Source organism: Ixodes scapularis, unplaced genomic scaffold (assembly GCF_016920785.2).
Source record: "Ixodes scapularis isolate PalLabHiFi unplaced genomic scaffold, ASM1692078v2 PGA_scaffold0__279_contigs__length_252992795, whole genome shotgun sequence".
NCBI classification, from domain to species: domain Eukaryota; kingdom Metazoa; phylum Arthropoda; class Arachnida; order Ixodida; family Ixodidae; genus Ixodes; species Ixodes scapularis.
Window position 1 is genome coordinate 53,563,056 of NW_024609835.1, and position 72,089 is coordinate 53,635,144.

Below are 72,089 nucleotides of genomic sequence, written 5' to 3' on the forward strand. Positions count from 1 at the left end.
AGCGCGACGGGTAATCAAGGTGCTACAAAGCCTGGCCGTGATCGACGGACCGCAACTGCTGCGCTGGGCTACGATCAAGTCATCGATTCCTGCCCGCCGGTGATTGGCCGACAACACTACGAGCCGTGCGCAACTCATCTTCAAAAGACGACGGTCTTCACTGTGTCCGTCATTTGGCAGCGGCGGCGTCAACTGCATCACGTACTAAATCTACGAACAATTTCAGGGCAAAGCGGCAGAAAGCGCGACGGGTAATCAAGGTGCTACAAAGCCTGGCCGTGATCGACGGACTGCAACTGCTGCGCTGGGCTACGATCAAGTCATCGATTCCTGCCCGCCGGTGATTGGCCGACAACACTACGAGCCGTGCGCAACTCATCTTCAAAAGACGACGGTCTTCACTGTGTCCGTCATTTGGCAGCGGCGGCGTCAACTGCATCACGTACTAAATCTACGAACAATTTCAGGGCAAAGCGGCAGAAAGCGCGACGGGTAATCAAGGTGCTACAAAGCCTGGCCGTGATCGACGGACCGCAACTGCTGCGCTGGGCTACGATCAAGTCATCGATTCCTGCCCGCCGGTGATTGGCCGACAACACTACGAGCCGTGCGCAACTCATCTTCAAAAGACGACGGTCTTCACTGTGTCCGTCATTTGGCAGCGGCGGCGTCAACTGCATCACGTACTAAATCTACGAACAATTTCAGGCCAAAGCGGCAGAAAGCGCGACGGGTAATCAAGGTGCTACAAAGCCTGGCCGTGATCGACGGACTGCAACTGCTGCGCTGGGCTACGATCAAGTCATCGATTCCTGCCCGCCGGTGATTGGCCGACAACACTACGAGCCGTGCGCAACTCATCTTCAAAAGACGACTGTCTTCACTGTGTCCGTCATTTGGCAGCGGCGGCGTCAACTGCATCACGTACTAAATCTACGAACAATTTCAGGGCAAAGCGGCAGAAAGCGCGACGGGTAATCAAGGTGCTACAAAGCCTGGCCGTGATCGACGGACCGCAACTGCTGCGCTGGGCTACGATCAAGTCATCGATTCCTGCCCGCCGGTGATTGGCCGACAACACTACGAGCCGTGCGCAACTCATCTTCAAAAGACGACGGTCTTCACTGTGTCCGTCATTTGGCAGCGGCGGCGGCAACTGCATCACGTACTAAATCTACGAACAATTTCAGGGCAAAGCGGCAGAGAGCGCGACGGGTAATCAAGGTGCTACAAAGCCTGGCCGTGATCGACGGACCGCAACTGCTGCGCTGGGCTACGATCAAGTCATCGATTCCTGCCCGCCGGTGATTGGCCGACAACACTACGAGCCGTGCGCAACTCATCTTCAAAAGACGACGGTCTTCACTGTGTCCGTCATTTGGCAGCGGCGGCGGCAACTGCATCACGTACTAAATCTACGAACAATTTCAGGGCAAAGCGGCAGAGAGCGCGACAGGTAATCAAGGTGCTACAAAGCCTGGCCGTGATCGACGGGCTGCAACTGCTGCGCTGGGCTACGATCAAGTCATCGATTCCTGCCCGCCGGTGATTGGCCGACAACACTACGAGCCGTGCGCAACTCATCTTCAAAAGACGACGGTCTTCACTGTGTCCGTCATTTGGCAGCGGCGGCGGCAACTGCATCACGTACTAAATCTACGAACAATTTCAGGCCAAAGCGGCAGAAAGCGCGGCGGGTAATCAAGGTGCTACAAAGCCTGGCCGTGATCGACGGACCGCAAATGCTGCGCTGGGCTACGATCAAGTCATCGATTCCTGCCCGCCGGTGATTGGCCGACAACACTACGAGCCGTGCGCAACTCATCTTCAAAAGACGACGGTCTTCACTGTGTCCGTCATTTGGCAGCGGCGGCGTCAACTGCATCACGTACTAAATCTACGAACAATTTCAGGGCAAAGCGGCAGAAAGCGCGACGGGTAATCAAGGTGCTACAAAGCCTGGCCGTGATCGACGGACTGCAACTGCTGCGCTGGGCTACGATCAAGTCATCGATTCCTGCCCGCCGGTGATTGGCCGACAACACTACGAGCCGTGCGCAACTCATCTTCAAAAGACGACGGTCTTCACTGTGTCCGTCATTTGGCAGCGGCGGCGTCAACTGCATCACGTACTAAATCTACGAACAATTTCAGGGCAAAGCGGCAGAAAGCGCGACGGGTAATCAAGGTGCTACAAAGCCTGGCCGTGATCGACGGACCGCAACTGCTGCGCTGGGCTACGATCAAGTCATCGATTCCTGCCCGCCGGTGATTGGCCGACAACACTACGAGCCGTGCGCAACTCATCTTCAAAAGACGACGGTCTTCACTGTGTCCGTCATTTGGCAGCGGCGGCGTCAACTGCATCACGTACTAAATCTACGAACAATTTCAGGGCAAAGCGGCAGAAAGCGCGACGGGTAATCAAGGTGCTACAAAGCCTGGCCGTGATCGACGGACTGCAACTGCTGCGCTGGGCTACGATCAAGTCATCGATTCCTGCCCGCCGGTGATTGGCCGACAACACTACGAGCCGTGCGCAACTCATCTTCAAAAGACGACGGTCTTCACTGTGTCCGTCATTTGGCAGCGGCGGCGTCAACTGCATCACGTACTAAATCTACGAACAATTTCAGGGCAAAGCGGCAGAAAGCGCGACGGGTAATCAAGGTGCTACAAAGCCTGGCCGTGATCGACGGACCGCAACTGCTGCGCTGGGCTACGATCAAGTCATCGATTCCTGCCCGCCGGTGATTGGCCGACAACACTACGAGCCGTGCGCAACTCATCTTCAAAAGACGACGGTCTTCACTGTGTCCGTCATTTGGCAGCGGCGGCGTCAACTGCATCACGTACTAAATCTACGAACAATTTCAGGCCAAAGCGGCAGAAAGCGCGACGGGTAATCAAGGTGCTACAAAGCCTGGCCGTGATCGACGGACTGCAACTGCTGCGCTGGGCTACGATCAAGTCATCGATTCCTGCCCGCCGGTGATTGGCCGACAACACTACGAGCCGTGCGCAACTCATCTTCAAAAGACGACTGTCTTCACTGTGTCCGTCATTTGGCAGCGGCGGCGTCAACTGCATCACGTACTAAATCTACGAACAATTTCAGGGCAAAGCGGCAGAAAGCGCGACGGGTAATCAAGGTGCTACAAAGCCTGGCCGTGATCGACGGACCGCAACTGCTGCGCTGGGCTACGATCAAGTCATCGATTCCTGCCCGCCGGTGATTGGCCGACAACACTACGAGCCGTGCGCAACTCATCTTCAAAAGACGACGGTCTTCACTGTGTCCGTCATTTGGCAGCGGCGGCGGCAACTGCATCACGTACTAAATCTACGAACAATTTCAGGGCAAAGCGGCAGAGAGCGCGACGGGTAATCAAGGTGCTACAAAGCCTGGCCGTGATCGACGGACCGCAACTGCTGCGCTGGGCTACGATCAAGTCATCGATTCCTGCCCGCCGGTGATTGGCCGACAACACTACGAGCCGTGCGCAACTCATCTTCAAAAGACGACGGTCTTCACTGTGTCCGTCATTTGGCAGCGGCGGCGGCAACTGCATCACGTACTAAATCTACGAACAATTTCAGGGCAAAGCGGCAGAGAGCGCGACAGGTAATCAAGGTGCTACAAAGCCTGGCCGTGATCGACGGGCTGCAACTGCTGCGCTGGGCTACGATCAAGTCATCGATTCCTGCCCGCCGGTGATTGGCCGACAACACTACGAGCCGTGCGCAACTCATCTTCAAAAGACGACGGTCTTCACTGTGTCCGTCATTTGGCAGCGGCGGCGGCAACTGCATCACGTACTAAATCTACGAACAATTTCAGGCCAAAGCGGCAGAAAGCGCGGCGGGTAATCAAGGTGCTACAAAGCCTGGCCGTGATCGACGGACCGCAAATGCTGCGCTGGGCTACGATCAAGTCATCGATTCCTGCCCGCCGGTGATTGGCCGACAACACTACGAGCCGTGCGCAACTCATCTTCAAAAGACGACGGTCTTCACTGTGTCCGTCATTTGGCAGCGGCGGCGTCAACTGCATCACGTACTAAATCTACGAACAATTTCAGGGCAAAGCGGCAGAAAGCGCGACGGGTAATCAAGGTGCTACAAAGCCTGGCCGTGATCGACGGACTGCAACTGCTGCGCTGGGCTACGATCAAGTCATCGATTCCTGCCCGCCGGTGATTGGCCGACAACACTACGAGCCGTGCGCAACTCATCTTCAAAAGACGACGGTCTTCACTGTGTCCGTCATTTGGCAGCGGCGGCGTCAACTGCATCACGTACTAAATCTACGAACAATTTCAGGGCAAAGCGGCAGAAAGCGCGACGGGTAATCAAGGTGCTACAAAGCCTGGCCGTGATCGACGGACCGCAACTGCTGCGCTGGGCTACGATCAAGTCATCGATTCCTGCCCGCCGGTGATTGGCCGACAACACTACGAGCCGTGCGCAACTCATCTTCAAAAGACGACGGTCTTCACTGTGTCCGTCATTTGGCAGCGGCGGCGTCAACTGCATCACGTACTAAATCTACGAACAATTTCAGGGCAAAGCGGCAGAAAGCGCGACGGGTAATCAAGGTGCTACAAAGCCTGGCCGTGATCGACGGACTGCAACTGCTGCGCTGGGCTACGATCAAGTCATCGATTCCTGCCCGCCGGTGATTGGCCGACAACACTACGAGCCGTGCGCAACTCATCTTCAAAAGACGACGGTCTTCACTGTGTCCGTCATTTGGCAGCGGCGGCGTCAACTGCATCACGTACTAAATCTACGAACAATTTCAGGGCAAAGCGGCAGAAAGCGCGACGGGTAATCAAGGTGCTACAAAGCCTGGCCGTGATCGACGGACCGCAACTGCTGCGCTGGGCTACGATCAAGTCATCGATTCCTGCCCGCCGGTGATTGGCCGACAACACTACGAGCCGTGCGCAACTCATCTTCAAAAGACGACGGTCTTCACTGTGTCCGTCATTTGGCAGCGGCGGCGTCAACTGCATCACGTACTAAATCTACGAACAATTTCAGGCCAAAGCGGCAGAAAGCGCGACGGGTAATCAAGGTGCTACAAAGCCTGGCCGTGATCGACGGACCGCAACTGCTGCGCTGGGCTACGATCAAGTCATCGATTCCTGCCCGCCGGTGATTGGCCGACAACACTACGAGCCGTGCGCAACTCATCTTCAAAAGACGACTGTCTTCACTGTGTCCGTCATTTGGCAGCGGCGGCGGCAACTGCATCACGTACTAAATCTACGAACAATTTCAGGCCAAAGCGGCAGAAAGCGCGACGGGTAATCAAGGTGCTACAAAGCCTGGCCGTGATCGACGGACTGCAACTGCTGCGCTGGGCTACGATCAAGTCATCGATTCCTGCCCGCCGGTGATTGGCCGACAACACTACGAGCCGTGCGCAACTCATCTTCAAAAGACGACTGTCTTCACTGTGTCCGTCATTTGGCAGCGGCGGCGGCAACTGCATCACGTACTAAATCTACGAACAATTTCAGGCCAAAGCGGCAGAAAGCGCGACGGGTAATCAAGGTGCTACAAAGCCTGGCCGTGATCGACGGACCGCAACTGCTGCGCTGGGCTACGATCAAGTCATCGATTCCTGCCCGCCGGTGATTGGCCGACAACACTACGAGCCGTGCGCAACTCATCTTCAAAAGACGACGGTCTTCACTGTGTCCGTCATTTGGCAGCGGCGGCGGCAACTGCATCACGTACTAAATCTACGAACAATTTCAGGGCAAAGCGGCAGAGAGCGCGACGGGTAATCAAGGTGCTACAAAGCCTGGCCGTGATCGACGGACCGCAACTGCTGCGCTGGGCTACGATCAAGTCATCGATTCCTGCCCGCCGGTGATTGGCCGACAACACTACGAGCCGTGCGCAACTCATCTTCAAAAGACGACGGTCTTCACTGTGTCCGTCATTTGGCAGCGGCGGCGGCAACTGCATCACGTACTAAATCTACGAACAATTTCAGGGCAAAGCGGCAGAGAGCGCGACGGGTAATCAAGGTGCTACAAAGCCTGGCCGTGATCGACGGGCTGCAACTGCTGCGCTGGGCTACGATCAAGTCATCGATTCCTGCCCGCCGGTGATTGGCCGACAACACTACGAGCCGTGCGCAACTCATCTTCAAAAGACGACGGTCTTCACTGTGTCCGTCATTTGGCAGCGGCGGCGGCAACTGCATCACGTACTAAATCTACGAACAATTTCAGGCCAAAGCGGCAGAAAGCGCGGCGGGTAATCAAGGTGCTACAAAGCCTGGCCGTGATCGACGGACTGCAACTGCTGCGCTGGGCTACGATCAAGTCATCGATTCGTGCCCGCCGGTGATTGGCCGACAACACTACGAGCCGTGCGCAACTCATCTTCAAAAGACGACTGTCTTCACTGTGTCCGTCATTTGGCAGCGGCGGCGGCAACTGCATCACGTACTAAATCTACGAACAATTTCAGGCCAAAGCGGCAGAAAGCGCGACGGGTAATCAAGGTGCTACAAAGCCTGGCCGTGATCGACGGACTGCAACTGCTGCGCTGGGCTACGATCAAGTCATCGATTCCTGCCCGCCGGTGATTGGCCGACAACACTACGAGCCGTGCGCAACTCATCTTCAAAAGACGACTGTCTTCACTGTGTCCGTCATTTGGCAGCGGCGGCGGCAACTGCATCACGTACTAAATCTACGAACAATTTCAGGCCAAAGCGGCAGAAAGCGCGACGGGTAATCAAGGTGCTACAAAGCCTGGCCGTGATCGACGGGCTGCAACTGCTGCGCTGGGCTACGATCAAGTCATCGATTCCTGCCCGCCGGTGATTGGCCGACAACACTACGAGCCGTGCGCAACTCATCTTCAAAAGACGAATGTCTTCACTGTGTCCGTAATTTGGCAGCGGCGGCGGCAACTGCATCACGTACTAAATCTACGAACAATTTCAGGCCAAAGCGGCAGAAAGCGCGGCGGGTAATCAAGGTGCTACAAAGCCTGGCCGTGATCGACGGACTGCAACTGCTGCGCTGGGCTACGATCAAGTCATCGATTCCTGCTCGCCGGTGATTGGCCGACAACACTACGAGCCGTGCGCAACTCATCTTCAAAAGACGAATGTCTTCACTGTGTCCGTCATTTGGCAGCGGCGGCGGCAACTGCATCACGTACTAAATCTACGAACAATTTCAGGCCAAAGCGGCAGAAAGCGCGGCGGGTAATCAAGGTGCTACAAAGCCTGGCCGCGATCGACGGACTGCAACTGCTGCGCTGGGCTACGATCAAGTCATCGATTCCTGCTCGCCGGTGAATGGCCGACAACACTACGAGCCGTGCGCAACTCATCTTCAAAAGACGACGGTCTTCACTGTGTCCGTCATTTGGCAGCGGCGGCGGCAACTGCATCACGTACTAAATCTACGAACAATTTCAGGCCAAAGCGGCAGAAAGCGCGGCGGGTAATCAAGGTGCTACAAAGCCTGGCCGTGATCGACGGACTGCAACTGCTGCGCTGGGCTACGATCAAGTCATCGATTCCTGCTCGCCGGTGATTGGCCGACAACACTACGAGCCGTGCGCAACTCATCTTCAAAAGACGACGGTCTTCACTGTGTCCGTCATTTGGCAGCGGCGGCGGCAACTGCATCACGTACTAAATCTACGAACAATTTCAGGCCAAAGAGGCAGAAAGCGCGGCGGGTAATCAAGGTGCTACAAAGCCTGCCGTGATCGACGGACTGCAACTGCTGCGCTGGGCTACGATCAAGTCATCGATTCCTGCTCGCCGGTGATTGGCCGACAACACTACGAGCCGTGCGCAACTCATCTTCAAAAGACGACGGTCTTCACTGTGTCCGTCATTTGGCAGCGGCGGCGGCAACTGCATCACGTACTAAATCTACGAACAATTTCAGGCCAAGGCGGCAGAAAGCGCGGCGGGTAATCAAGGTGCTACAAAGCCTGGCCGTGATCGACGGACTGCAACTGCTGCGCTGGGCTACGATCAAGTCATCGATTCCTGCTCGCCGGTGATTGGCCGACAACACTACGAGCCGTGCGCAACTCATCTTCAAAAGACGACGGTCTTCACTGTGTCCGTCATTTGGCAGCGGCGGCGGCAACTGCATCACGTACTAAATCTACGAACAATTTCAGGCCAAAGCGGCAGAAAGCGCGGCGGGTAATCAAGGTGCTACAAAGCCTGGCCGTGATCGACGGACTGCAACTGCTGCGCTGGGCTACGATCAAGTCATCGATTCCTGCTCGCCGGTGAATGGCCGACAACACTACGAGCCGTGCGCAGCTCATCTTCAAAAGACGACGGTCTTCACTGTGTCCGTCATTTGGCAGCGGCGGCGGCAACTGCATCACGTACTAAATCTACGAACAATTTCAGGCCAAAGCGGCAGAAAGCGCGGCGGGTAATGAAGGTGCTACAAAGCCTGGCCGTGATCGACGGACTGCAACTGCTGCGCTGGGCTACGATCAAGTCATCGATTCCTGCCCGCCGATGATTGGCCGACAACACTACGAGCCGTGCGCAACTCATCTTCAAAAGACGACGGTCTTCACTGTGTCCGTCATTTGGCAGCGGCGGCGGCAACTGCATCACGTACTAAATCTACGAACAATTTCAGGCCAAAGCGGCAGAAAGCGCGGCGGGTAATCAAGGTGCTACAAAGCCTGGCCGTGATCGACGGACTGCAACTGCTGCGCATGGGCTACGATCAAGTCATCGATTCCTGCTCGCCGGTGATTGGCCGACAACACTACGAGCCGTGCGCAACTCATCTTCAAAAGACGACGGTCTTCACTGTGTCCGTCATTTGGCAGCGGCGGCGGCAACTGCATCACGTACTAAATCTACGAACAATTTCAGGCCAAAGCGGCAGAAAGCGCGGCGGGTAATGAAGGTGCTACAAAGCCTGGCCGTGATCGACGGACTGCAACTGCTCCGCATGGGCTACGATCAAGTCATCGATTCCTGCTCGCCGGTGATTGGCCGACAACACTACGAGCCGTGCGCAACTCATCTTCAAAAGACGACGGTCTTCACTGTGTCCGTCATTTGGCAGCGGCGGCGGCAACTGCATCACGTACTAAATCTACGAACAATTTCAGGCCAAAGCGGCAGAAAGCGCGGCGGGTAATCAAGGTGCTACAAAGCCTGGCCGTGATCGACGGACTGCAACTGCTGCGCATGGGCTACGATCAAGTCATCGATTCCTGCCCGCCGGTGATTGGCCGACAACACTACGAGCCGTGCGCAACTCATCTTCAAAAGACGACGGTCTTCACTGTGTCCGTCATTTGGCAGCGGCGGCGGCAACTGCATCACGTACTAAATCTACGAACAATTTCAGGCCAAAGCGGCAGAAAGCGCGGCGGGTAATCAAGGTGCTACAAAGCCTGGCCGTGATCGACGGACTGCAACTGCTGCGCATGGGCTACGATCAAGTCATCGATTCCTGCCCGCCGGTGATTGGCCGACAACACTACGAGCCGTGCGCAACTCATCTTCAAAAGACGACGGTCTTCACTGTGTCCGTCATTTGGCAGCGGCGGCGGCAACTGCATCACGTACTAAATCTACGAACAATTTCAGGCCAAAGCGGCAGAAAGCGCGGCGGGTAATCAAGGTGCTACAAAGCCTGGCCGTGATCGACGGACTGCAACTGCTGCGCATGGGCTACGATCAAGTCATCGATTCCTGCTCGCCGGTGATTGGCCGACAACACTACGAGCCGTGCGCAACTCATCTTCAAAAGACGACGGTCTTCACCGTGTCCGTCATTTGGCAGCGGCGGCGGCAACTGCATCACGTACTAAATCTACGAACAATTTCAGGCCAAAGCGGCAGAAAGCGCGGCGGGTAATCAAGGTGCTACAAAGCCTGGCCGTGGTCGACGGACTGCAACTGCTGCGCATGGGCTACGATCAAGTCATCGATTCCTGCTCGCCGGTGATTGGCCGACAACACTACGAGCTGTGCGCAACTCATCTTCAAAAGACGACGGTCTTCACTGTGTCCGTCATTTGGCAGCGGCGGCGGCAACTGCATCACGTACTAAATCTACGAACAATTTCAGGCCAAAGCGGCAGAAAGCGCGGCGGGTAATCAAGGTGCTACAAAGCCTGGCCGTGATCGACGGACTGCAACTGCTGCGCATGGGCTACGATCAAGTCATCGATTCCTGCCCGCCGGTGATTGGCCGACAACACTACGAGCCGTGCGCAACTCATCTTCAAAAGACGACGGTCTTCACTGTGTCCGTCATTTGGCAGCGGCGGCGGCAACTGCATCACGTACTAAATCTACGAACAATTTCAGGCCAAAGCGGCAGAAAGCGCGGCGGGTAATCAAGGTGCTACAAAGCCTGGCCGTGATCGACGGACTGCAACTGCTGCGCATGGGCTACGATCAAGTCATCGATTCCTGCTCGCCGGTGATTGGCCGACAACACTACGAGCCGTGCGCAACTCATCTTCAAAAGACGACGGTCTTCACTGTGTCCGTCATTTGGCAGCGGCGGCGGCAACTGCATCACGTACTAAATCTACGAACAATTTCAGGCCAAAGCGGCAGAAAGCGCGGCGGGTAATCAAGGTGCTACAAAGCCTGGCCGTGATCGACGGACTGCAACTGCTGCGCTGGGCTACGATCAAGTCATTGATTCCTGCCCGCCGGTGATTGGCCGACAACACTACGAGCCGTGCGCAACTCATCTTCAAAAGACGACGGTCTTCACTGTGTCCGTCATTTGGCAGCGGCGGCGGCAACTGCATCACGTACTAAATCTACGAACAATTTCACGCCAAAGCGGCAGAAAGCGCGGCGGGTAATCAAGGTGCTACAAAGCCTGGCCGTGATCGACGGACTGCAACTGCTGCGCTGGGCTACGATCAAGTCATCGATTCCTGCTCGCCGGTGATTGGCCGACAACACTACGAGCCGTGCGCAACTCATCTTCAAAAGACGACGGTCTTCACTGTGTCCGTCATTTGGCAGCGGCGGCGGCAACTGCATCACGTACTAAATCTACGAACAATTTCAGGCCAAAGCGGCAGAAAGCGTTGCGGGTTATCAAGGTGCTACAAAGCCTGGCCGTGATCGACGGACTGCAACTGCTGCGCTGGGCTACGATCAAGTCATCGATTCCTGCCCGCCGGTGATTGGCCGACAACACTACGAGCCGTGCGCAACTCATCTTCAAAAGACGACTGTCTTCACTGTGTCCGTCATTTGGCAGCGGCGGCGGAAACTGCATCACGTACTAAATCTACGAACAATTTCAGGCCAAAGCGGCAGAAAGCGCGGCGGGTAATCAAGGTGCTACAAAGCCTGGCCGTGATCGACGGACTGCAACTGCTGCGCATGGGCTACGATCAAGTCATCGATTCCTGCTCGCCCGTGATTGGCCGACAACACTACGAGCCGTGCGCAACTCATCTTCAAAAGACGACGGTCTTCACTGTGTCCGTCATTTGGCAGCGGCGGCGGCAACTGCATCACGTACTAAATCTACGAACAATTTCAGGCCAAAGCGGCAGAAAGCGCGGCGGGTAATGAAGGTGCTACAAAGCCTGGCCGTGATCGACGGACTGCAACTGCTGCGCATGGGCTACGATCAAGTCATCGATTCCTGCCCGCCGGTGATTGGCCGACAACACTACGAGCCGTGCGCAACTCATCTTCAAAAGACGACGGTCTTCACTGTGTCCGTCATTTGGCAGCGGCGGCGGCAACTGCATCACGTACTAAATCTACGAACAATTTCAGGCCAAAGCGGCAGAAAGCGCGGCGGGTAATCAAGGTGCTACAAAGCCTGGCCGTGATCGACGGACTGCAACTGCTGCGCATGGGCTACGATCAAGTCATCGATTCCTGCCCGCCGGTGATTGGCCGACAACACTACGAGCCGTGCGCAACTCATCTTCAAATGACGACGGTCTTCACTGTGTCCGTCATTTGGCAGCGGCGGCGGCAACTGCATCACGTACTAAATCTACAAACAATTTCAGGCCAAAGCGGCAGAAAGCGCGGCGGGTAATCAAGGTGCTACAAAGCCTGGCCGTGATCGACGGACTGCAACTGCTGCGCATGGGCTACGATCAAGTCATCGATTCCTGCTCGCCGGTGATTGGCCGACAACACTACGAGCCGTGCGCAACTCATCTTCAAAAGACGACGGTCTTCACTGTGTCCGTCATTTGGCAGCGGCGGCGGCAACTGCATCACGTACTAAATCTACGAACAATTTCAGGCCAAAGCGGCAGAAAGCGCGGCGGGTAATCAAGGTGCTACAAAGCCTGGCCGTGATCGACGGACTGCAACTGCTGCGCTGGGCTACGATCAAGTCATCGATTCCTGCCCGCCGGTGATTGGCCGACAACACTACGAGCCGTGCGCAACTCATCTTCAAAAGACGACGGTCTTCACTGTGTCCGTCATTTGGCAGCGGCGGCGGCAACTGCATCACGTACTAAATCTACGAACAATTTCAGGCCAAAGCGGCAGAAAGCGTGGCGGGTTATCAAGGTGCTACAAAGCCTGGCCGTGATCGACTGACTGCAACTGCTGCGCTGGGCTACGATCAAGTCATCGATTCCTGCCCGCCGGTGATTGGCCGACAAACTACGAGCCGTGCGCAACTCATCTTCAAAAGACGACTGTCTTCACTGTGTCCGTCATTTGGCAGCGGCGGCGGCAACTGCATCACGTATTAAATCTACGAACAATTTCAGGCCAAAGCGGCAGAAAGCGTGGCGGGTTATCAAGGTGCTACAAAGCCTGGCCGTGATCGACGGACTGCAACTGCTGCGCTGGGCTACGATCAAGTCATCGATTCCTGCCCGCCGGTGATTGGCCGACAACACTACGAGCCGTGCGCAACTCATCTTCAAAAGACGACTGTCTTCACTGTGTCCGTCATTTGGCAGCGGCGGCGGCAACTGCATCACGTACTAGATCTACGAACAATTTCAGGCCAAAGCGGCAGAAAGCGTGGCGGGTTATCAAGGTGCTACAAAGCCTGGCCGTGATCGACGGACTGCAACTGCTGCGCTGGGCTACGATCAAGTCATCGATTCCTGCCCGCCGGTGATTGGCCGAAAACACTACGAGCCCTGCGCAACTCATCTTCAAAAGACGACTGTCTTCACTGTGTCCGTCATTTGGCAGCGGCGGCGGCAACTGCATCACGTACTAAATCTACGAACAATTTCAGGCCAAGGCGGCAGAAAGCGTTGCGGGTTATCAAGGTGCTACAAAGCCTGGCCGTGATCGACGGACTGCAACTGCTGCGCTGGGCTACGATCAAGTCATCGATTCCTGCCCGCCGGTGATTGGCCGACAACACTACGAGCCGTGCGCAACTCATCTTCAAAAGACGACTGTCTTCACTGTGTCCGTCATTTGGCAGCGGCGGCGGCAACTGCATCACGTACTAAGTCTACGAACAATTTCAGGCCAAAGCGGCAGAAAGCGCGGCGGGTAATCAAGGTGCTACAAAGCCTGGCCGTGATCGACGGACTGCAACTGCTGCGCTGGGCTACGATCAAGTCATCGATTCCTGCCCGCCGGTGATTGGCCGACAACACTACGAGCCGTGCGCAACTCATCTTCAAAAGACGACTGTCTTCACTGTGTCCGTCATTTGGCAGCGGCGGCGGCAACTGCATCACGTACTAAATCTACGAACAACTTCAGGCCAAAGCGGCAGAAAGCGCGGCGGGTAATCAAGGTGCTACAAAGCCTTGCCGTGATCGACGGACTGCAACTGCTGCGCTGGGCTACGATCAAGTCATCGATTCCTGCCCGCCGGTGATTGGCCGACAACACTACGAGCAGTGCGCAACTCATCTTCAAAAGACGACTGTCTTCACTGTGTCCGTCATTTGGCAGCGGCGGCGGCAACTGCATCACGTACTAAATCTACGAACAATTTCAGGCCAAAGCGGCAGAAAGCGCGACGGGTAATCAAGGTTCTACAAAGCCTGGCCGTGATCGACGGACTGCAACTGCTGCGCTGGGCTACGATCAAGTCATCGATTCCTGCCCGCCGGTGATTGGCCGACAACACTACAAGCCGTGCGCAACTCATCTTCAAAAGACGACTGTCTTCACTGTGTCCGTCATTTGGCAGCGGCGGCGGCAACTGCATCACGTACTAAGTCTACGAACAATTTCAGGCCAAAGCGGCAGAAAGCGCGGCGGGTAATCAAGGTGCTACAAAGCCTGGCCGTGATCGACGGACTGCAACTGCTGCGCTGGGCTACGATCAAGTCATCGATTCCTGCCCGCCGGTGATTGGCCGACAACACTACGAGCCGTGCGCAACTCATCTTCAAAAGACGACTGTCTTCACTGTGTCCGTCATTTGGCAGCGGCGGCGGCAACTGCATCACGTACTAAATCTACGAACAACTTCAGGCCAAAGCGGCAGAAAGCGCGGCGGGTAATCAAGGTGCTACAAAGCCTTGCCGTGATCGACGGACTGCAACTGCTGCGCTGGGCTACGATCAAGTCATCGATTCCTGCCCGCCGGTGATTGGCCGACAACACTACGAGCAGTGCGCAACTCATCTTCAAAAGACGACTGTCTTCACTGTGTCCGTCATTTGGCAGCGGCGGCGGCAACTGCATCACGTACTAAATCTACGAACAATTTCAGGCCAAAGCTGCAGAAAGCGCGACGGGTAATCAAGGTGCTACAAAGCCTGGCCGTGATCGACGGACTGCAACTGCTGCGCTGGGCTACGATCAAGTCATCGATTCCTGCCCGCCGGTGATTGGCCGACAACACTACGAGCCGTGCGCAACTCATCTTCAAAAGACGACTGTCTTCACTGTGTCCGTCATTTGGCAGCGGCGGCGGCAACTGCATCACGTACTAAATCTACGAACAATTTCAGGCCAAAGCGGCAGAAAGCGCGGCGGGTAATCAAGGTGCTACAAAGCCTGGCCGTGATCGACGGACTGCAACTGCTGCGCTGGGCTACGATCAAGTCATCGATTCCTGCCCGCCGGTGATTGGCCGACAACACTACGAGCAGTGCGCAACTCATCTTCAAAAGACGACTGTCTTCACTGTGTCCGTCTTTTGGCAGCGGCGGCGGCAACTGCATCACGTACTAAATCTACGAACAATTTCAGGCCAAAGCGGCAGAAAGCGCGACGGGTAATCAAGGTGCTACAAAGCCTGGCCGTGATCGACGGACTGCAACTGCTGCGCTGGGCTACGATCAAGTCATCGATTCCTGCCCGCCGGTGATTGGCCGACAACACTACGAGCCGTGCGCAACTCATCTTCAAAAGACGACTGTCTTCACTGTGTCCGTCATTTGGCAGCGGCGGCGGCAACTGCATCACGTACTAAATCTACGAACAATTTCAGGCCAAAGCGGCAGAAAGCGCGGCGGGTAATCAAGGTGCTACAAAGCCTGGCCGTGATCGACGGACTGCAACTGCTGCGCTGGGCTACGATCAAGTCATCGATTCCTGCCCGCCGGTGATTGGCCGACAACACTACGAGCAGTGCGCAACTCATCTTCAAAAGACGACTGTCTTCACTGTGTCCGTCATTTGGCAGCGGCGGCGGCAACTGCATCACGTACTAAATCTACGAACAATTTCAGGCCAAAGCGGCAGAAAGCGCGACGGGTAATCAAGGTGCTACAAAGCCTGGCCGTGATCGACGGACTGCAACTGCTGCGCTGGGCTACGATCAAGTCATCGATTCCTGCCCGCCGGTGATTGGCCGACAACACTACGAGCCGTGCGCAACTCATCTTCAAAAGACGACTGTCTTCACTGTGTCCGTCATTTGGCAGCGGCGGCGGCAACTGCATCACGTACTAAATCTACGAACAATTTCAGGCCAAAGCGGCAGAAAGCGCGGCGGGTAATCAAGGTGCTACAAAGCCTGGCCGTGATCGACGGACTGCAACTGCTGCGCTGGGCTACGATCAAGTCATCGATTCCTGCCCGCCGGTGATTGGCCGACAACACTACGAGCAGTGCGCAACTCATCTTCAAAAGACGACTGTCTTCACTGTGTCCGTCATTTGGCAGCGGCGGCGGCAACTGCATCACGTACTAAATCTACGAACAATTTCAGGCCAAAGCGGCAGAAAGCGCGACGGGTAATCAAAGGTGCTACAAAGCCTGGCCGTGATCGACGGACTGCAACTGCTGCGCTGGGCTACGATCAAGTCATCGATTCCTGCCCGCCGGTGATTGGCCGACAACACTACGAGCCGTGCGCAACTCATCTTCAAAAGACGACTGTCTTCACTGTGTCCGTCATTTGGCAGCGGCAGCGGCAACTGCATCACGTACTAAATCTACGAACAATTTCAGGCCAAAGCGGCAGAAAGCGCGACGGGTAATCAAGGTGCTACAAAGCCTGGCCGTGATCGACGGACTGCAACTGCTGCGCTGGGCTACGATCAAGTCATCGATTCCTGCCCGCCGGTGATTGGCCGACAACACTACGAGCCGTGCGCAACTCATCTTCAAAAGACGACTGTCTTCACTGTGTCCGTCATTTGGCAGGGGCGGCGGCAACTGCATCACGTACTAAATCTACGAACAATTTCAGGCCAAAGCGGCAGAAAGCGCGACGGGTAATCAAGGTGCTACAAAGCCTGGCCGTGATCGACGGACTGCAACTGCTGCGCTGGGCTACGATCAAGTCATCGATTCCTGCCCGCCGGTGATTGGCCGACAACACTACGAGCCGTGCGCAACTCATCTTCAAAAGACGACTGTCTTCACTGTGTCCGTCATTTGGCAGCGGCGGCGGCAACTGCATCACGTACTAAATCTACGAACAATTTCAGGCCAAAGCGGCAGAAAGCGCGACGGGTAATCAAGGTGCTACAAAGCCTGGCCGTGATCGACGGGCTGCAACTGCTGCGCTGGGCTACGATCAAGTCATCGATTCCTGCCCGCCGGTGATTGGCCGACAACACTACGAGCCGTGCGCAACTCATCTTCAAAAGACGACGGTCTTCACTGTGTCCGTCATTTGGCAGCGGCGGCGGCAACTGCATCACGTACTAAATCTACGAACAATTTCAGGCCAAAGCGGCAGAAAGCGCGACGGGTAATCAAGGTGCTACAAAGCCTGGCCGTGATCGACGGGCTGCAACTGCTGCGCTGGGCTACGATCAAGTCATCGATTCCTGCCCGCCGGTGATTGGCCGACAACACTACGAGCCGTGCGCAACTCATCTTCAAAAGACGACGGTCTTCACTGTGCCCGTCATTTGGCAGCGGCGGCGGCAACTGCATCACGTACTAAATCTACGAACAATTTCAGGGCAAAGCGGCAGAGAGCGCGACGGGTAATCAAGGTGCTACAAAGCCTGGCCGTGATCGACGGGCTGCAACTGCTGCGCTGGGCTACGATCAAGTCATCGATTCCTGCCCGCCGGTGATTGGCCGACAACACTACGAGCCGTGCGCAACTCATCTTCAAAAGACGACGGTCTTCACTGTGTCCGTCATTTGGCAGCGGCGGCGGCAACTGCATCACGTACTAAATCTACGAACAATTTCAGGCCAAAGCGGCAGAAAGCGCGGCGGGTAATCAAGGTGCTACAAAGCCTGGCCGTGATCGACGGACTGCAACTGCTGCGCTGGGCTACGATCAAGTCATCGATTCCTGCCCGCCGGTGATTGGCCGATAACACTACGAGCCGTGCGCAACTCATCTTCAAAAGACGACTGTCTTCACTGTGTCCGTCATTTGGCAGCGGCGGCGGCAACTGCATCACGTACTAAATCTACGAACAATTTCAGGCCAAAGCGGCAGAAAGCGCGGCGGGTAATCAAGGTGCTACAAAGCCTGGCCGTGATCGACGGACTGCAACTGCTGCGCTGGGCTACGATCAAGTCATCGATTCCTGCCCGCCGGTGATTGGCCGACAACACTACGAGCCGTGCGCAACTCATCTTCAAAAGACGACGGTCTTCACTGTGTCCGTCATTTGGCAGCGGCGGCGGCAACTGCATCACGTACTAAATCTACGAACAATTTCAGGCCAAAGCGGCAGAAAGCGCGGCGGGTAATCAAGGTGCTACAAAGCCTGGCCGTGATCGACGGACTGCAACTGCTGCGCTGGGCTACGATCAAGTCATCGATTCCTGCCCGCCGGTGATTGGCCGACAACACTACGAGCCGTGCGCAACTCATCTTCAAAAGACGACGGTCTTCACTGTGTCCGTCATTTGGCAGCGGCGGCGGCAACTGCATCACGTACTAAATCTACGAACAATTTCAGGCCAAAGCGGCAGAAAGCGCGGCGGGTAATCAAGGTGCTACAAAGCCTGGCCGTGATCGACGGACTGCAACTGCTGCTCTGGGCTACGATCAAGTCATCGATTCCTGCTCGCCGGTGATTGGCCGACAACACTACGAGCCGTGCGCAACTCATCTTCAAAAGACGACGGTCTTCACTGTGTCCGTCATTTGGCAGCGGCGGCGGCAACTGCATCACGTACTAAATCTACGAACAATTTCAGGCCAAAGCGGCAGAAAGCGCGGCGGGTAATCAAGGTGCTACAAAGCCTGGCCGTGATCGACGGACTGCAACTGCTGCGCTGGGCTACGATCAAGTCATCGATTCCTGCCCGCCGGTGATTGGCCGATAACACTACGAGCCGTGCGCAACTCATCTTCAAAAGACGACGGTCTTCACTGTGTCCGTCATTTGGCAGCGGCGGCGGCAACTGCATCACGTACTAAATCTACGAACAATTTCAGGCCAAAGCGGCAGAAAGCGCGGCGGGTAATCAAGGTGCTACAAAGCCTGGCCGTGATCGACGGACTGCAACTGCTGCGCTGGGCTACGATCAAGTCATCGATTCCTGCCCGCCGGTGATTGGCCGACAACACTACGAGCCGTGCGCAACTCATCTTCAAAAGACGACGGTCTTCACTGTGTCCGTCATTTGGCAGCGGCGGCGGCAACTGCATCACGTACTAAATCTACGAACATTTTCAGGCCAAAGCGGCAGAAAGCGTGGCGGGTAATCAAGGTGCTACAAAGCCTGGCCGTGATCGACGGACTGCAACTGCTTCGCTGGGCTACGATTAAGTCATCGATTCCTGCTCGCCGGTGATTGGCCGACAACACTACGAGCCGTGCGCAACTCATCTTCAAAAGACGACGGTCTTCACTGTGTCCGTCATTTGGCAGCGGCGGCGGCAACTGCATCACGTACTAAATCTACGAACAATTTCAGGCCAAAGCGGCAGAAAGCGCGGCGGGTAATCAAGGTGCTACAAAGCCTGGCCGTGATCGACGGACTGCAACTGCTGCGCTGGGCTACGATTAAGTCATCGATTCCTGCTCGCCGGTGATTGGCCGACAACACTACGAGCCGTGCGCAACTCATCTTCAAAAGACGACGGTCTTCACTGTGTCCGTCATTTGGCAGCGGCGGCGGCAACTGCATCACGTACTAAATCTACGAACATTTTCAGGCCAAAGCGGCAGAAAGCGCGGCGGGTAATCAAGGTGCTACAAAGCCTGGCCGTGATCGACGGACTGCAACTGCTGCGCTGGGCTACGATCAAGTCATCGATTCCTGCCCGCCGGTGATTGGCCGACAACACTACGAGCCGTGCGCAACTCATCTTCAAAAGACGACGGTCTTCACTGTGTCCGTCATTTGGCAGCGGCGGCGGCAACTGCATCACGTACTAAATCTACGAACAATTTCAGGCCAAAGCGGCAGAAAGCGCGGCGGGTAATCAAGGTGCTACAAAGCCTGGCCGTGATCGACGGACTGCAACTGCTGCGCTGGGCTACGATCAAGCCATCGATTCCTGCCCGCCGGTGATTGGCCGACAACACTACGAGCCGTGCGCAACTCATCTTCAAAAGACGACGGTCTTCACTGTGTCCGTCATTTGGCAGCGGCGGCGGCAACTGCATCACGTACTAAATCTACGAACATTTTCAGGCCAAAGCGGCAGAAAGCGCGGCGGGTAATCAAGGTGCTACAAAGCCTGGCCGTGATCGACGGACTGCAACTGCTGCGCTGGGCTACGATTAAGTCATCGATTCCTGCTCGCCGGTGATTGGCCGACAACACTACGAGCCGTGCGCAACTCATCTTCAAAAGACGACGGTCTTCACTGTGTCCGTCATTTGGCAGCGGCGGCGGCAACTGCATCACGTACTAAATCTACGAACAATTTCAGGCCAAAGCGGCAGAAAGCGCGGCGGGTAATCAAGGTGCTACAAAGCCTGGCCGTGATCGACGGACTGCAACTGCTGCGCTGGGCTACGATCAAGTCATCGATTCCTGCCCGCCGGTGATTGGCCGACAACACTACGAGCCGTGCGCAACTCATCTTCAAAAGACGACGGTCTTCACTGTGTCCGTCATTTGGCAGCGGCGGCGGCAACTGCATCACGTACTAAATCTACGAACATTTTCAGGCCAAAGCGGCAGAAAGCGTGGCGGGTAATCAAGGTGCTACAAAGCCTGGCCGTGATCGACGGACTGCAACTGCTTCGCTGGGCTACGATTAAGTCATCGATTCCTGCTCGCCGGTGATTGGCCGACAACACTACGAGCCGTGCGCAACTCATCTTCAAAAGACGACGGTCTTCACTGTGTCCGTCATTTGGCAGCGGCGGCGGCAACTGCATCACGTACTAAATCTACGAACAATTTCAGGCCAAAGCGGCAGAAAGCGCGGCGGGTAATCAAGGTGCTACAAAGCCTGGCCGTGATCGACGGACTGCAACTGCTGCGCTGGGCTACGATCAAGTCATCGATTCCTGCTCGCCGGTGATTGGCCGACAACACTACGAGCCGTGCGCAACTCATCTTCAAAAGACGACGGTCTTCACTGTGTCCGTCATTTGGCAGCGGCGGCGGCAACTGCATCACGTACTAAATCTACGAACAATTTCAGGCCAAAGCGGCAGAAAGCGCGGCGGGTAATCAAGGTGCTACAAAGCCTGGCCGTGATCGACGGACTGCAACTGCTGCGCTGGGCTACGATCAAGTCATCGATTCCTGCCCGCCGGTGATTGGCCGATAACACTACGAGCCGTGCGGAACTCATCTTCAAAAGACGACGGTCTTCACTGTGTCCGTCATTTGGCAGCGGCGGCGGCAACTGCATCACGTACTAAATCTACGAACAATTTCAGGCCAAAGCGGCAGAAAGCGCGGCGGGTAATCAAGGTGCTACAAAGCCTGGCCGTGATCGACGGACTGCAACTGCTGCGCTGGGCTACGATCAAGTCATCGATTCCTGCTCGCCGGTGATTGGCCGACAACACTACGAGCCGTGCGCAACTCATCTTCAAAAGACGACGGTCTTCACTGTGTCCGTCATTTGGCAGCGGCGGCGGCAACTGCATCACGTACTAAATCTACGAACAATTCCAGGCCAAAGCGGCAGAAAGCGTGGCGGGTAATCAAGGTGCTACAAAGCCTGGCCGTGACCGACGGACTGCAACTGCTGCGCTGGGCTACGATCAAGTCATCGATTCCTGCCCGCCGGTGATTGGCCGACAACACTACGAGCCGTGCGCAACTCATCTTCAAAAGACGACGGTCTTCACTGTGTCCGTCATTTGGCAGCGGCGGCGGCAACTGCATCACGTACTAAATCTACGAACAATTTCAGGCCAAAGCGGCAGAAAGCGCGGCGGGTAATCAAGGTGCTACAAAGCCTGGCCGTGATCGACGGACTGCAACTGCTGCGCTGGGCTACGATCAAGTCATCGATTCCTGCCCGCCGGTGATTGGCCGACAACACTACGAGCCGTGCGCAACTCATCTTCAAAAGACGACTGTCTTCACTGTGTCCGTCATTTGGCAGCGGCGGCGGCAACTGCATCACGTACTAAATCTACGAACAATTTCAGGCCAAAGCGGCAGAAAGCGCGGCGGGTAATCAAGGTGCTACAAAGCCTGGCCGTGATCGACGGACTGCAACTGCTGCGCTGGGCTACGATCAAGTCATCGATTCCTGCTCGCCGGTGATTGGCCGACAACACTACGAGCCGTGCGCAACTCATCTTCAAAAGACGACGGTCTTCACTGTGTCCGTCATTTGGCAGCGGCGGCGGCAACTGCATCACGTACTAAATCTACGAACAATTTCAGGCCAAAGCGGCAGAAAGCGCGGCGGGTAATCAAGGTGCTACAAAGCCTGGCCGTGATCGACGGACTGCAACTGCTGCGCTGGGCTACGATCAAGTCATCGATTCCTGCTCGCCGGTGATTGGCCGACAACACTACGAGCCGTGCGCAACTCATCTTCAAAAGACGACGGTCTTCACTGTGTCCGTCATTTGGCAGCGGCGGCGGCAACTGCATCACGTACTAAATCTACGAACAATTTCAGGCCAAAGCGGCAGAAAGCGTGGCGGGTAATCAAGGTGCTACAAAGCCTGGCCGTGATCGACGGACTGCAACTGCTGCGCTGGGCTACGATCAAGTCATCGATTCCTGCTCGCCGGTGATTGGCCGACAACACTACGAGCCGTGCGCAACTCATCTTCAAAAGACGACGGTCTTCACTGTGTCCGTCATTTGGCAGCGGCGGCGGCAACTGCATCACGTACTAAATCTACGAACAATTTCAGGCCAAAGCGGCAGAAAGCGCGGCGGGTAATCAAGGTGCTACAAAGCCTGGCCGTGATCGACGGACTGCAACTGCTTCGCTGGGCTACGATCAAGTCATCGATTCCTGCTCGCCGGTGATTGGCCGACAACACTACGAGCCGTGCGCAACTCATCTTCAAAAGACGACGGTCTTCACTGTGTCCGTCATTTGGCAGCGGCGGCGGCAACTGCATCACGTACTAAATCTACGAACAATTTCAGGCCAAAGCGGCAGAAAGCGTGGCGGGTAATCAAGGTGCTACAAAGCCTGGCCGTGATCGACGGACTGCAACTGCTGCGCTGGGCTACGATCAAGTCATCGATTCCTGCTCGCCGGTGATTGGCCGACAACACTACGAGCCGTGCGCAACTCATCTTCAAAAGACGACGGTCTTCACTGTGTCCGTCATTTGGCAGCGGCGGCGGCAACTGCATCACGTACTAAATCTACGAACAATTTCAGGCCAAAGCGGCAGAAAGCGCGGCGGGTAATCAAGGTGCTACAAAGCCTGGCCGTGATCGACGGACTGCAACTGCTGCGCTGGGCTACGATCAAGTCATCGATTCCTGCCCGCCGGTGATTGGCCGACAACACTACGAGCCGTGCGCAACTCATCTTCAAAAGACGACGGTCTTCACTGTGTCCGTCATTTGGCAGCGGCGGCGGCAACTGCATCACGTACTAAATCTACGAACAATTTCAGGCCAAAGCGGCAGAAAGCGCGGCGGGTAATCAAGGTGCTACAAAGCCTGGCCGTGATCGACGGACTGCAACTGCTGCGCTGGGCTACGATCAAGTCATCGATTCCTGCTCGCCGGTGATTGGCCGACAACACTACGAGCCGTGCGCAACTCATCTTCAAAAGACGACGGTCTTCACTGTGTCCGTCATTTGGCAGCGGCGGCGGCAACTGCATCACGTACTAAATCTACGAACAATTTCAGGCCAAAGCGGCAGAAAGCGCGGCGGGTAATCAAGGTGCTACAAAGCCTGGCCGTGATCGACGGACTGCAACTGCTGCGCTGGGCTACGATCAAGTCATCGATTCCTGCTCGCCGGTGATTGGCCGACAACACTACGAGCCGTGCGCAACTCATCTTCAAAAGACGACGGTCTTCACTGTGTCCGTCATTTGGCAGCGGCGGCGGCAACTGCATCACGTACTAAATCTACGAACAATTTCAGGCCAAAGCGGCAGAAAGCGCGGCGGGTAATCAAGGTGCTACAAAGCCTGGCCGTGATTGACGGACTGCAACTGCTGCGCTGGGCTACGATCAAGTCATCGATTCCTGCCCGCCGGTGATTGGCCGACAACACTACGAGCCGTGCGCAACTCATCTTCAAAAGACGACGGTCTTCACTGTGTCCGTCATTTGGCAGCGGCGGCGGCAACTGCATCACGTACTAAATCTACGAACAATTTCAGGCCAAAGCGGCAGAAAGCGTGGCGGGTAATCAAGGTGCTACAAAGCCTGGCCGTGATCGACGGACTGCAACTGCTTCGCTGGGCTACGATCAAGTCATCGATTCCTGCTCGCCGGTGATTGGCCGACAACACTACGAGCCGTGCGCAACTCATCTTCAAAAGACGACGGTCTTCACTGTGTCCGTCATTTGGCAGTGGCGGCGGCAACTGCATCACGTACTAAATCTACGAACAATTTCAGGCCAAAGCGGCAGAAAGCGCGGCGGGTAATCAAGGTGCTACAAAGCCTGGCCGTGATCGACGGACTGCAACTGCTGCGCTGGGCTACGATCAAGTCATCGATTCCTGCCCGCCGGTGATTGGCCGACAACACTACGAGCCGTGCGCAACTCATCTTCAAAAGACGACGGTCTTCACTGTGTCCGTCATTTGGCCAAGGTATATGTACATGGGTAGCGAAGCTTCGGCCAAAAAGCGGTTCAAAACAAATCGCCAGCGACATCGACCTGGAGGGTCACGTGAAGGATGCGATTGAAGCGCGACTAGGAGAGGCGGGGACAAACATTATTAAAATTAATTAGTTTGTGACTAGAAGTATAATCATTGGTATTTTTAAACAAGCTAAATATAATTATTTGATAATATCAATCATATTTAACGTGCTACAAAATTCAAAACTGTTTTTGTTTTTGCTAATATTATGCATACTTCTTATTAGCGTCCTCTGTACGCCACTAGCAAAAAGGCCAACTTGCAATAGCGATATTTTGCAGTTTTTTATAGACCTCATGGCGCGCGGAAAGGCAGTCTGCTGACGTCCGTCTGCTTGCTTGTGTTTGGGCCTCCATGTGCTCTTCGCTTATAATTGTTTTAGCGGCAGTTAACACCGTTTCGGGAGTTTTGTTGTTTGCTGGGGCGTGATTAGCCCAGTTACCTGCGCGGGAACTCGGCTGTCGTGCGCTTGGATCTTGGACGCTACTGCGCCCAAGGGGCTCAACGTCTTTCGCGACGATGAGCACAGCGCGATACGCAAAGAAACGGTGCTCCGTGGAAATGTGTGAAAGCAACACCCGCACGGCTGGCATCTCGCTGCACCGGTTTCCCCTCGACTCTCGAAGGTGAGACTTCGCTACTGTCAGTGACATGCCTGCTGTGTGATGTATGCCCCTTGTTCGGTCTCCTCTTAACTCTTGTTAGTTTTACCTAAAACTATTAGGCTTGTCTGGATGTGCACAAGAAGGCGTAATATGTTATACTAGGAATGTTTTAAGTTCGAAATCACTGACTTCGCAGCGTTGTGTGCCGTCATTATAAAAGTGCCCACAATATTAAAATTTACCTGTACCGGCCTGGCTCTGAGGAGTCTAGTGTCGTGATCATCGGCGTGGTTATCAGTGGTACAACACAGATATATAATAGCGCATCTGTGCGTAAGACTCGTGTTTTTACTCTTCATGATGTACACAGAGCAGTGATGTCATGCATTTGTTAAGGTCCTTGCACTGATTTGCTTTGGTTTGTGGACATTTTGGCTACATTTTCTTTACGTAAGTATTCATGGCACCCTCATAGCACCATGCCTTATCTGCAGGCACGAAGCCTGGGTTCGGTTCTGCAACAACTGAAGTCTACAGGGGAAGACTCCATGGCAGCTACGAGACAGGGTAGTTTTCTCCTTACATTTCACAGAGTCAGCGCTCATGCGCCCTGGACACCTCCGTCACAATGCGTTGCTAAGTGTGCTTCCCACAAAAAGTAAACAGACCAATATACCTTCCGTGCACTTTGTGACTAAGCATGGTTAACCCGCTCTTTGAAAAATGGTTACCACATGGGGTTGAAATATTGCTTTTGTGGGCTCATAACATTTTTATATTATTTGCAGGGACGACACATGGCGACATTTCCAGCAAAAGCTCTCCAGGTTCAGCAGTTTTGCATGGTGAGCTTTTTCACTGAAACTAACATAAAGTGGCAGCAACTGCCAGCACCACTGCATTAACTCATGGTCTTCATGACTTGAGCATTTTGCAAAAGAACTAGGTGGGATTAGCTGGGAAAAGCTGGTTGAACATGGACAGAGGTACTGCTAGAACTTCATTTCAGCCCCGTTTATAATGACATGTTTTACTTGAGGTGACATAATCAACGTCACAGAGCATATTTTGCCTTGCCGACACCCAGTCTTCCATAATAAAGCTGCCCATGAAAGAAAGTGATTTACATTTTGTGTTAAAATAGGCGAATTCACCATAAATTTGCAGAGGTGAGTGTGACAGCCTCATTGAGCTACACATGCTTTGGCAGTTCAGACTCACGGAGCTTCTGTAGTCACCCTGAAGACCAGTCTTCCGAAGTGAAACTTTCGTGGGAACAAGGTGATTTTCTTTGTCGTGTGTTAGAATAGACACATAGGAAGGAACTCAACTACTATTCCATCGCCAATTTCACGCTAAATTTGCAAAGAGAATTTCGCCAGCCTTATCGAGCTGCACATACTCCGGCCACTCAGACTGGTGGAGTTCCTGTAGTCACCCTGTTGACCAGTCTTCTGAATTAAACCTGTCAAAAAAGAAGGTGAATATACTTTTTATGGATTCAAATAGGGGAATAAGGGAGGACTTCCTCTTCTCCTTTGCTAAGTTCACATTAAAATTGCAGAGCGGATTTCTGTGGCTTCATTGGACCACACATGCTCGTGCACCTTACTAGAGAACAGTCGACTAGGGGACAATATTAAGTGGTGGCCGAATATTGCTTGTTCTATATTTTTTATTCCCCTTTCTTTGTGAGCTTGCTTTCTCAAGTGGTAGAAACAGTGCAACTTGACGTAAAACAGGAAACAAGGAGTATACAGACAGGCGCAGTAAAAGTACACAGAGAGGCACTGTTTCTGCCAGCTTAAATGAACGACCAACTCGTCCAACTTTCCACTCTGTTGAACTTGCTTTCTTACTTGCAGTTTTTACAAAAGCTTTTCTTTCTTTCTTTCTTTCTTTTTTTTGCGGTTGATCACAGCTGCGCTCTACGTCAAGATGCTGCTCCTGCTCAAGAGTCCAGCGGGGACGTGGTTGACATGGAGATTTTGGTTTCTTCACCGTCGCCTAGAGACTCTCTCTCTGGCTGTGCTGCTGGGCCTTCTCACAAATGCGAGTGCTTTCTATGATGCAAACTTTTTTCTTTTGCAGTTTTTTTTTGTGAAGTTATAAAAGATCAGGCTGCAAAAATAAAAAGCCAAGGCTCGAAAAACACCGGGGGATACTAAACTTTATCTTGAGAGCAGATGACGCAAGGGGTCACATAACACCAGACCGACTATCTGGCAGCTACAAATCGAAGTTTGTTCAAAGTTCACCACATTTTTGTTTCACGGTATTGTCATTGTCAAGCACACAAAAAGACAAAAAAAAAATGTTCCACAGGCAGGTGTTAACACCGTCAAATCAAAACAGCTGAACCGGTTTCACTGAATCATAAGTCTTCCCGCAAAACCTCACGTAAGACAGTGTTTTTTAAAGTTATCGAAAAGCTGCCGTGGTCATATGTGTGGGATGCTGAGCCTGCCATGGTCCCTTGTCCTATCTGCCAAACTTTAGTCGCCTGTTGTTGTGCGAGCGCTTCACTGTTACAATGCCATGGGCATAAGTAAGGTATGGTCAAGCTTTAAGAAAATGCATTTCACAGTTTGGATGCCTATTCTGACTTGCATGTTTCTGTGTGCGCCCTTGTCTTTTTGGACTATCAGGTCTCTGGCCAACATGAAGCGCCTAGTCGAACATAAAGATGTACTGTTGCTTTCCTAAACTTGAATTGTATGTGTAGTTTGTCAAACTTACGGTTCTTGTTTAAAGACACTTCAGATCATTGAGGAATGTTCTTGAGCGTGAATAGATTACACATTTAATAAATTGATGGCGAATGCAAGTTTTTCTTGGGGACCTAATCTGGGTCATTTGCCAAATTGCAGCACCCAGCAAAAGCCGCAGCATCGGCAACAAGAAGGTGAACGCCTGAGAGCCAAGGTGCGACAGCTTCAAGAGCGTAACAAGAGGCTGCAAAGAAGGCTGCAAAGAAGGCTGCAACGACAACGTCAGATGAGGACTGTTGCCGAGGTCGTTGAGAGTGTCCGCGTTCATGTGTCTCCTCGTGTCGCCGCACTCGTTGAAGCCCAGCTTAGAATGAGCAATGTGAGCCGGTTTGGCCAGAGATGGTGCAGCCACAACAAAGCCTTGGCTTTAGGCCTCTACTTTCATAGCCCCAAAGGCTATAAGTGTTGCAGGCGACTGCTCAGGCTGCCATCAGTAGGGTCACTGCAGCTATGGCTTCAGCGTGTGCCACTAAAGATTGGATTTTACCCTGGCATTTTCGAGCTGATAAAGAGGCGGGCAGATTCTTTTCCTCGAGCCGATTGGGCCTGCAGCATAGTCTTTGATGAAATGCACATCAAAAAAGAGCTTTCATACAACCCCTCGTCTGACAGGTTTGAAAGACTTAAAGAACATAGTGGACAGCAAGGCAAAAAACTGGCAAATAAGGCTCTCATGCTCATGGCGAAAGGAGTCGGAACACCGAGGAAGCAGCCGCTTGGCTATTTTTTGCTCACAAAGGCACACCTTCAGATGTACTAAAAGATCTCTTTTTCCAGTGCTACAGCGCCCTTGTGGACGCTGGCCTGAAGCCGGTAGCTGTTCTATGCGATGAACGGTGCCAGAACGTGTCTCTTTTTCAAGCATCGTAACTGCCGAAAAGCCTTACGTAGAGATCAATGGCAAGCCACTTTTTTTTTTTCCTTTTCGATGCTCCGCACTTTTTGAAGTGACTAAGAAACATTTTAATTAAATACGTCTAAAAAGTTGGTGATTACATAGTGAAAAGTTCCTACATCAAGGGAGCTTACGAAAAGGACCGTAAACTTGAGATCGGTTTTATGCCAAAGCTGAAGGAGAAGCATTTTAATTTGACCTTCTCGTCAAAGATGTCGGTGAAACTAGCAGCTCAAGTGTTTAGCAATCACTGCGCAGCTGCAATGTACGCCGTTGTTACTTCTTAGCAATTGCCAGCCAGAGCTGTTCACACAGCGAGATTCGTTGAAAGAATCGACCGTCTCGTTGACAGCCTAAATAGCTCGCAGAAATCTGCAAAGACGCCATATGCCTCTGCAATCTGTAACGGCTCTATTCGTGAGGAGTTTCTGAAAGAGTGCATTCTGGTTTCTAAGAGCCTGCAAGTACTCGGATGTGGAAGGCAGCCGCACTGCATTCGTGGCTTCTGCTTAACAGTTAGGTCTCTACTGCTGCTCAGCAATCACCTCGCGGTTAATTGCGGTTTTTCCCACCTTTTAAACCGCTATCTGAACCAGGACACCCTTGAAAACACTTTTGCTGTTATACGTTCAAAATCAGGTGCAAACACAAACTCCACTTTCCGTCAATTTCAGGCTGCGTTCAGGCACCTTTTGATTAGCAACCTATTCAAGCTGTCGGAAAAATCAAACTGTGCTGATGACATGTCTCTCCTCGCTACGTTCCCAGCAGGCCTTTTGGCACCTTCTCCTCGTCTTGCCTTAGGAAGCACAGTTTTTATTACCACGGCAGACGATTCGCCTTCAAACTACCCTTTGGCAAGAAGAGAGAACAACATGGTTTATTTTGCTGGGTGGCTGGCATCGAAATTCCTCAAGGTTCATTCCTGTGCAGGAACATCCCAGAAATATGAGTTGAGGACAGAAAATGCGTGTTTTTTTGAGGGAAATCAAGTGCTCTTGTAATTGAGTGTGAAAGGAACTGCCGACTCCCACTTTGGAATCCTCTCAGTTCCTTCTGCTTCATTCATATTATTTGTTGAAGCTTGTGAGGAAGTCTTTGAGACATGTATCAACAACCTAATTTCAAAGGAGAACGTAGGGTGGACTCTTTGTGTCATTTTTAACCAGAAGATTTCAAAGTCTCTGACTGTATGTGACGAAAGTGTTTATGATAATTTGTTTTTGTTTTTTATTGCCAAAGCCATTATGCACTGGTTCACGCGGAAAAAAAATGCTGACTATTTGATACAGTAGCAAAGTGTAAAGCTAGGCAGCAGGTGCGCAGACTACGTATGTGAGACCACGCAGAGTACTTCTTAAAGCAGTGCAGGCATGTTCTATTCGAGCCTTTCATTTTCTTCGGTTTCTTGAGGAGTAATGTGGTCCTCTAACTTATTCACATATATGTGAATAAGCTAGTTTTGCTTCACCAGCTGTCAAGCAAAACTGGCTTATGAAGTGCAGCATACCACAGGGCTCCAAGAGGGTTTACTCCACTTGGCTTCCTTGACCTGCACCAAACAATCGCTGCGTTGCAGTGTAGCAGCACCAGCAGATGCAAGTTAAGATATTTTCAGCATTATGGTACCTTGCCCAAGGAATGTGTAGAAAAGTGTAGCTTTTCTGTGTATTACAGTGGTGGCCTCAGTTGTCGTCGGAACACTGTGGAACCTCCGAGTTATTAGTGGCTGCCTATCAACTGCCAATGTCCTCACAACGTCCAGCCGATTGTACAATGTCTTATGTTATAACAGTGTGCCTTATGTACCGATCTACTGATTTTATTCGACCATGTCCTTTTGAAAATAGTTGATACCGATTGTATAATTCTAATGAGTAATCTGAGTGAATGATTGTAAGTGAATAAAACAAATAAAACGCGACTGTTAAAGCGACGTTGGACTTGCATTAGAGTTACTGTTGTGTATTTCATACGCCCAACACACTCCAGCAATTTGATTCACTCTTTTTTGTGACATTACATAATTTGCTTTAAGGTTTCTCACATATTTCCCAGGGGTCCTGAAGGAACAAAAAGCAAAACACTCCGGCTGGAGTTTGACCACAGTGCAAAGACACGATGGTTGTGACGAAATGAAACTACTCTCATAGCAGGTCGGCTAACAAAGTCGGCTGCAGAAAAAATACATTTCGAACAAAATATAAGAGCAAGGGCAAATAAGGGTGTAAACGATCCAGTATTCCAGTATAGAGTAAACACAAGGTGTAAACACCCCAAGAAAAACCCGAGACTGCAGGTCAAATGAACGACATATACACTAAAAAGTATCAAACAAAGCTCAAACACGGAGCTATGTTTGCGACTTTTTAGTGTATATGTCGTTCATTTACCTGTGATCTCTGGAATTAGTTTTGTTTAATTTTCGCGCCAAACCGCACGCACGCATGACGTCACGTTTTTTTCCGGAAGTGTCGTCATTTCCTGTCGATTTTTTGTTCCGCCGGAAGTGTCCCCACGACTCATAGATGGCGCTAAAGCAGCTCCATGGGCCGCCATTTTTTCGACATGTGGGCTTCTATGGAAGCTTCGCTACCCATGTACATATACCTTGATTTGGCAGCGGCGGCGGCAACTGCATCACGTACTAAATCTACGAACAATTTCAGGCCAAAGCGGCAGAAAGCGCGGCGGGTAATGAAGGTGCTACAAAGCCTGGCCGTGATCGACGGACTGCAACTGCTGCGCATGGGCTACGATCAAGTCATCGATTCCTGCCCGCCGGTGATTGGCCGACAACACTACGAGCCGTGCGCAACTCATCTTCAAAAGACGACGGTCTTCACTGTGTCCGTCATTCGGCAGCGGCGGCGGCAACTGCATCACGTACTAAATCTACGAACAATTTCAGGCCAAAGCGGCAGAAAGCGCGGCGGGTAATCAAGGTGCTACAAAGCCTGGCCGTGATCGACGGACTGCAACTGCTGCGCATGGGCTACGATCAAGTCATCGATTCCTGCTCGCCGGTGATTGGCCGACAACACTACGAGCCGTGCGCAACTCATCTTCAAAAGACGACGGTCTTCACTGTGTCCGTCATTTGGCAGCGGCGGCGGCAACTGCATCACGTACTAAATCTACGAACAATTTCAGGCCAAAGCGGCAGAAAGCGCGGCGGGTAATGAAGGTGCTACAAAGCCTGGCCGTGATCGACGGACTGCAACTGCTGCGCATGGGCTACGATCAAGTCATCGATTCCTGCCCGCCGGTGATTGGCCGACAACACTACGAGCCGTGCGCAACTCATCTTCAAAAGACGACGGTCTTCACTGTGTCCGTCATTTGGCAGCGGCGGCGGCAACTGCATCACGTACTAAATCTACGAACAATTTCAGGCCAAAGCGGCAGAAAGCGCGGCGGGTAATCAAGGTGCTACAAAGCCTGGCCGTGATCGACGGACTGCAACTGCTGCGCATGGGCTACGATCAAGTCATCGATTCCTGCTCGCCGGTGATTGGCCGACAACACTACGAGCCGTGCGCAACTCATCTTCAAAAGACGACGGTCTTCACTGTGTCCGTCATTTGGCAGCGGCGGCGGCAACTGCATCACGTACTAAATCTACGAACAATTTCAGGCCAAAGCGGCAGAAAGCGCGGCGGGTAATCAAGGTGCTACAAAGCCTGGCCGTGATCGACGGACTGCAACTGCTGCGCTGGGCTACGATCAAGTCATTGATTCCTGCCCGCCGGTGATTGGCCGACAACACTACGAGCCGTGCGCAACTCATCTTCAAAAGACGACGGTCTTCACTGTGTCCGTCATTTGGCAGCGGCGGCGGCAACTGCATCACGTACTAAATCTACGAACAATTTCACGCCAAAGCGGCAGAAAGCGCGGCGGGTAATCAAGGTGCTACAAAGCCTGGGCGTGATCGACGGACTGCAACTGCTGCGCTGGGCTACGATCAAGTCATCGATTCCTGCTCGCCGGTGATTGGCCGACAACACTACGAGCCGTGCGCAACTCATCTTCAAAAGACGACGGTCTTCACTGTGTCCGTCATTTGGCAGCGGCGGCGGCAACTGCATCATGTACTAAATCTACGAACAATTTCAGGCCAAAGCGGCAGAAAGCGCGGCGGGTAATCAAGGTGCTACAAAGCCTGGCCGTGATCGACGGACTGCAACTGCTGCGCTGGGCTACGATCAAGTCATCGATTCCTGCTCGCCGGTGATTGGCCGACAACACTACGAGCCGTGCGCAACTCATCTTCAAAAGACGACGGTCTTCACTGTGTCCGTCATTTGGCAGCGGCGGCGGCAACTGCATCACGTACTAAATCTACGAACAATTTCAGGCCAAAGCGGCAGAAAGCGCGGCGGGTAATCAAGGTGCTACAAAGCCTGGCCGTGATCGACGGACTGCAACTGCTGCGCTGGGCTACGATCAAGTCATCGATTCCTGCTCGCCGGTGATTGGCCGACAACACTACGAGCCGTGCGCAACTCATCTTCAAAAGACGACGGTCTTCACTGTGTCCGTCATTTGGCAGCGGCGGCGGCAACTGCATCACGCACTAAATCTACGAACAATTTCAGGCCAAAGCGGCAGAAAGCGTGGCGGGTAATCAAGGTGCTACAAAGCCTGGCCGTGATCGACGGACTGCAACTGCTGCGCTGGGCTACGATCAAGTCATCGATTCCTGCCCGCCGGTGATTGGCCGACAACACTACGAGCCGTGCGCAACTCATCTTCAAAAGACGACGGTCTTCACTGTGTCCGTCATTTGGCAGCGGCGGCGGCAACTGCATCACGTACTAAATCTACGAACAATTTCAGGCCAAAGCGGCAGAAAGCGCGGCGGGTAATCAAGGTGCTACAAAGCCTGGCCGTGATCGACGGACTGCAACTGCTGCGCTGGGCTACGATCAAGTCATCGATTCCTGCCCGCCGGTGATTGGCCGACAACACTACGAGCCGTGCTAACTCATCTTCAAAAGACGACTGTCTTCACTGTGTCCGTCATTTGGCAGCGGCGGCGGCAACTGCATCACGTACTAAATCTACAAACAATTTCAGGCCAAAGTGGCAGAAAGCGCGGCGGGTAATCAAGGTGCTACAAAGCCTGGCCGTGATCGACGGACTGCAACTGCTGCGCTGGGCTACGATCAAGTCATCGATTCCTGCCCGCCGGTGATTGGCCGACAACACTACGAGCCGTGCTAACTCATCTTCAAAAGACGACTGTCTTCACTGTGTCCGTCATTTGGCAGCGGCGGCGGCAACTGCATCATGTACTAAATCTACGAACAATTTCAGGCCAAAGCGGCAGAAAGCGCGGCGGGTAATCAAGGTGCTACAAAGCCTGGCCGTGATCGACGGACTGCAACTGCTGCGCTGGGCTACGATCAAGTCATCGATTCCTGCTCGCCGGTGATTGGCCGACAACACTACGAGCCGTGCGCAACTCATCTTCAAAAGACGACGGTCTTCACTGTGTCCGTCATTTGGCAGCGGCGGCGGCAACTGCATCACGTACTAAATCTACGAACAATTTCAGGCCAAAGCGGCAGAAAGCGCGGCGGGTAATCAAGGTGCTACAAAGCCTGGCCGTGATCGACGGACTGCAACTGCTGCGCTGGGCTACGATCAAGTCATCGATTCCTGCTCGCCGGTGATTGGCCGACAACACTACGAGCCGTGCGCAACTCATCTTCAAAAGACGACTGTCTTCACTGTGTCCGTCATTTGGCAGCGGCGGCGGCAACTGCATCACGTACTAAATCTACGAACAATTTCAGGCCAAAGCGGCAGAAATCGCGGCGGGTAATCAAGGTGCTACAAAGCCTGGCCGTGATCGACGGACTGCAACTGCTGCGCTGGGCTACGATCAAGTCATCGATTCCTGCTCGCCGGTGATTGGCCGACAACACTACGAGCCGTGCGCAACTCATCTTCAAAAGACGACGGTCTTCACTGTGTCCGTCATTTGGCAGCGGCGGCGGCAACTGCATCACGTACTAAATCTACGAACAATTTCAGGCCAAAGCGGCAGAAAGCGCGGCGGGTAATCAAGGTGCTACAAAGCCTGGCCGTGATCGACGGACTGCAACTGCTGCGCTGGGCTACGATCAAGTCATCGATTCCTGCTCGCCGGTGATTGGCCGACAACACTACGAGCCGTGCGCAACTCATCTTCAAAAGACGACGGTCTTCACTGTGTCCGTCATTTGGCAGCGGCGGCGGCAACTGCATCACGTACTAAATCTACGAACAATTTCAGGCCAAAGCGGCAGAAAGCGCGGCGGGTAATCAAGGTGCTACAAAGCCTGGCCGTGATCGACGGACTGCAACTGCTTCGCTGGGCTACGATCAAGTCATCGATTCCTGCTCGCCGGTGAATGGCCGACAACACTACGAGCCGTGCGCAACTCATCTTCAAAAGACGACGGTCTTCACTGTGTCCGTCATTTGGCAGCGGCGGCGGCAACTGCATTACGTACTAAATCTACGAACAATTTCAGGCCAAAGCGGCAGAAAGCGTGGCGGGTAATCAAGGTGCTACAAAGCCTGGCCGTGATCGACGGACTGCAACTGCTGCGCTGGGCTACGATCAAGTCATCGATTCCTGCTCGCCGGTGATTGGCCGACAACACTACGAGCCGTGCGCAACTCATCTTCAAAAGACGACGGTCTTCACTGTGTCCGTCATTTGGCAGCGGCGGCGGCATCTGCATCACGTACTAAATCTACGAACAATTTCAGGCCAAAGCGGCAGAAAGCGCGGCGGGTAATCAAGGTGCTACAAAGCCTGGCCGTGATCGACGGACTGCAACTGCTGCGCTGGGCTACGATCAAGTCATCGATTCCTGCCCGCCGGTGATTGGCCGACAACACTACGAGCCGTGCGCAACTCATCTTCAAAAGACGACGGTCTTCACTGTGTCCGTCATTTGGCAGCGGCGGCGGCAACTGCATCACGTACTAAATCTACGAACAATTTCAGGCCAAAGCGGCAGAAAGCGTGGCGGGTAATCAAGGTGCTACAAAGCCTGGCCGTGATCGACGGACTGCAACTGCTGCGCTGGGCTATGATCAAGTCATCGATTCCTGCTCGCCGGTGATTGGCCGACAACACTACGAGCCGTGCGCAACTCATCTTCAAAAGACGACGGTCTTCACTGTGTCCGTCATTTGGCAGCGGCGGCGGCAACTGCATCACGTACTAAATCTAAGAACAATTTCAGGCCAAAGCGGCAGAAAGCGCGGCGGGTAATCAAGGTGCTACAAAGCCTGGCCGTGATCGACGGACTGCAACTGCTGCGCTGGGCTACGATCAAGTCATCGATTCCTGCTCGCCGGTGATTGGCCGACAACACTACGAGCCGTGCGCAACTCATCTTCAAAAGACGACGGTCTTCACTGTGTCCGTCATTTGGCAGCGGCGGCGGCAACTGCATCACGTACTAAATCTACGAACAATTTCAGGCCAAAGCGGCAGAAAGCGCGGCGGGTAATCAAGGTGCTACAAAGCCTGGCCGTGATGGACGGACTGCAACTGCTGCGCTGGGCTACGATCAAGTCATCGATTCCTGCCCGCCGGTGATTGGCCGACAACACTACGAGCCGTGCGCAACTCATCTTCAAAAGACGACGGTCTTCACTGTGTCCGTCATTTGGCAGCGGCGGCGGCAACTGCATCACGTACTAAATCTACGAACAATTTCAGGCCAAAGCGGCAGAAAGCGCGGCGGGTAATCAAGGTGCTACAAAGCCTGGCCGTGATCGACGGACTGCAACTGCTGCGCTGGGCTACGATCAAGTCATCGATTCCTGCTCGCCGGTGATTGGCCGACAACACTACGAGCCGTGCGCAACTCATCTTCAAAAGACGACGGTCTTCACTGTGTCCGTCATTTGGCAGCGGCGGCGGCAACTGCATCACGTACTAAATCTACGAACAATTTCAGGCCAAAGCGGCAGAAAGCGCGGCGGGTAATCAAGGTGCTACAAAGCCTGGCCGTGATCGACGGACTGCAACTGCTGCGCTGGGCTACGATCAAGTCATCGATTCCTGCTCGCCGGTGATTGGCCGACAACACTACGAGCCGTGCGCAACTCATCTTCAAAAGACGACGGTCTTCACTGTGTCCGTCATTTGGCAGCGGCGGCGGCAACTGCATCACGTACTAAATCTACGAACAATTTCAGGCCAAAGCGGCAGAAAGCGCGGCGGGTAATCAAGGTGCTACAAAGCCTGGCCGTGATCGACGGACTGCAACTGCTGCGCTGGGCTACGATCAAGTCATCGATTCCTGCTCGCCGGTGATTGGCCGACAACACTACGAGCCGTGCGCAACTCATCTTCAAAAGACGACGGTCTTCACTGTGTCCGTCATTTGGCAGCGGCGGTGGCAACTGCATCACGTACTAAATCTACGAACAATTTCAGGCCAAAGCGGCAGAAAGCGCGGCGGGTAATCAAGGTGCTACAAAGCCTGGCCGTGATCGACGGACTGCAACTGCTTCGCTGGGCTACGATCAAGTCATCGATTCCTGCTCGCCGGTGATTGGCCGACAACACTACGAGCCGTGCGCAACTCATCTTCAAAAGACGACGGTCTTCACTGTGTCTGTCATTTGGCAGCGGCGGCGGCAACTGCATCACGTACTAAATCTACGAACAATTTCAGGCCAAAGCGGCAGAAAGCGCGGCGGGTAATCAAGGTGCTACAAAGCCTGGCCGTGATCGACGGACTGCAACTGCTTCGCTGGGCTACGATCAAGTCATCGATTCCTGCCCGCCGGTGATTGGCCGACAACACTACGAGCCGTGCGGAACTCATCTTCAAAAGACGACGGTCTTCACTGTGTCCGTCATTTGGCAGCGGCGGCGGCAACTGCATCACGTACTAAATCTACGAACAATTTCAGGCCAAAGCGGCAGAAAGCGCGGCGGGTAATCAAGGTGCTACAAAGCCTGGCCGTGATCGACGGACTGCAACTGCTGCGCTGGGCTACGATCAAGTCATCGATTCCTGCTCGCCGGTGAGTGGCCGACAACACTACGAGCCGTGCGCAACTCATCTTCAAAAGACGACGGTCTTCACTGTGTCCGTCATTTGGCAGCGGCGGCGGCAACTGCATCACGTACTAAATCTACGAACAATTTCAGGCCAAAGCGGCAGAAAGCGTGGCGGGTTATCAAGGTGCTACAAAGCCTGGCCGTGATCGACGGACTGCAACTGCTGCGCTGGGCTACGATCAAGTCATCGATTCCTGCTCGCCGGTGATTGGCCGACAACACTACGAGCCGTGCGCAACTCATCTTCAAAAGACGACGGTCTTCACTGTGTCCGTCATTTGGCAGCGGCGGCGGCAACTGCATCACGTACTAAATCTACGAACAATTTCAGGCCAAAGCGGCAGAAAGCGCGGCGGGTAATCAAGGTGCTACAAAGCCTGGCCGTGATCGACGGACTGCAACTGCTGCGCTGGGCTACGATCAAGTCATCGATTCCTGCTCGCCGGTGATTGGCCGACAACACTACGAGCCGTGCGCAACTCATCTTCAAAAGACGACGGTCTTCACTGTGTCCGTCATTTGGCAGCGGCGGCGGCAACTGCATCACGTACTAAATCTACGAACAATTTCAGGCCAAAGCGGCAGAAAGCGTGGCGGGTTATCAAGGTGCTACAAAGCCTGGCCGTGATCGACGGACTGCAACTGCTGCGCTGGGCTACGATCAAGTCATCGATTCCTGCTCGCCGGTGATTGGCCGACAACACTACGAGCCGTGCGCAACTCATCTTCAAAAGACGACGGTCTTCACTGTGTCCGTCATTTGGCAGCGGCGGCGGCAACTGCATCACGTACTAAATCTACGAACAATTTCAGGCCAAAGCGGCAGAAAGCGCGGCGGGTAATCAAGGTGCTACAAAGCCTGGCCGTGATCGACGGACTGCAACTGCTGCGCTGGGCTACGATCAAGTCATCGATTCCTGCTCGCCGGTGAGTGGCCGACAACACTACGAGCCGTGCGCAACTCATCTTCAAAAGACGACGGTCTTCACTGTGTCCGTCATTTGGCAGCGGCGGCGGCAACTGCATCACGTACTAAATCTACGAACAATTTCAGGCCAAAGCGGCAGAAAGCGTGGCGGGTAATCAAGGTGCTACAAAGCCTGGCCGTGATCGACGGACTGCAACTGCTGCGCTGGGCTACGATCAAGTCATCGATTCCTGCTCGCCGGTGATTGGCCGACAACACTACGAGCCGTGCGCAACTCATCTTCAAAAGACGACGGTCTTCACTGTGTCCGTCATTTGGCAGCGGCGGCGGCAACTGCATCACGTACTAAATCTACGAACAATTTCAGGCCAAAGCCGCAGAAAGCGTGGCGGGTTATCAAGGTGCTACAAAGCCTGGCCGTGATCGACGGACTGCAACTGCTGCGCTGGGCTACGATCAAGTCATCGATTCCTGCTCGCCGGTGATTGGCCGACAACACTACGAGCCGTGCGCAACTCATCTTCAAAAGACGACGGTCTTCACTGTGTCCGTCATTTGGCAGCGGCGGCGGCAACTGCATCACGTACTAAATCTACGAACAATTTCAGGCCAAAGCGGCAGAAAGCGCGGCGGGTAATCAAGGTGCTACAAAGCCTGGCCGTGATCGACGGACTGCAACTGCTGCGCTGGGCTACGATCAAGTCATCGATTCCTGCTCGCCGGTGATTGGCCGACAACACTACGAGCCGTGCGCAACTCATCTTCAAAAGACGACGGTCTTCACTGTGTCTGTCATTTGGCAGCGGCGGCGGCAACTGCATCACGTACTAAATCTACGAACAATTTCAGGCCAAAGCGGCAGAAAGCGCGGCGGGTAATCAAGGTGCTACAAAGCCTGGCCGTGATCGACGGACTGCAACTGCTGCGCTGGGCTACGATCAAGTCATCGATTCCTGCTCGCCGGTGAGTGGCCGACAACACTACGAGCCGTGCGCAACTCATCTTCAAAAGACGACGGTCTTCACTGTGTCCGTCATTTGGCAGCGGGGGCGGCAACTGCATCACGTACTAAATCTACGAACAATTTCAGGCCAAAGCGGCAGAAAGCGCGGCGGGTAATCAAGGTGCTACAAAGCCTGGCCGTGATCGACGGACTGCAACTGCTGCGCTGGGCTACGATCAAGTCATCGATTCCTGCTCGCCGGTGATTGGCCGACAACACTACGAGCCGTGCGCAACTCATCTTCAAAAGACGACGGTCTTCACTGTGTCCGTCATTTGGCAGCGGCGGCGGCAACTGCATCACGTACTAAATCTACGAACAATTTCAGGTCAAAGCGGCAGAAAGCGCGGCGGGTAATCAAGGTGCTACAAAGCCTGGCCGTGATCGACGGACTGCAACTGCTGCGCTGGGCTACGATCAAGTCATCGATTCCTGCTCGCCGGTGATTGGCCGACAACACTACGAGCCGTGCGCAACTCATCTTCAAAAGACGACGGTCTTCACTGTGTCCGTCATTTGGCAGCGGCGGCGGCAACTGCATCACGTACTAAATCTACGAACAATTTCAGGCCAAAGCGGCAGAAAGCGCGGCGGGTAATCAAGGTGCTACAAAGCCTGGCCGTGATCGACGGACTGCAACTGCTGCGCTGGGCTACGATCAAGTCATCGATTCCTGCTCGCCGGTGATTGGCCGACAACACTACGAGCCGTGCGCAACTCATCTTCAAAAGACGACTGTCTTCACTGTGTCCGTCATTTGGCAGCGGCGGCGGCAACTGCATCACGTACTAAATCTACGAACAATTTCAGGCCAAAGCGGCAGAAAGCGTGGCGGGTTATCAAGGTGCTACAAAGCCTGGCCGTGATCGACGGACTGCAACTGCTGCGCTGGGCTACGATCAAGTCATCGATTCCTGCTCGCCGGTGATTGGCCGACAACACTACGAGCCGTGCGCAACTCATCTTCAAAAGACGACTGTCTTCACTGTGTCCGTCATTTGGCAGCGGCGGCGGCAACTGCATCACGTACTAAATCTACGAACAATTTCAGGCCAAAGCGGCAGAAAGCGTGGCGGGTTATCAAGGTGCTACAAAGCCTCGCCGTGATCGACGGACTGCAACTGCTGCGCTGGGCTACGATCAAGTCATCGATTCCTGCTCGCCGGTGATTGGCCGACAACACTACGAGCCGTGCGCAACTCATCTTCAAAAGACGACTGTCTTCACTGTGTCCGTCATTTGGCAGCGGCGGCGGCAACTGCATCACGTACTAAATCTACGAACAATTTCAGGCCAAAGCGGCAGAAAGCGTGGCGGGTAATCAAGGTGCTACAAAGCCTGGCCGTGATCGACGGACTGCAACTGCTGCGCTGGGCTACGATCAAGTCATCGATTCCTGCTCGCCGGTGATTGGCCGACAACACTACGAGCCGTGCGCAACTCATCTTCAAAAGACGACTGTCTTCACTGTGTCCGTCATTTGGCAGCGGCGGCGGCAACTGCATCACGTACTAAATCTACGAACAATTTCAGGCCAAAGCGGCAGAAAGCGTGGCGGGTTATCAAGGTGCTACAAAGCCTGGCCGTGATCGACGGACTGCAACTGCTGCGCTGGGCTACGATCAAGTCATCGATTCCTGCTCGCCGGTGATTGGCCGACAACACTACGAGCCGTGCGCAACTCATCTTCAAAAGACGACTGTCTTCACTGTGTCCGTCATTTGGCAGCGGCGGCGGCAACTGCATCACGTACTAAATCTACGAACAATTTCAGGCCAAAGCGGCAGAAAGCGTGGCGGGTTATCAAGGTGCTACAAAGCCTGGCCGTGATCGACGGACTGCAACTGCTGCGCTGGGCTACGATCAAGTCATCGATTCCTGCTCGCCGGTGATTGGCCAACAACACTACGAGCCGTGCGCAACTCATCTTCAAAAGACGACTGTCTTCACTGTGTCCGTCATTTGGCAGCGGCGGCGGCAACTGCATCACGTACTAAATCTACGAACAATTTCAGGCCAAAGCGGCAGAAAGCGCGGCGGGTAATCAAGGTGCTACAAAGCCTGGCCGTGATCGACGGACTGCAACTGCTGCGCTGGGCTACGATCAAGTCATCGATTCCTGCTCGCCGGTGATTGGCCGACAACACTACGAGCCGTGCGCAACTCATCTTCAAAAGACGACGGTCTTCACTGTGTCCGTCATTTGGCAGCGGCGGCGGCAACTGCATCACGTACTAAATCTACGAACAATTTCAGGCCAAAGCGGCAGAAAGCGCGGCGGGTAATCAAGGTGCTACAAAGCCTGGCCGTGATCGACGGACTGCAACTGCTGCGCTGGGCTACGATCAAGTCATCGATTCCTGCTCGCCGGTGATTGGCCGACAACAGTACGAGCCGTGCGCAACTCATCTTCAAAAGACGACGATCTTCACTGTGTCCGTCATTTGGCAGCGGCGGCGGCAACTGCATCACGTACTAAATCTACGAACAATTTCAGGCCAAAGCGGCAGAAAGCGTGGCGGGTTATCAAGGTGCTACAAAGCCTGGCCGTGATCGACGGACTGCAACTGCTGCGCTGGGCTACGATCAAGTCATCGATTCCTGCTCGCCGGTGATTGGCCGACAACACTACGAGCCGTGCGCAACTCATCTTCAAAAGACGACTGTCTTCACTGTGTCCGTCATTTGGCAGCGGCGGCGGCAACTGCATCACGAACTAAATCTACGAACAATTTCAGGCCAAAGCGGCAGAAAGCGTGGCGGGTAATCAAGGTGCTACAAAGCCTGGCCGTGATCGACGGACTGCAACTTCTGCGCTGGGCTACGATCAAGTCATCGATTCCTGCTCGCCGGTGATTGGCCGACAACACTACGAGCCGTGCGCAACTCATCTTCAAAAGACGACTGTCTTCACTGTGTCCGTCATTTGGCAGCGGCGGCGGCAACTGCATCACGTACTAAATCTACGAACAATTTCAGGCCAAAGCGGCAGAAAGCGTGGCGGGTAATCAAGGTGCTACAAAGCCTGGCCGTGATCGACGGACTGCAACTGCTGCGCTGGGCTACGATCAAGTCATCGATTCCTGCTCGCCGGTGATTGGCCGACAACACTACGAGCCGTGCGCAACTCATCTTCAAAAGACGACTGTCTTCACTGTGTCCGTCATTTGGCAGCGGCGGCGGCAACTGCATCACGTACTAAATCTACGAACAATTTCAGGCCAAAGCGGCAGAAAGCGTGGCGGGTAATCAAGGTGCTACAAAGCCTGGCCGTGATCGACGGACTGCAACTGCTGCGCTGGGCTACGATCAAGTCATCGATTCCTGCCCGCCGGTGATTGGCCGACAACACTACGAGCCGTGCGCAACTCATCTTCAAAAGACGACTGTCTTCACTGTGTCCGTCATTTGGCAGCGGCGGCGGCAACTGCATCACGTACTAAATCTACGAACAATTTCAGGTTGGTTCTAACTTCCCTTGACTACTAGTGTTGCTGTTGCTTTTGCTGTCGCTGCTGCCAAGCCTAGCGTGTTGGTTGTGTTCATTTTCATAGTTTTTCTCTATGTCGAAAGACGTAGTCAAACTGTTGAACGAATTCAAGGATGAACTTAAACAGGAGCTCAGGATGTTCAGGGAGTCACTCGAGGGGGATATCAGGACAGAGTTACGTGATATACGTGCCGATTTGAAAGAGTTAACGGAAATAAAAAAAGGAATGAGCTTTATTGACGAGGAGCACGAATCAATGAAGCAGTCACTCGCTTTAATCAAAAAAGAAAACTCTGGCTTGAAGAAAGAAAACGCTGAACTGAACGGTAAATGTGGCGAACTGGCCAGAGCGCTAAAGGAAACCGAAAACAGGTTAGTCAGCTGCGAGCAATACTCACGCAACAACAACCTCGAGGTGAAGGGAATCCCGAAAGACCAAGCTGAAAATGTCGACCAACTGATAAGTAAACTCTGTGAAGTAATCGGCGAGCCGATAACCAAGGCAGATGTTGAAGCATGCCATCGGGTGCCGACAAGAGATAGGGAAAAGAGGAATATAATTGTTCGCTTCCAGAAACGTAACAAGCGAGACTGTGTCCTGGAAAAGGCAAAGAAAAAACGAATCTCGTGTTGTGACCTTGGCCTTTCAACGGAGGCTCCAGTTTATGTAAACGAGCATTTGTGCCCGTATTTGAAGAAACTGCTTGGGATGACGATATCTAAGAAACGTGAGCATCGTTGGCTATATGTGTGGGTCCGGAACGGAAAGATATTTGCAAAAAAAGCGGGCGACACCCCTATTATCACGATTTCGAAAGAAGATGACCTGAATCAGATTTGTTGAATAATGTTGGTTCTTTTCTGCGAGTGTAATGCATCATTAAGGCAGAGAACCTTGATGTGTTGACGCCTGATCAATTGAATTTTTTTATGAATAGAAGAGGTAGAAATACTTTCAGTTTTTTTCATTTAAATGTACAATCTGCCAGGACCAAGGGAGATGACCTAATGATGCTTTTTGATTCCGTTCAGAGTTCATTTAATATTATTATGTTAACAGAAACATGGTATAAAGATGTTGATGATTTTTTTGTACTTCCTGGATATAACCACTTTTATTTAAACCGTGGGTATGGACGTGGTGGCGGTGTCTCGTTGCAAGCAAACTTTTCTGACCTCTAAATTCTTTCCGATTATTCTATCGTGACACGGAACTATGAAATACTTTGTGTTAGAAGAAAACGGGACATATTTTCTGTTTTGTATCGTCCACCTGGTGGAAACGTTGAAGTATATTTAAATTTTTTAGAAACATTATTTTGTTTTGCAAATGAGGAAGGATGTACGCTCTTTCTTGGTGGAGATGTGAATATAAATCTGCTAGAGCAAACGCGTCTTAGATGAATTTCTTACTTTACTTACGTCTAATAACTTTTGTAATGTCATTGTCCCTCCCACTCGTGTCACAACCACGTCATCAACATTGATTGATATGTTTGTGACGAATTGCGAGGAAAGTCTCATCAGTGCTGGTGTTCTAGGTTATGATCTAAGTGATCACTTGCCAATTATTATGTTTATGCACAAAACTGTGCCCCAGGCTACTGAGGTTGTTAATAAAGATAAGGTACCTACTAACGTGACCCGAAGTATAAATCCCACAACATTAGAACAATTCCGATTAATTATTTCTAATACTAATTGGGACTCTGTATTCTCTGCAACAACTGCCAACGAAGCATACAATGAATTTTTGAATATTTTCAAAAATATTTACGACAAGTGTTTTTCGTATAAACAAATAAAACAGTTTAAAAAAACCGCAAGCCCTGGGTAAATAGAAAGTGCTGGAAGATGATTCAGAAAAAAAATAAACTCTGTAATGTCTTCCTTCAAACAAAAGCACCTGAGGACCTTGCTCTTTTTAAACAATTTAGAAATACATTGAACAATGCTCTACGTCAGGCAAAACAAACCTACCTTAATAATTTATTCAACGAGTCATGCATGGATAGAACAGATGTGGTATGGAAACGGCTAATTGAAGTATTAAAACGGTGTCCCTCTAAACCAGCTATACACGTAATACAACGAGATGGGGTAACATTGCAAGGAAAAGCTCTCGCTGAAGCTTTCAATTGTTATTTAACTAACCTTGTTAGTAGCATACATATACCTTCATCAATGACGTATATGAAGCCTAGAAACGAACACAGCGCAGTTTTCTTTCCAACTGATCAAAATGAGATAACTTTAATTATGTCATCTCTTAAAAATAGCAACTCCTGTGATATAGACGATTTGCAGATAAAACCAATTAGGCATGTTTTGGACGTTCTATTACCTGTTTTAACACACGTTATGAACTTCTCATTGTCCAGTGGTATTTTTCCTAAAAAGATGCAAACAGCAAAAGTCATTGTTTTGTTTAAAGGAGGGAACAAATATGAATTTTCGAATTATAGGCCAATATCAATATTACCTGTGTTTTCGAAATGTCTTGAAAAGATTATTCACAATAGAGTGACGAGTTTCTGCACTAAATTTTCATTAATTTCTGACTCACAGTACGGCTTTCGCAGAGGTCGATCAACGGAGTTCGCTTTGCTAGAGCAGAAGGAGTTAATTTTAAAGTCGTTTGAAGAAAAAAAGTTAACTTTAGGCGTCTTCATTGATTTTTCGTATTGACCGTATTGACCATACTACCCTAATAAAAAAGCTCGAATGCTATGGAATTCGCGGTGTACCTTTAAACCTTTTACAGTCGTATTTTAAATTTCGCCAGCAATATGTCGTAATAAATGGACAGAGTTCTTCTGTCCTACCCATTAGAGCTGGAGTACCACAAGGTAGCATTTTAGGTCCTTTGTTATTTAATCTATACATAAACGATATTGTTAATATCAGCAAAGCCCCATCCTTCATCATTTATGCCGATGATACCAGTCTATTTTTTTCAGGTACAGAGATAGAAGACTTTGTTAAAGAAACGAATGCCTCACTAGAGAAGCTGTATGATTGGAGTGAAGTTAACTCACTAATAATTAACACGACCAAAAGCAAGGCTGTCCTTTTCAAACCCAAGAATAGACATGTTTCTTTTTCTTTTAATATCATCTTGGGCCCCTCTGTCATAGAAATGGTGCCGAACGTCGAAACGATCGGAGTGTATTTTAATGAACAGATGTCTTGGGATTATCACGTTAATAATGTTGTTAAAAAACTATCAAGAGTGCTTGGGAAATTATGTCAATTCAGAAATTTATTGCCTCGTCACATAAAAATGCTTATATACAGGGCCCTTTTTTTACCCCATCTGAACTACTGTAATTTAGTGTGGTGTACCACATCTCTGTCAAATGTTAACAAATTACACCTTCTTGAAAAAAAGGCTGTTCGCACAATACTCAATGTTCCTTTCGATACACATACACCCCCATTATTTAAAGAACTACGTCTAATAACTGTCCCTAACTTATATGAGTATACTCTACTAACACGATATAGATCAGCCCTCCGTTCTATAACGAGCCTTTCCTTAGACATATTTCAAACCTAACACCAAATATCCGGGTATATGACGTTCGCGAGGGTGTGCATTGGAAAATACCAACAAATCGCACAAATTACGGTTTCCAAATGCTAAGGTATAATCTTCCATTTATTCTAAATAAACTTCAGAAGCATAATTTAACAAATATCGAGAGACTGAATCTTAGTACAATTAGAAATTTTTTCTTGTATTAAAATTTCGCTTGTATTGTGAGGTCGTGTGTTCTGTATGTTTCAGTTATCCTTGAGCTAGGACGATTATTATTTTTAGTCCTGTCATGTACCTAAATATGCTATGTGCCTTATATATATGTGTGTATATGCGCGTGTGTATGATGCGTATGTATGTATGTATGTGTAAGTATGCGTGTATATATATGTATGTATATGCATATGTATATGTATATATATATATATATATATGTATAAACATGATTTTTTTGTTATCTTCAACAGCGTGTTTAGCTTATGCTGTTCTTCTGGTTCTTTTTTATTTATTTATTTATTTATTTATTTGCTTAATGTTAAATGCTGAAAACTTAATGTTATTACTTCATGTGCAGTATGTCGCCGTGTGCCAATTGTAAGGCTGCAGAGGCCTTGTCAAGTCAAACTTTTCACTTTTTGCCCCTGCAGCCTACATCAGTTTCTGATGTGAAATAAAGGATTGATTGATTGATTGATTGAAGTGCCAAAACAGAGTGCGAACGCAGTTTCGTGCTATCATTGCTTTTTGGAGGCAACACGGACGCGGGAAGCGTGCTCGTTCGCGGGATGTGTTCGACGTTACGGCTGACCAAAAGTGCAACGACGCTCTCAAGGCTCTAGCGATATGTCGCGTCGCAAAGAAATTTTTTTCCGTACGTCTTGCACCGGAGGGCTTGGTCGTCGATCTAAATCGCCCATACGTGGACCTGGGTTGGCGCCGCTTCGGGAAACGACAACGGTTTAGCGGAGCACTTGTGTTGGTATCGTAAGCTCGTGCTTTGCGTTCAACGACCCGAAGACTGCCGGGTACAACCACTATGGATACAACCTTAATTTTCTGCGATAAGTATTAATCGGTGTTTCACATTAGCTCCAGCAGAGTGTATCGCTATAGTTTGTTGTCTAAACATGTTTACATGAAGTAAAATTATTTATGCTTTCAGAAAAGCGTATTTTTGGGTTTCAAATTCGTTCGATTGATGCCGTGTAACCACTTTTGGTACCATTCTTGGTCTGCATCCTGTTGAGGAATGCTAAACAGTGCTTTCCCAAACTCTGCCCTATTGCTGCAGTACTTAAAGCAGCACCAGGTATTAGAGCCTCATTGCTCGGTTCCGTTGATTGACATGAAAGAAAAAAAATAAACGATTCAAATTTCTAAATTACCGGAACTGGATATGCCGGAAAACACGAAAGTAAGTGACGCTGGTGTAGCAGGACGCTTCATGGCGGTACTTCCGTCCACGTGACCATAATTGGCGAATGCGAAGGCGAGCGGCGAAGGGAAAAGGAATGCGGTACTCTGAAAAGATATCCAGTGACACTAATTCAGCGAGCACTTGCGCGCCGTCAAACGATCAGGACTAGTTTCAAAGAGACTGACCACTTCTAAACTATCAGGGGGGGGGGGGGGGGGGGAAGCGGAGGGAGGGGGGTTAATTGACAGCGTCGCAAACAACGAAAAGGCATCATTGTGTTAAAAATTGGAACGGTACGGAAGTTGTATAACTAACTAAACTTCCTTAATTAACTTTTTAATTACTAAAAATAATTTTATGGTTTGTATTAGAAACAAGCTGAGCATACTCGAAAACCACCATATCAGTCAATTTTAGTGGGAAACTCGAGAGCGCACCAAAATAACCACTCGTGCAGCAGGCGAAAAGCTAGCCGTGGCGGAACGCGATGATACTCTAATCGTCCGCGTTTTGCCACTAGCAGCTTTGCGTCTGCTGTACGAGTCGCAACTTTTGCTGGCCCCCGAGTTTACTTACCATGAGCTTCAGGTAGTTCTAAAATCGACTGATATATAGTCTTGTGCGATTAGTAAATTTTGAGTTTGAAGCGAATAGTTGTTTTTGCGAATATTTTCGATTATAATATTGAATAGTTTTTTCCACGCCTTTCACTACCATTGCATAATGCTTAGACGAAACCACAGATAAGCTTGTGAAGCCTGTTTCACTTGTTCAGTTATAAGCTAAGTTTAATCTATCTATATTTATGAACTGCAACCTCTGAAGGTCTGATGTCTAGGGATGGCAAGAAAACGACGGATTAGACATAAACTGACTCCTGTAGAGATGGCCAACCATACCTAGACTGTTCGTTTTCGGGTTTTATATATATATATTTTTTTTTTTTTAATTCAAGGGGTAAAAATTCAGTGCTATTTTTCAAGCTCATAATTGAGGAGAAATCGGGTTTTTTGTGGAAACATTGCAAAATTCGTTTTTTTCTTTTTTTTTCGGGTTAAATTTACAAATGTACTCAATATTACAATTGAATTTTTTTTTTTTGTTATTGGAGGGTATTACGAGCTTTTTAATGCGAACGCGTTAAAATTAGGAATCTGTTTCAAGCTGGTAATCGGGGGACACCAGGGTTTTCCAGCTCCGATTGCTTCGGTCGCTTCAAAGGAAGCACCGCCATGGGATCGTGCTCTCCCTCAGGTGTCAACAAGAACCCCGACCGTTTGAGGGACGGTCGTCTTCGATCAGATATATCGCTACGAGATAAACCTGTTAAGCTGTCCCAACTTGCCCGGACGTTGCTCGTGAGAAAGTTTCGACGCCAGCAAGATGGCCAAGCTACCCGAGAGACCCTGCTGGGCGTCGACACCTAACAGCAGTCGAAGGGGGATTGATAGAGCATTTCACAAGCTGCGTGCAGCAGGGCCAAGCCCGAAGCTACCTGGCGTACTGAGGCGGTTTCACCTGCACAGCGGGGGGACGGCAATGTCCCTCCGAGGCCCCAACGCCTATTGTCGCTTTTCCTCAGCCGGCCTCCGTAGAATGCACGGTGAGTTAGGCGCGCTCGTTGGGCGATTGGTTGAGAGCCGCGTAGCTTCCGCAGTGCTCGACGCAGCTTGCGAAATGAACTATAGGTCACTGTCGTCCCGTGGTAGGGTAGATAGCGTGTGTGCACCACAAACTCCGTGCGGCGTAAAAATAAATAGGTTGGTTATGTGGTTTGGGAATTCAGGGAGAAATCGGGTTTAACCAGATTCTCCTGAAACATGTTCGTTGTGTAAAAATCGGGTAAAATCGGGTTTGACCCGAAAACGAACAACTTTGAATATACCCAATTGAGAGAAGTTACAAATATTGCTATATAAAATATTCTTTCTTTAATATCGAGTTTAAAAAGAAAGAATCGCGTATGATGAACGCAGGTTGTAAGGGCATCTCTGCCTAACATAGTATACTCTTGCCTAACAGTCAGTTTAATTTTGAAACTTTTACTACAATGTAGATATACAAATTCACAAAGTTTCCATTTATTTTCAAACACAGCCGGCACGAGTTCACCATCCCGCTTTGAATGTATGCTTTTCTTTCAAACACGCAATTGCGATATTTATAATTTTCAAAGTGCTTATCGCGGCGGGTTACCCCGTTAAGTATGCTTCTTCCGGAGCATCGAAGTAATGCAGAGAAGCAACACCCGCAAAGCTCGCTTTCGCGGGTACTGCTTCTCCACAGTGCACCAGTGCTCGGTAAGAAACGCGCTCAACGGGGCTAAAGGTCCATACTCACATTCGTGTTTGAACGCGTTCGAGTGCGTTGCGGAGTCCTTGCGACCACGAGCGGTCGCTTGCGGTGCGACTTGCACCTTCCCGCAACGCTCGGCAACGCGACGCAAGCGAGTCGAAGCTCGCTCAACTTTCCGAAGCGTTGCGGTGCGTTCAACCAATCAGAAGCCGACAAAGGAGAGGAGGGTGACCTGTCCTCTTGCGTCATTCGGCCCACTCGGCGAGACGTATTCGGTTCTCCACTCGCAGTGATTGCTTTTTGGTTTTAGGAAGTGGTGGGGATTGGTTTTCCAAAGCTGCGATGTTTTTGTTTGACAAAATGTCGGTGAAGCCAGCGGGATTGTCCCAAGATCGAACACTTCGGCGCTGTCGCTGGGCGCCGCCATGTTGCCGTCGATTTCTCTTACTATTGGTGAGCCGCTAGCGACGATAGCGCGTTCTTATTGGCTCTTGACTGCGGTTGACTGCGTGTCAGCGCAACTGTGTATACAAGCTCGGCGCAAGTGCTCTTCGCAACCCAACGCGCCCGCTTGCCGCTACGGAACGCACCACGCTCAAACGTACACTCTCAACAAAAGGGTGGTCGTAGGGTACTACATTCGGGGTAGTCAGAACCCGTCACAGATATCGCTAACCCCCCCCCCCCCCCCCCTCCTTAGTTATACTAACGATCCCATCGGTAGTCACACGGTACGCAATGAACAGGTAGTCACAGTGACCACCCCCAAAAGCAACATGGCCGCTGGCAAGTGACAGTGGAACAATACGAGTAAGGCCTAGTGAGCTGGACTGCTTTATGCTAAAATACGATTTTCAAGTGCGTACGCCCGTTCGCTGCCTTCCGTGCACACTAAAGCACTCCAAAACGCGCCTCGAAGCACCAGGCACCGCACCTATTACGAGAAGGGGCGACGATGTGAGGGGGGGGGGGGGGGGGCGAGAGATTCGAGAGGTTTGTCGGCGACAGCTTTCGCGCGGCCGGCTGCATTTACTTCGCGGCCAGAAAACATTCAAAGAAGGAATCGTATAGCGAAAAATGGAATGATGTGTTTATTGAACAGAGTATCTGCTAGCTGTGCTTGCCGCAAGTGATCCGGCGTTTTCGGTTGACAGCGGCGTGGCGAAGCATCGCCGATTCAACCGAAAACGCCGGATCCAATCGTTCAACGCTCCTGCTGACCTGCTAGCATTCGTTATCCACTTTCAAGTCCCTGGTAATCCTCACCGCGTCTGTGCACGCACTTGGCGCTATTCACCGCACGGAACACCCATTCAACTGGCTATGGGACTGATCGCACTGGGACGAGAAGCCGAGAACCGAGACCTCCGTGGCTGCTCCGTGGAGCCATGGACCGCCTCCATGTTTTTCACTCAAATAAGTAGACATATCAACGCGCGACTCCTTGAATTGGGCGGCGACACGCGCCAGGTAACGGACAGCGCTCAATCTAAAAAAAAAAAAGAAGAAATCAACACTCGTCTTTCACTGCCTCGCCAGACATGCACGTACTTATTCCACACCACACTTCACACATAAGCGACATGCAGGCACCATAGGATTTTATACATAAATGCGCTCACAAGCACCACAAGGTACAACATCAGATATTGTCACTCTACATTCCTATACACACGACTAGTCGACACCACCAGCTTATATACTGCTGTATTTTCTGTGACCGATTAGGATGGTGACCACTGTCATAATTTGCATAAATACGAAAAGACTGTGCAAGATTTACCCGTATATATTATTTTTCTCTACTGCCATTAGGAAAGCGCTCGTATCTCTAATGTAATCCAGTGCAAAAGTGAACTGCAGGTTATAAATAAATGTGAATAGTCGCTACACGTCACGTTTCGATCAGTTTCGTTTTCTCGCTAGCCTACACTTCAAGTATAAAGAGGCCTGTTTAATTAATTGTATTAATTATCGAAATCAATTTCTCAAATTACAACTTTCTGAACACGCTGATGCTTTTTCTTTTCTCTTTTGACAGATTCGAATGGCTTTAGTGGCGGTTGAGTACAAGTTGAGTACACTGAGCACGCGCAGGTGATTCTAGCGAAGCCCGTCCGCTGGTCCTCCCCGAAGCGTTGTTTCAGTTTTCTTCTTTTCGCTACAATTGTTAATGCTCAAGCGCGTGTCTTTCAAATATGCATTCTATGCGCTCGCGCCAAGAGGACAATGGAGAATTGCCGCTTTCGGCCCCGTGCCTTCACCTGCAATGAATGCGAAAGACGTATGCTAAATTATCTACGCATCAAAGAACGCCGAGAACATAGTTCTCTGCGCTGCACCTGCTGGCGTCTGCAGCAGTACTTTTCTTGAAAAAAAAAAACAAAAAAACTAAAACAAACAGCACTTGTATTTTTGCCAACGCCTTATTTTTGGAAATTTACTTGCAATATTTTATCTAGGTACAAGGAACGCGTGCCGGAAGGCCTGAAATCCTAGTCCCCTTCAAAGTACTCCCCCTGGGATGACACACACTTGTTTGAAGCATTTTTTATCGAGTATGGTCGATGAAATGTTCCAAATGATCCAGTGAAGGCGAATCATATATCCCGAGACAGAGAAATACTGAAATACACGGACATGATCCCAGATATTTGTGTACGTTCGTCCTGTCCGGCCTCAGTCGTTGTGTTCAATGCTTCATAATTCACTGCACTTGAAAGCAAAAAAATTGGGTATGACAGGCGTGCAAGTTCGGAGGAACCGAGGACGCCATTTGCAACTGATCTGCACGCAGAACTGACCGATCACACCTTTAATGAGAGCACGCTCTTTACTGAACCGCACAATAAACAACGACAAGAGTATCTAGTCCGGCGAACATTCAAGTCAACTCACGCCTGTGCGTTGCTTCCTGTGCTTTTCTAGAGATTTGGTTAAATTCCTCGAGCACGACGCCAGCTGCCAGCTGTTTACTGCTGTACACGGTAAAACCATAGAGTAATATACACAAGGTATAAAGAGCGGACACTTACATAGGCCCCAGCAGCCCAGATAGACGAGTGGCAGTTAGCGCTCCTAGCGGGCGGCATTAAACATAATCTAGTTCCGGTTCCGGTCAAGTTAGTTTCGTTTTCGGTTTGGACGTTTCTGCTAGTGATGAACCGAATCTGCCGAACTTCAGATTCGGCAAAGTTCGGCGAATTCCGAACTTTTGCAGGAAAGTTCGGCAAAGATTCGGCAAAAATTCGGCAAATGTCTGCGCACGCGCGAGAACGCGACGGAGGCAACGGAGCCTTGGATTGCAAATGGACGCCGTGCAGTCGTGCGGTTACCATTGTGCAGTGTAGTACAACCAGCGTTTACGGCGCGGTGTGGGGTAGGGAACACGGTAAATGTGCGTTTGTGAGCAAGTGTGGTTCGCTTCAATATTTTCTGCCTCAAGAATAGAAGATCGACCAGTAATTTACGCAGTCCACTCCGCACGTGACAAATAATGCGGTGCATTCTGAAACATTGGCCGACAATTACTTTAAAGTAGGGGTGTGCGAATACTGGTTCGAATCGAATAGCGCGGCGTCATCCCTAGCTTCTGCACTGTTGAAAGAACCGGTCGGCTTGGCTTTTCCATACACTGTCAAGGCTATCAATGACGCAGCACTATTCGATTCAAACCACTATTCGCACAACCCTACTTTAAAGCACTCCTCGCAATTATAACAATTCTGTTTTCGGCTCACAAGTATTGTTTGTGCGAAAAAAAAAATATTGCTTTTTCAATTAGCGTTATTTAACGATTTTCATATATCTGCATAAAACTGAACACAGAACTACCCGACGTTGCACATGCGACATTCACTCTCCCTATCTTCCGAAACGTTCGTGTGTGTCCTAACACCAGAAACAGGCATTATAAAGGTTAAAAACAAGACGTTCCGAATATGGGACGCCCTCTTTCATGCAAAGCTGACTCTTCTGGTGAAGGCACAGCAACCGTTGCATTCGTTTTCGCGCACAAAACGGTGACTTCCAGAGAAAGCAAGAACGCAGCGTTATTGCCTTCATATTAGCAATGTACACAAACATGCAGGCTTGCGCTGATGATGCCTCAAAACCGAAACTCTCGTAGCGTGATTCGTGACTGCGCCACGCTCGCTTCTCCCCAACTTCGTTGTCACGCCACTTCTGCAAGGACTCACTAAAATTTCTAGTAGACCCAGCAGACACACAAAAACGACACCGATACAATTATCTTGCAGAATATCACCTTATTTAGTAAATATTTTGCATTTAAGTTAAGAAAAGAAGAAACATGAAACCTTTCTTTCGCCAGGAAAAAACGAAATATGAACGAGCCTCGTAACAATGTATTTTTGCCGAATCTTTAGAAAAGTTCGGCAAAAGTTCGGCTTTGCCGAATCTCAAGATTCGGCACCGAACTTTCGATTCGGCAAAAGTTTGGCCCATCACTAGTTTCTCCTCCGGTTCTCCGGTACCCTTCTCCTTCTCTTTCTCCCCATCTTTCCTTCTTGCGTCGCTCCTCGCTACGCTCTCGGGAGCTCTTCGGCTCCCGGAGCCGCTGTTTCTTTTTTTTTTTTTTTTCTTATTATTTGGACGCAGTTTTATTTTAATTTTTACGATATAATCCGTGCAAAATGTGTAAAACAAAATTTTTACTTCACAGAACAGATGCGTATATCTTGTTTGTTTCTTCTACTGTAGAACATTGAAGTTACACAACCTCCACATTGACTCCTGAATGGTGGAGCACTTTGTGGTCAACAACTGTAAGTGGTTCGAAAATATTTTATTGGACCACATTCGTATATACATGATTTACTTCAGACACTCTGTATATTTTATAAGAAACAAATACTAATACTCACAAAAATAAGTTAATGATAAGGAGTTCGGCATATCGTACACTTCGTAATAGATTTTTAGCGGAACCAAGTTAACAAACATTTTCCACAGGGAACATGCTGAATGGTCCATTCGCTTTCACGCCGACTCGGGCTCGGGAAGTCAGTCCAGAAATTAATAAGACATCGGTATATTTACCAGTCATGAGAGTATAATAAGAGTGCAAAGCACACAGCGAATAGAACGAATTCCCAATTTCCGACTATTATAAAACATACGAATTGGCATAGCCTGAAACAAACTGCGGGCGAGCCAGTACCAAACACTGAGAACTCCATTCGGAATCTGACAATATTCAACGTTCCTAAACATTCCTCGAAATACATTTGATCAGAAAGAAAGTATGGCTCAAAAAAAGCGGCTAAAAAACTATAGACAATTGACACAAAAGTGGATACATTTCCTTTCTAATATCTACAAAATGTATACACTATTTTCCATAGAAATACTGTAGAAAGTAGATAGATGCTTTTTTGAAAAGGACCGTGATAAACATTTGCTGGAAATAAGGGAAACAAATTTTTCGAGTGCAAGCTGCACCGCTCAATTAATACGCACTTTCTGTTTCTGATTTGGCAACCACATCCGTGAATACACCATTAACAGTTAAACTTGTCTAGTTGCTTTACAGCAACTAAAGAGTGTGACAAAATTTTGTCCAGGTTCCGGTTAAGGAATCAAACATGCCAACACAAGCGTATTCTGCAGAACGTTTTTAAAAATCATTTGTGGCACTCTGAGCAATGCCAAAACTACCCAGACCTGAAAGTGTGTGATACGAGACAGCACACACTCCTCAAACACGCGCCAGGCTCTCTATTACGGCAAGAAAGCGATTTTACAGTTGCTGAATGAAATTAAAGGCGGCCTGGGATGGGTATATGAAATTCCCGAAGAGCTTTCCAGGCACGTGTTATGCTTTAAGCACAAGAAAGTACTGGTGAGGCCTGGCCAAGCTGTCAGACTTCCCTCAGCGGCTGAGAACAGCCACAGCTGTGGGTTGTCAGTTCAAGAAAATGCTTGATCAAATAGCCTTTAACGTAACAAGTGGACGAGTCATCAAATATGTTAAACCTGATGTCTGATGTCAGCTCAGAAATATCCTCGAGTGGCGGTAAGTTATCAATTGGAAGACATTCCACAATGTCTGCAAGTTGCAAAGAAGAGCTACGATGATCTGAGCAAAATCTCCGGGTGCACAGATTACCCGTGGTTCCATCGCTCAGTACCAAGGAACATACTCTAGACTACCGGAAGAAGATTAACTATTTTTTATTCAGAGTAATCGAGCAATCTAACTTTCAAAAGTTGTGCAGCCAATGCCTGTAAACAGAAGAAAAAAGTATGGGCATATTGCCGCGCGCGCAGCTGGCCAAGTAGGCAGCGCGCGCGTGGCTTAACGGTTAACGCGCTTGCCTCTCACGCAGAAGGCCAGGGTTCGATTCCTGGCTGCGGCTACACATTTTTGTTGAGAGTGTAATTTGATGTTCTGGTGAATTCGAGAACCGTCTTGTTGATTCGCGGTTAGAATGTTCTACGCGCCGAACCTTCTACGCCGAACGATCCAGAAACCCACGAGGGTACATAAGGGATCCCGCCAGGCGAGCGCAGTCAGTTTCGCCCCAGCGTTCGACTGTGCTGCTACGCCGCCTTCGACGCCCGCGACGCTCTGTTATTATCTTTGTACCCTTTTAGTTTTGGCACAAGTTCGCCACATTAAACGTTTATTTCTTTCTGTTTATTTATTGTTCTTTTGGTTACCACCCGTGACATTTTGGTGGAGGTGCGGGGTATCGCATTCTATGCCCATAAAGCGTACCCCGCCGAAGACATCCCGGCCAAGTGAGGTGCTCAGCCCCGGAAGGCTACCCTTCGAAGAAGACGCCGACGGCCGAGCAAGCCGCCTTACCAAAGTCCAACTCCCGGGATCCGGACCCCTGCTGCAGAAGCCGAAGAAGAACATCCCTACGATGACCACCTCGCCCGTCGTCGTCCTGCCCGTCGCTCCGCGGACGCCTACGAGACCTGCGAGGACGTCGAAGACTGGATCAACCAGTACGAGCGCGTGGCTCGCCACAACGGGTGGAGTGACGAACAGCGCCTGCAGAACCTTTATTTCTCGCTTGAAGGAACTGCAAGGCGCTGGTTTGAAAACCACGAAGCTTCCTTGACTTCGTGGGAGCTTTGCAAGAACGAGCTGACGCGCACGTTCGCCAATCAACACCGAAGAGAGAGGGCCGAAGATTTGCTGCAATCCAGGACCCAGGGCCCCAATGAGAGCGTCACCAGTTTCGTGGAAGACATCCTGCGCCTGAGCTCCCGCGCCGACCCTCAGGCCAGCGAGGAAAAGAAGCTGCGTATCCTGATGCGCGGCGTGAAGAACGACATTTTCGGTGGGCTCGTACGCAACCCACCGACGACCATTCAAGAATTTGTAACCGAAGCGACGAACATCGAGCGTGCTATGCAAGCCCGAGCCAGCCACTACCAGAGGCTACCCGGCGTCATCGCGGTTCCGCCGTCCGCTTGCGACCTTGGCTCCAGTATCGCAGGCATACGCGAGATCATTCGCGACGTCGTCCGGGAGGAGCTGCGAAAGCTGCTACCCGCCGCTGACCGACCAGCTTCGCTCTACATCGCTGAGGTCGTGCGGGAAGAGGTGCAGAAAGCCATTCAACCAGAGGCCCCCATCAGCGCAGCAGCCCCCGAAGAACCCGCGCTAACTTACGCCGCAGTGGCCCGACGGCCACCGCCTCCTCCTCGAGCCTATGTCGCGCCGCCCCGACGTCAGTTTCCTGCGCCGCAGCACGACCGACGCCCCGACGACCAGCTCCAGTACGCCAGCCAGGAGCCCCGTGCACCCCGGAAGACCGACGTGTGGCGAACGCCCGACCGACGCCCTCTGTGCTTCCACTGCGGGGAAGCAGACCACACTTACCGCCGATGCCCATACCGTCGACTCGGGCTACGCGACTCGGGCTACGACCCGCGCCCCCGGTATGGTGAACGCCCTCGGGAGATCGACGAGTACCTGCGACGACCTCAGTCTCCCGAGCCTGCGTCCCGCCGAGAGTTCCGATCGCCCTCGCCACGACGTCCAGCTTCGCCGATGCACCGACCCCGACGTGAAAGCCTGTCGCCCCTCGCTCCACGCCGGGGAAACTAGGCGCGGCAACCCCTGGAGGTGGAGTTGCCGAAGACGACCGACGCCAAGATCCCCCACGAACGTCGGAGGGCCCCCACTCGAACGCTACCGGAGACCGAAACGACGCTCCTGAAACGGTGTCCAACAACCTAAACGTCATCATCGACGGCCACGACGCATCGGCACTCGTGGACACCGGAGCAGACTGCTCAGTTTTGAGTGGGAGGCTCTCCCGCCGCCTTCGAAAAGTCACGACGCCGTGGGATGGACCTCAAATACGAACCGCCGGAGGGCACCTCATCACACCAGTCGGGAGGTGCACTGCTCGCGTCGAGATCCACGGTGAGACGTGCCCTGTAAAGTTCGTCGTTCTGCAAGACTGTTCGAGGGACGTTATCCTCGGAATGGACTTCCTCTGCGAGTATGGCGCCGTCATCGACCTCGGAGCAAACCGGTTGACGCTGCGAAAGCCTGTTTCACCACCGGAGGAATCCAAAGCGACGTCATCTGCGGTCCGAGTCCTCGCCAGCCACGTGAACTTACCGCCGCGGTCGAGTGTTTTCGTACCCGTCGGGATCACCGAAGATTTTTGCGGCGAAGTTCTGCTCGAAGGAAGCCTCCAGTTGCTTCTGGGAAGAGGAATAGGCGTCGCAAGAGGAGTTGCTGAACTTCAGGATGGCCGCACTGTGGTCCTCATCACGAACTTCCGAAATGAAGCGCAACACCTCACAAAAGGTGCAGCCGTGGGCCAGGTCGAGGAACTCCAAAACTCCGCCGCTGTCGCCGCCATTACTGACGAATTCTCGCCACCTCAGCAAGACAGTGCGTCGCCAGCGCAGCTCGACATTGACCCTAAACTCCCGGGCCCGAAACGACGACAGTTGATCAACCTTCTCGCCGAATACCGCGACTGCTTTGCCACGTCGTCGAAGGTGCGCCAAACCACCGTTGTGAAGCACCGCATCGTTACCGAGGACGACGCGCGCCCTGTGCGTTGATCGCCATAGAGAGTCTCCGTTAAAGAAAGGCAGGCGATCCAGGAGCAAGTTCAAGAAATGCTGAACGACGACATAATTCAACCTTCAAGCAGTCCTTGGGCCTCTCCAGTCGTACTGGTTAAGAAGAAAGACGGGACGCTTAGGTTCTGTGTAGACTACCGACAGCTCAACACGGTTACGAAGAAAGACGTCTACCCACTCCCCCGCATCGACGACACTCTAGACCGGTTGCGCCACTCTCGATATTTCTCATCAATGGACCTGAAGAGCGGCTACTGGCAGATCGAAGTCGACGAAAGGGACCGAGAAAAGACAGCCTTCGTCACGCCGGATGGACTGTACGAGTTCAAAGTGATGCCCTTCGGACTGTGCACGGCGCCAGCAACTTTCCAACGTGTCATGGACACCGTACTGGCAGGACTGAAGTGGCAGAGCTGTCTCGTCTACCTCGACGACGTCGTCGTGTTTTCCAGCGACTTCGACGAGCACTTGCGACGACTCCGAGCAGTTCTCCAAGCCATACGGACCGCCGGACTCACCCTGAAGCCGTCAAAGTGTCGGTTCGCTTATGACGAACTGAAGTTCCTCGGCCACGTGGTTAGTAACGAAGGTGTCCGCCCAGACCCCGAGAAGACTCGTGCCGTCGCAGCATTTCCAGCGCCAAGAGACAAGAAGGCCGTCCGAAGGTTCCTTGGGCTATGTGCCTACTATCGGCGCTTCGTTCGAGATTTCGCAAGAATTTCCGCACCGCTCACACACCTCACGAAGGACGCCGAGAAGTTCGAATAGGCCGCTGAACAGCAGCAGGCATTTGACGAGCTGAAGCGACGACTGCAGACTCCTCCTGTTCTTGGACATTTCGACCAGGATGCGGAAACCGAGATTCACACGGACGTAAGTAACGCAGGGCTTGGCGCGGTTTTGGTTCAAGTACAAGAAGGCACCGAGCGAGTCATCGCCTACGCAAGTCGGACATTGACCAAGGCGGAGAGAAATTACTCCACGACTGAGAAAAAATGCCTTGCGGTCGTCTGGGCAATCACGAAGTTTCGTCCGTACTTATACGGGAGCCCGTTCCGCGTAGTCACGGACCACCACTCGCTCTGCTGGCTTGCGAACCTCAAGGACCCGTCAGGACGCCTCGCGCGGTGGAGTCTCCGACTACAAGAGTTCAACATGACCGTCGTCTACAAGTCAGGCCGCAAGCACAGCGACGCCGACTGCCTGTCCAGAGCTCCCGTCGCAACACCTTCCGGCAGCAGCGACGACGATGACGACGAGTGTTTTCTGGGCGCAGTGAACATCGACGACATGGCCCGGCGTCAACGAGACGATCCTGAGCTGCGCGCACTAATAGAGCACCTGGAAGGGCGCGGGAGTGCCATGCCACGTGTTTTTTCACGAGCGCTGCCGACCTTCGCCATTAGACAAGGTGTACTCTACAAAGAGAACTTCGGGAACAACAACTCGCCATGGCTGCTGGTAATCCCGACCGACCTTCGGGAGGAGATCTTTCAAGCCTGCCACGACGACCCGACGTCCGGACACCTTGGTTACAGCCGGACCCTGGCACGTATTCGTGAAAAGTATTACTGGCCCAAGCTCCCCAAAACCGTCCACGTGTACACGCGATCATGTCATGAATGCCAGCGACGAAAGAAACCTCCGACGAGGCCGGCCGGACTTCTGCAGTCAATTCCTCCGCCAACAGCACCCTTCCAGCAGATCGGAATGGATCTACTTGGCCCTTTTCCGCCGTCGACGTCGGGAAATCGCTGGATCATCGTCGCTACAGATTATCTCACGCGGTATGCCGAAACGAAAGCCCTTCCTTCCGGAACTGCTGTGGAAGTTGCCAAGTTTTTCATTGAATCCATCGTCCTCCGGCACGGCGCTCCCGAAGTCCTGATCTCAGACCGTGGATCATCATTCATGGCCCAGCTGACGCAAGAAGTCTTTCGTCTCAGCCACACCAGCCATCGCCGCACCACGGCGTACCACCCGCAGACCAACGGGCTAACGGAGAGACTCAACAAGACCATCGCCGACATGATCTCCATGTACGTCGACGTGGAGCACAAGACATGGGACGAGGTGCTGCCGTACGTCACATTTGCCTACAACACGGCCGTACAAGAGACCACCGGAATGACACCCTTTCAGCTGGTGCATGGGCGCAAGGTAACGACAATGCTGGACGCTATGTTACCACACGAAGCGTCTGTCGACGCAAGCGACGACGCCCAGGTGGTTGCCCAAAGGGCAGAAGAAGTCCGTCAGCTCGCCAGACTTCGGATTCAGGCTCAACAACGTGTCGACACTGGCCGCTACAACCTTCGTCGTCGGGACGTCCACTTCCAGCCCGGAGACAGGGTGTGGCTGTGGACACCGATTCGCCGCCGCGGTCTCAGCGAGAAGCTCCTGAAACGTTACTTTGGACCCTACAAAGTGCTTCGTCGGCTCGGGGATCTGAACTACGAGGTGATGCCCGACGGAACACGGACTTCATCACGCCGCCCTCCACGACCAGAAGTCGTCCACGTCGTGCGCATGAAGCCGTACTACGCTCGATAGGACAGTGGACCTTACGTATTCCAAATACTCTTTAGTTTACCGCTCTTTTTATTTGCTTTGTTTTGTTTTTGGGTTGCATCGGGACGATGCACTTTTTAAAGGGGGGAGTAATGCCGCGCGCGCAGCTGGCAAAGTAGGCAGCGCGCGCGTGGCCTAACGGTTATCGCGCTTGCCTCTCACGCAGAAGGCCAGGGTTCGATTCCTGGCTGCGGCTCCACATTTTTGTTGAGAGTGTAATTTGATGTTCTGGTGAATTCGAGAACCGTGTTGTTGATTCGCGGTTAGAATGTTCTACGCGCCGAACCTTCTACGCCGAACGATCCAGAAACCCACGAGGGTACATAAGGGATCCCGCCAGGCGAGCGCAGTCAGTTACGCCCCAGCGTTCGACTGTGCTGCTACGCCGACTTCGACGCCCGCGACGCTCTGTTATTATCTTTGTACCCTTTTAGTTTTGGCACAAGTTCGCCAAATTAAACGTTTATTTCTTTCTGTTTATTTATTATTCTTTTGGTTGCCACCCGTGACAATATCATTGGGAATGCGAACTTTGACTAAGCAGAACAATATTCAAATCACAACGATCATGCGACACTTACTTATTTCGATGGCTATAGGAATGACTTATTTGCGCCAGTTCCGTGCAAACATATCACGCCATGATTTATTTAGTGTTCGTAATTTTTGAATCTCAAAAGAGAGAAAAATGGTATAAGAAAAATGGTGTTGCTACGGATAATGCGCAATAATAACGAGGTCTGGTCCGCACACGTATTGTGACAGGTCTGGACTTCATCAAACACGATACACAATTCGGCTTCAATATGATGTGATCACTCTCTTTCCCTAATTTGGAAGAATATGCCGTAGGAAGTTACATATAATCAGAGCCAACAATTTAAACTGCTGCAGGAGGCAATATTTCATACGTAGAGTTTTTCAACTGCCAAGCTCGTGTCGAACAAACCGGTGCCTGCTCCTAGCGCACCCAAATTTTAATTGAAGATGTTTTTTGAGCGGTGGATTTTATGTTATGGAGTTTTAATGGGTGGATATCTTCCTTTATACATTGAATACAAATTTTGTGATAACTTCAACGACATGCCCTGATGCAGATGAAGACAACCGCGTAGCGCTAAAGGTGTGTTCACACTTGCAACTCACGACAGTCACGCGAGCGACTAGCGACAAGCGATCACCGTAGTTCACACTGCTGGCGATCGGCGAGTCACTTCTCGAAAGCTCTGGGGAGCCGCCATCGATTTCGTACTTCCCGCTACAGCTCGTGTCGGCGTTTCGCCGCTTTCTAATTCTTGTTGTCACGTGTGTCGTTTTGATCACAAAATAAATATCCGTAATATCGGCCGGGGACCTTCGGAACCGCACAATTAAAGCAGTCGCTGCACTTACGTGCACTCGCTCGAGCTTCCGCGGACCCGTCAAACTAAATGCCACAAAGTTGTTGCAAGGCCGAGTTCTTTTTTAGGCGCTCGTTCGAATAAAGATGCTGCTTTTTATAAAGAAATGGGCGCTCTGATCACAGTCGCAGCAGAGACCTCCATGGCTCTGTATCCAACTGTATCCATGGCGGCTACAGGCGAGTCACCTCTCGGAAGCTCTCAGGTGCCGCCACCGATTTTGTCCTCGCCACCAAAACTTGGGCGCGCGTTTCGCTGCGTTTCTTTTTTTTTTTTTACGTTGTCTTAGAGCTTTGCATGCGTCCTTGTTGTAATATGAAAGATTCCTAATATTGGCCTCGTTTCTCCGGAACCATACAATGAAGCACAATCGCTACATCGGCGTGCACTCGCTCGAGCAGCCGCGTTGCAGCATGAACCTGTCAAGCCAAAAATGGCACGACTTTGCTGCCTAACCGAGTTCTTTTTTTTTTTTTTTTGGGGGGGGGGGGGGGGGAGGGGAGGGGAGGGGAGGGGGGCGTGTGTTCATATCGAGGTGCTGCATTTATAAAAAACGAGGTGTTTTTTTAATAGCACTGGCCAGAGCCGTTGCAGATACCTCCACGACTTTGAATCCGTGACCGCTACCGGGGCGATGTACACACACGGTTGTTTCTCTTTTGCTACTCCTTCAGAAGTTAGGCATGTCGGAGGGGAACAAAGCGCGAGGCGCGCCACACGTCACTTCCGAGGCGCCACTGATTGGTTCAGCCGCCGGGCGACTCAGCGACTGGTCGCGAAAATTGGTCTGGAAGCGATTGCTCCAAAACCGCGGTCAGTTTTGCAACTTGCGACTGTCGCGTTTGCGGGCAAAAGTTATAGCGCGACAGCGGTGACTTGAAAGTGTGAACGCGCCTTAAAGGTCGTGCTTTCATGGAGTCACAAGCATTTGAATGCGGACGATGCATTTCATCATTTTGCGGCAAGTTCGCCTATTCGCGTTTTCCTTTGTTTTGTAGTTTCTAAATTGACATCACGATACATAATTAATATCAGAGGGAAGTTCAATCTCAAGAATATCATCCTCAATCTGATCGACTGCAGCCTACATCTCGCGTCATCTCCCGACAGGAACAGCTAGCACTACTCAGCGCTACTCGGTCGTTATGAGTCCTGCTAGAGGTTGCTCTATGATAATTACATTTTTGAAAATTAATATCCTTAAGAATTTTTCTTCACTCCTCACAGGAGCGAAGCTACGACTTGAAACTTAACAATGTAAAAAAAAAGAAAGGCTTAACTTTTTTATCAATACTTTAGCTTCTTACGTGCAGGTGCCGTATTTTCTGGCTTGTTTTAACGGCGAGCCCCACACTTCATAACGGCCTGTACTAAATCTATATTCAAGTTAGATGCCTATTCAGAAACTAAAAAGAGGGTCTCCGAACTCCGGCCCGCGGGTCAAATCCGGCAGGTGGAGGTCTTCCGATCGGCCCGTCGCTGGCTGCAGTATACTACAAATAAAGCCCGGCCCACGGCTCGCGTTCAGAATGGCCCGTTCTTACAGGCGTAAAAATAAGATCGTGTGAAGATTCAGTGTCTCAACCAGGGTGTAAGATAGACATGTGGGGAAACGAGAGCCAAATGAGCGACCGGATTGTGTCCCCCTCGGGTTTCTCTTTTTCTGTGGCGCCATCTATGTGGAGCACCGCTAACTCTCACTCCGGGTGGGCGACCGGTGGCGACCGGCTAAACTGACGGAGATGGTTTCTCGTGGATTTTCACTGGAGGACTGTCGTGATTTTGGTTTATTTTGCGCACGCTCCCATAGAGTTCCACGCAAATCCGATTCCGACTTTTTTTCCTCTCGCCGCAGCGCCATCTGTCGCGACTGGGGGTACCCGCAAGCAGACGAGTACACAATCCGGTCACGGCGCTGCGGTAGGCTTCTATGGGCCGTTTCCCCACCTGTCTATCTTACACCCTGGTCTCAACGCTCATTAACCGCTTAAAGGAAGGTAAGAGCAAAAAACAAAAGAAATCTGCCTAGCGATAAGGGTGTCCTCTTGTCACATTATTCGTTAGATATTGTCATCACCAGCCTAACTATTCTTAGTCCCCCGTTTCATATGTGTATGACTACATACGCTAAAATTCCTTTGCGTTCCCTTGTATATTTCGATGAGTGTCCTGTGTCGTAGTATAGCGTATTGTCTGTGTCAGTTCTATTATTCTTATTAGCCTACTGCCCCGCGGCAACATGCCAAATATCCCATGAGCTTTGATTTGTGCCTTGTTACTTTTATGGCTCTCAATTTTTGTGTAATGTTATAATTAGCGAAATATTGAATTTCCCAAGAAAGGCTATCGTTTCATAGACTTTCGATTTTTTTTTTTACCTTAGCTTTTACTTTTTATTGAGATGCTTATCTAGAATTATTAATTAAGTTAATTTCTCATTTATATTTACTCATTCATTTTCTCGCTCTCCAGAAAACAACAACTTCCCGATCCGACCTCTTAGTCAGAAAGTTTGGACACCCCTGCTTTAAAAGACTCTCTTCAATCTCCCACTCCGAAACGCGCTGTATAAAAATTAAAAAAAAAAAAAAAAAAAATATATGATATACGCGTACTTCCACTGTGTGCTTCGGACAACGAGATAAAGTGACAAAGGGAGAAGAGATATGAAATTGTGTTGTAGAACTAGAGCTATAAGGCCTTACGTCCGGAAAGAAGTAGTTAAAATCAAATTGAAGTCACCACCAAGGGATACTCCAAGGTCAAAGGTGACGCAAACTCTGTGATATCGTTACTTCCAAATAGGTGGCTGAACAAAAGTGGTGCTACTTAGCTATAAGTATTAGTTTATTTATTGCTAAATAGTTATGCGAACATCATTTACAAATTCTGCCATATGCTACTTTGAAGAAGTACCCTTTCTGGAAAAAGAGCGCGCTATCGCAAAAATCAGAACACACTAGCCTGCGAACGGTGAATTGAGGAAAACCTAAATATTACTTCTGAACAAAACGGTTAAATGTCTTCAGATACTTACTTGGATGGCAAAAAATGGGCGAAAGATTTTCTAAACATTTCATGCGAAACTTCTCAGCACTGAAAAATAAGTGTATACTTCCTATTTTTGTTTATTTCGCAGGTTGTGAGAGAGACCGTAGTGTGCGAACTTTTCTAGCTGAAACACCTCCTTATGGGCGCTAAAACAAAGTTCTGAAATTTCATAAAGATGCCATAGATATAAAAATATTCCCAACAGAAATAAATGTTTTAGTGAGGCATTTTTAGGCGTGATTTGTAGAACGTATTTAGTAGGTAATGAAGCATCTATAAAAATCGGGAACTTTAAATTTCACCGAAGCTTCGCCTTATACAATACTGGTTAGTAATAGCTTGCAAGAATGTTGTAATGTTTGCAATTGCTTTAGGTTCTAAGTTAGAAGAGTCCTGACTCCTGAGACTGGGGAATGAATTCAAAAGAAGCTTCACACGTTTAAGCAGATTGATCAGGTGACCTTCAGTCACCACAAATGATGATTGAAGATCACCGAGAATGATCAACAAATGTATTTTTCTCGGGTGTGGCTTGGCACTCTCAGGTTTTTCCTTGTTCCTCGTAAGTTGCGCTCAGGATATAGTAAACACTATGGGTGGATTTCTATTCAATAATCCCTGAACTATCTTTGGTTCCATAGGATTCCTTGTCTTACAGCTAAGGCGATGACTTTTTCACTTATATCTTCTTTTTCTTTTTTTGCGTTCTCCAATTTGTATTTTCGAGATTCGCATTGAAACTTCTTAGCATATTTTTATTGTACTTCTCACCGTTCATAGTCGTAATGTGAAAAATGGCGTAAATTCCTCATTCCTCTCTTGAATAGAGAGCAGGGGTGGTTGGCTATTGAATACGACAATATGCCACGTGACCGGCTCAGTTGGCTGAAAGTATCCAGCTCTCCCGCCAATTGCGCTCAACAGACGTAAAGCTTGCCTTTTTTGATTGCCTTTTTTTTTTGTTTTTTTTCTATCTCTCGCTTAACACCTTATATCCAGAAGTAACTTTACCTGCTTCTCCTAAAGCATACAGATGCGGTTAATTTCACTTGCCCCATTTCAAGCTTGTTTCTCTCTTTGTGAGCGCCAAAACCGACTTTGATGCGAGGCCAGACTTACGGCAGTCACCTGCGGTCCGCATATAAAAAGGGGAGCACTGGACCAGGAGCGGAGCGCGACCAGAGGAACGCTCGGTCTCGTTGAGCCGAGAGCTACCATTGTTCTCATCTTCTTAACTATATCATCTAAAACCCTATCCTGGCTTGACGTTCCTGCGTTCTCGTCCCTCCCTCCGGAACCTAACAACGTTCCTCGGCGGCCAGACACGCAGCCGGGGGGGGGGGGGGGGGGGGGGGCATAGGGCCCGGGCCTCCCCCCCCACCCCCCCCCCCCCCGCGAAACCTTCCATTTTGCTGGGACCTACTAGGCCCCTCCCCCTCATACAGCATTTTGTCATGGGCGGGCCCCCCCTCCACTCCCCCCCCCCCCCCCCCCGAAACAAAATCCTGGCTACGTGAATGTCGGTGGCGGTTGTTCCACGCCGCTAGCTGTCTTACGCCCTCTTCAGTGAGGCATGATAACACACGTTTCAGAAGCGGCACTGGCATGTAGTTAGCACGTAGATAAAGCCCCTTCATGTTTTAAAAGTACGTAGCGCTTGATCAGTAACTTCCTGTGCATGTACGATCAAAATAAATTAAAGGCCACGTAATTTACTCCGATTTTTAATAACTAAGGACTGCTTTATTCTTTCTGGTTTTTGCGATGATGCTTGTTGTATTTTCAAGACATCACCTGCAAGCTCGAAATCTCCTAGAACAAATGCCTGAAAAGAGCTTCCGGAATATAAAACAATAGAAAGAGACACCTTTCATGGCCGACGTACTTTATTTTTTACGTTTTGAATGTTTCTAAACGCTCGTAGAGATGCAAGACTGGCATAATAACAATCTATAAGCGTCACTGGAATGCCGGCGAACCTTGAGCTCACATTATATTCGTTTAGAATGTTATTTTGCTTATAATCGAAGCTTGTTTTTACACACCCTTCGTGCAACACATGTTTTGGCCTAAAATAGAACGAAGATAAACATTGTTCACTGATGATGAAAAATGCGCTAACTAAAGAAATTACAATTTACAATAACGAAAGAGGGACATTGTGTTGTCTGTTGGTCTTCAATGTCCCTCTGTCGTTATCGTATATTAGAAACCAACACGCTAAACCATCTGCACAAGCAATTATACTTTTACAGTGTTAATAAAGGTCGTACATACTATTCGGTATGACCCAAATAATAAATCCGTTCCATATTATTTTCCGGCGAAGATACAAAATGCATGCTCGTTTTCCCATAGAAATGCACAGTATATATAGCACCGCAAAAGTAGACTGGTTGCTGTCTGCTTCAATTCGTGTTACGGAAGTAGCATAGACACTATAGCGTGAATTGAACCTCTAGCGTGTATGATAATAACACTATGGTATCCAAAACGCCCATGGGGATCAAATTGGTTACTACACTCTCTCTTATCTTATTATGAACCGCAACGAACCTTTCGAAGTCCTCCCAGCTTACCTAACGCTCTGAGCGAGTTACATTACATCGCTTTATGCGCGTCAACACTCCAAGAGCAGGTTGAATGACAAGCACTCAGAACCGAAAAGGTGCCTCGTATCGCTCGCCGCTGTCAATGCTTCTGTTAGACGGCGCATAGACGTTCTCATCAATGGGAGCCAGGGAGCTCTCAATCTACGCAATGTAGGTTTTTCCCTGTCTCCTTCTCCAAACTGGAGTCGATAAAGATTAATTGAATTGATAATATAAAACGACATTTAGCACATCAGGTACCTTCTCCATTGTCAAATGGCCGAACCGCCAAAGGGCGGAAGATCGGCGGCTTGACGCATGCAGTTAGCGAACGCCATTAGAGAGTTTTAGTATTGCTCATATGAGCAAACGCAAGCAGTGTGCGTTTGCGTATAAGGCGCATTCACACAGCAGGAAAACGCGCGTCGAGGGGTGATTTTTTCGTGCTTGTTTTTGTATTGAAAAACGTCGCGCGTCGAAGACGATGGCGCCGGGAGACGACATCTCTTGACCAAATGTTTTCCCTCGACGCTCGTCCTTGAGCCAATCAGCGAGCGACCAGACGCGACGCGTCGTCTTTTTCCGGTTAGGACCAGTTTTACCTGTTTCCACTTTTGATGAATAAGGAAGGCGCAAAGGCAGAGAGGTGTCGAGTTGGGTCGAAGGATGCGGCCTGCCGCCAAACGTGGCTGGAAACATTTCGAAGTGGAGCAAACCAAATCGATTGGAATCTGAATGTGAGCAGCGTTTGCTGTGCGTGTAGGTGACGCTGGGAAGTACTCTTCATGGTTTCCGCGAAAGCCGCCACCGAAGATGAACTCCGCAGCATTTTCACACTGCGCAAGAGCGATCACCCGCAATGCGTTTTCTGCATTCTTTGTGTGCACGCCACGACTATGGAATACACCACTTCCACTTCGAAAATATTAACGTACAAGCGGCGTGCAGCGCTATCAAACGTACAAACACGCGGGCGTAGCACCGTGCTAAGTTTTGCTTATACAAAAACGCGCCAAAAGAGCACCTTCTAAATCTTCTGAAGCTGCGTACTCGAGTCCGTGCTCTCACGTGTGCTGTATACAATTGGAGTGTAAATGTCGCTGTTGTCTGCTTTCTAAAGACGGTGTCTCCGAGCGCATATGCAATCACGAAGGCACGAAGGTTAGGCAACACCGATCGTACGAAGCAGACAAATAAAGAATTCCCCGTGTTCTTTCGATAAACTCGAGGTTCCCCGAGAAGACGCCTTCGTCGGGAGGCCATGTGTGACCGGCTTGTTGTTTCTTTTTTTTTTTCGACGGCGGCGTCGACGTCGCCTAAAAGGCGCGTTTTTTTTTTCTCTGTCTAAATGCGGCTTTAGGGTTGCGAGCTTCACACTGCACATGGGCTATACTCACGAAGCGCAGCGAGCTACGCTTACGTACGCTGTTGCTTTTCGCAAGCATACGCAGCAGTTGCCGTCTGCGTGCCTCCCTCGTTGCTCTCGTGCACGGGACAGCGCGGCCACGGCCTCCAAAATCCCGAAGCGCGCGAAGCCTTCGCGCGCTTGCTTCGAAATGTCGGAGGCCATGGCGCCTCGAGAGCAGTTTGCACGGGCAAATCTAGATGGCGCTGTAACTGCGTCAGGCGCAGAGCCGTGCTTTGGGCTCTGGTTATTCGCTTTCACACAGCAGCAGATGAGCCGATGAGCCCGGGACACCAATGGGCTATCTGAGGATGTGCCCAGCCGACAATACTGCAGTGCCATATTCTACCAATATTCAGCGCGGCGGCGGAGAAAAAGAAAATGAAGACGCACATATCATCGACAGAAGACGTCACCGTGGGCTTCTTAAATCTCTAAGGGGCAAGCCGGGAGCAGAAGTGGCAAGAGTTGCTCCAAGAGATGAAAGCCGCGGGCATGCCGCTATTGGGGGTGGCAAACACAAACCTGAGGGAGAGATCTTGAGGAACCCTCTGTGCACCCCAACTGGTGCAAGTCGGGGTGCAACCATGTGGAAGGACAGAGGCGGGGAGGTGGAGTGGGTGCCTTTTGGCACAGTGGGGCGAAATAGCAGCGAGAGCTCAGGGATTGTCAGGAGGACCACATGTGGCTAACGGGTGAACTTCTGGGTGTCTCTGCGGTAGCATGTTTTGTGTATTTTTCGGTGGGAAGCGCGCACCGTGAGGAGAACCGTTTCTCTGCTGAATGCCTAATTGCCGACGCAAAAGAACTGGCAGATGGTTAAGATCTGCTTATTATGGGAGACTTTAATGGTCACTTACACGAGTTGGAGAAGTGGGACGACGACAACGGCCGCCACCTGCGAAAGATGGCGGAGGACTTAGGCCTAGAAATTGTGAACATACGTTCTACATGTGAGGGCCAGTACCAGTCACGTAGGTTGGTTCGAGGGGGGCGGGGGAGGGGCGCCCATGACAAAATGCTGTATGAGGGGGAGGGGGAAGAGGAGGTCCCAGAAAAATGGAAGATTTCGCCCCCCCCTCCCCTGGCTAAGTGCCTCGCCAGTACACATGTAGCGCACGTGAAAGCAGATCATGCATCGACTACGCCCTGCTATTGCCTGAGTTAGGGCGATGCCTGGTGCGCGCCCAAATAGACCGATCTCACCAAGCGTTCCACGCATGCGTGACGCCGCCATAACTGTAGTTCGTAGGAGGCAGACTCCAGTTCATGAGACAGCTCATGCCGCCTCGTGCTCTGCTCGCGCAGACCTCCAGCAGGGTTGCCGCGCGTGCAGAAAGACTACAGCTCCCACGATGCATGT

At 51.2% G+C, this 72,089-nt stretch overlaps 1 pseudogene; it reads left to right on the forward strand.

The window, feature by feature from the left end:
• The first annotated feature begins 29,734 nt into the window (after positions 1 to 29,734).
• On the forward strand, positions 29,735 to 30,412 carry LOC121833036 (annotated as a pseudogene).
• The last annotated feature ends 41,677 nt before the right edge of the window (positions 30,413 to 72,089 follow it).